Source organism: Pleurodeles waltl, chromosome 8, assembly GCF_031143425.1.
Source record: "Pleurodeles waltl isolate 20211129_DDA chromosome 8, aPleWal1.hap1.20221129, whole genome shotgun sequence".
NCBI classification, from domain to species: Eukaryota; Metazoa; Chordata; class Amphibia; order Caudata; family Salamandridae; genus Pleurodeles; species Pleurodeles waltl.
In genome coordinates this window covers 788,773,509-788,845,597 of record NC_090447.1, presented here as the reverse complement: position 1 = coordinate 788,845,597, position 72,089 = coordinate 788,773,509, and the positions used below count along the sequence as shown (strand labels likewise).

At 45.4% G+C, this 72,089-nt stretch overlaps 1 non-coding gene across 1 annotated transcript; it reads left to right on the top strand.

Annotated features, from left to right (window-relative positions):
• Positions 1–41,220: 41,220 nt before the first annotated feature.
• On the top strand, positions 41,221–41,336 carry LOC138252450 (U5 spliceosomal RNA). The gene has a single exon (XR_011195197.1). It is a non-coding gene; the product is annotated as a U5 spliceosomal RNA (small nuclear RNA).
• Positions 41,337–72,089: the final 30,753 nt, after the last annotated feature.

Below are 72,089 nucleotides of genomic sequence, written 5' to 3'. Positions count from 1 at the left end.
TTTTGATGAGACTTGTGAACATGGTCTCTTGATTTGTCTTTAGCATCCATGCAGGTCAACCCCCATCAAAGGAAGGGATAACTAAGTGCCATTGCCAAGAAGGTGCAAACCCTGGGGATCCAGAGCCGGTGGAGCACTCACTGCAGAAAAAGGTGGGTGGACCGGAGACGCTGGGTCCAGAAGATTGCAGAAGCCCAGCCAAGGATGTCCTCCCAATGTGGGCGGGGTGCCCCTCTGAACATGACCCCCCTAATGACCTGCAGTCTGGCCATGGCCAATACGGAGCCTGCTGTTTTTTTGAGGGCAGAACAGCAGCCACAAGGGGGTGAGTACAGGACATATTTCTGCCTACCCCATTGCCAAATGAATGAGTTAGGTTCTGACAGCTCCCTCTCAGAATTAAGGACGAGCCTTGTGCCACAAAGTAGATGAGTGATTGTTCGTGTAGCCATGTCATGTGTTGTATACTGATGTGCCTTGCCTATTGTCCCAGGGATGTAGGACACAATGAGGTGGAATCCACAAACCACTTGCTCTGCAGGGACGACTAATGGCTGTGTACATTGATCAATCAAGTACTGTTTGTTGTTGTAGTGGGTGTAATTTCTATGCAACAGACCACTACTTCTGAATTTTCCAGGTCAAAGGTAAGTAGGTGATGGATCACTGTCCTCTGCCGTTTGTCAGGGTAAATGTGTATATAGGCATCTGCCACCCAGAGGCTAGTTGTCTTCAGTGTATGATGTGAGCTGCTGTTTCATGCATGGTTTACGAATGTTGATGAGATGATGTCTGTATTCCCTCACATATATGTGCATGTTGTGCCACATACAGGAGCGTGTCACCATTGTTAATTGGCTGACACATACCCTCACCCGTCATAGCATGTCATTTGGCATGCACAACTGCAGTAGCAATGAGGGACTTGACAGGTAGGCCTAGTGTTTAGAGCCACCATGTGAATATCTATGCTCTTGATGTGCCATCATGTGGAAAAGTGCACTGCACATGTGTAATGGGTAAGGTTTGTGCCCTGACTGTTGGCATTCATCATCGAGTGACTTGCAGTTATGTAGAGAAATCACATGTATTTGGGTAGAGGCATTCATCCACAGACAGACATCTGGGTTTGCATAACCAAAATGTGGAGAGTGATGTAGCTTTTCATTGGGGTACATAATGAGGGCCTTCTACAATTACTTGCACAACTCTGTGTCTCTCCAACATGCGAAGGACTAATGGCTTCTACTGATGCACTCTGAGTACGTCATTGTAAGGGGTGCCAGACTAAAGTGGTGATACCCTGGGGTTTGCTGATTCTCTGTGTTGTGAAGTTTGGGTGACATCTCTCCCAGACGTGTTGCACATGATGTCTACAGTGCCCAGGTCCATGCCACATATGTGGCCTATCTGAGCAACATCAATACTACGTCCCAGACTCTAATTGGACAAATAACACTTGCTGAACGTTGATATGTTTGCAGTGTGACATGGTTATTTCCATGTCATCTTCTCTAGGATATTGTACTATTGTCATCAACATGACATAATTCTGTATCATCATTTCTCATTGTTGGGTCATCATGTATGGGAAAAATAGATGTGTGCTTGACCTTGTGTGGGATCTGTGGAAATGCATTTTGCATTGTCCTTCTGTTGTATGCCAGCAGGTGACTGAGGTCTGCTCCAGGGGTAAAGCTAAAGCTTTGAGGGTGATGGTGTCTCCTAATGGTTGAATAGTTATTGTGATTGCACAACTTCAGCCATGCGATAGTAGTTGTCTGAGATGCTGATTTTCCAGTGGGCAACTGTTGACACTTCAGATGGCATGCATGCATATGGTAAGGGCCACTTAGGTAGAGTTTGTTGCTGAGGCCTACTTGACATCATGGTATTGTATGCTAATCAGAGCTGTTGTTCAAGTTTGATCATGGACATGTGGTGAACCTATTTCTGTTTGTATTTGTAGCATCAGCACTGGCAAGCGAAGGAGACAGGGCACAGCCGAGTGTGGAAGCATCTGGCAACAGGACCTCGAGTCAAGGCACCAGTGACACAGAGGGACCCAGTCGCTTGGAGGGCAAGGGGAGTGCCACTGGGGAGACCGCAACATCATCATCATCTTCAAATTATTTCTCCAGTGGACACTCCCTAGTGGTGGTGGACCTATCGGGGCATTTCCCTGTACCATCCTTGTCCGCCACCCCCGGTTCTATCACCACCCTCCCTGTTGCTCCCCGCCAAGTTGGCCGTGCCCACTCACCTAAGAGGGTGGGCATCTACTTTGCCACAGGCACCTCCACCCCAGCCCCTGTTACCCCTGCTGCCCTCAGTGAGGACGCTTTTGACCTCCTGAGAAGTATTTCTGTGCGCAGAAAGCCATTGTGAATGCCATTCAGAGTTAGAGCACATTAAATGAGAGGGTGAATAATGAGTGAAGGGCGCTTCCTACTCTACTTCTGTGCTGATATGATCTACTATACCACACGGTGCAAATGACTGGGGTCAAACCCTCAAAAACCCCAAAAAGGACAACTATATGTTGTCTAAATACGAAACAAATTCAATCGCACACGTGACAATAATTCAAAGACAGTCTTAGTTTCATTAAAGTATACAAATTCTGTTATGTGTACAGTATATACAAAAACAAATCAAAATAATACAATTCAATCATCAATCAAAATTCTGTCCCTAATATCTAGGTTTAGCATAAATCCAACCCAAAATGTATTTTTATCCTGTTCTCAGTCCAAAAAATTAGTGTCCATCAGTCCAAATCATATATCTTCATATAGTTATTTCCAGAGTTACCAATTTACATCCTTATGTGGTTTAGTTCCAAAGTTATCATTTCAGTCCAGCAACCTCCTCTTATATCCCTTTGTCCTCTTTTGTCCCTTTGTCCTCTTTTGTCCCTTTGTCAACACGTTTTTCATCCGGGGAGTTCCCCCTGGATTTCCTCAGGACTTCCTATAATAATATTACGTACATAGAGTTATGTAATAGAATACCATACGTTCTAAGTAGTTCTCAATTTGTGATATTATGACAATGTAACATACTTGGCAGTAGGAATCTATTTTATATATCATATTCCTAATTGTGACAAGTTTAACATCACTAACCAACATATATATTCTCAAATCCAATGTATAGGAACAGTAATTAATTTCTCATAGTGTATATGCACACCCCTGTGTATCAAATCAGAAAAGTGCACATCCCAAATATCGACCACTTTATTATATAATGTATTTTTATAGAAGATGCTCCCCAAACCCCATCCAAATAACACCAGTTAGACACCAAACAATCATACCTTCCAAATATATCAGGTTATCATATACGTTCCCCAGTGTTCTTTATAGCTGTTCCACTTATTCCATATCACCTACATATATAAAAAAGTCATAATTTTTTCAGTATCTATATCTATATTGTAGATACTCTTGGTAATGAACATTCGTAAAGTATATATGTGTATTGCATTCACCTAGTATAATTCTACCTCCCATATAACTCCAATTGTTGTGGCAATGTATCATAAATCCCTGTGAAATCATATTGAGAACAAATTATTTGCATGTTTTAATCCCTGTCTCCACATATCCTGCAGTTCCATATAGCAAATATCCCCATATCTCTCATGTCTTTTGCTTACCGATTGGTTGTATTCCTCTCTAAGCGAGTACGCTATGAGTTATGTCGTATTTCACCGCTCCGATATTTTAAACGCTCCGATATTTTAAACCGAGGCCGCCATATCCTCCTACTATTTAAACGTCTCTCTACGTACTAAAAATAGAGGACGGACTCTACATATTATGTTCCCCGATTCCGGGATAGTAAAAACTAAAGATGGACTACTTCCTTTATTTACATTTTCGTCCGTGTGTTTTCTATTAGTGTTTACTGGAGCTGTCATGCTCCGATTCACTTTGACATCTCTCAGTTATAATACTACAATAAATTATTCCTATGTGCCACCTTCTCCAACATTTTATTTGATAGATGTATCATTGAATAATATATTGACTAACCTCCTTAGATAATATAATATGTGTGTCTTACTCCATTCAGTAAGCACATATCTGCAATTTATTTCCCAATTTTATTACTATGTCAGAATGTTACGTGATTAATGCGTTATATCCACATGAATTATCAATATGAATTTTTAATATTATAGGTCCCAGTCTCTCATGAAGCCATAAACATATATCCTCTATTTCCCACCACTTATATTATTCTAAAGATAATGAATTACATATCTATATGTGTGTTGTACTTCAGAAGACATATCTCACATAATCCTAAATGGTTAGTGGGATGGATTTTCAACCCTATTCTCTACTGGACTATTTGTCCCCTAAAAAATATTCCATCTCGTGGTCCGTATTTAGACCCCGTTCCACTGCTTCCAATCTCATGATCCATTTCGACTCTCTTCTACGTAGTTCCAGCTCTCTATTACCTCCCCGTGGATTTATTGCACGGTGATCGAAGCCTATAAATTTAAACATTTTATGAGCACCCTGTGCTGTACAAACTTTCATATGAGATGCTATGGGGTAGCGTTCATCCCCTTGGTTAATCGCCCTCCAATGTTCTGAAATCCTAACTTTTAATGGCCGAATCGTGCTGCCGATATATAATTTGTCGCAGGCGCATATAAGCATATATACAACAAATTTTGTATTGCAATCTATATGAGATCTTATAAGTATTTTTTCACCCCTTACATCCTCTATATCCTTTTTGGGTTGCCCTGCCCACTTACACACTATGCACGATCCGCATTTAAAGAAGCCTAAATTCTGTCTAGTAAGCCATTCAGAGTTAGGCAAGTCAGCTACAACAGTCCAGTGTATACCTGGAAGGGAATCATAGTGCAATGTCTGTCCTTCAGAGCTTCTTCCAGGCTTTGGGCCTCAAAAACTGATGGTATTCAGTCACCCCCCACCTTCCATCCCCTCCACCTCCCTCTTCCCACTCCAAATCCCGCCTTCCCCTACCTAGCCACAGCACACAGAGAGATCCACATACATCCACATCATCACACAAGAGGACCACACACAAACACCACAAAACACACTGGCACGCAAGTAAACAACAGCCACACACAGACTCAACAAGTTCCCTAGACACCGCCACCAACCCCAACATTACACACATACACAACATCCAACATACCCACTGGCATCACACCAACAATCAGTGACACACCGACCTCACCCTTCATACCTGCAGACACTACTCAGGCAGACACCCAGACATCCACGAACACCCACAGACACCACAACTACAGACACACAGACATCCACCACATCTAGCATACCTGCAGTTACCACCTCAACAGCCATACACACACACACCACTCCATCCCCCAGCACCTCCCAGACTCCCAAGCCACACACACTCAGTCACCCAACAGACAACCACCAAACATAACCATACCTTCCAGAAGCACGCACCCATGACATCCACACCAACACATCAGACAACCACTTCTTCAGCCTCCAAATCCCAACTCCTTCTGCTGATCGTCCCCGTGTCCCTAAGAAAGTTTTTCTGTTTGACCTTAACCTTTCCCCTGTTGCCTCCAACCCGTCCCAAACCCGAGGCCCCACCTACCTACCAGCCCCTCTCTTCCACCTCCAAGTCCTCCCCTGCTCCCAGAAGCACCCATACCTCTCCCCCTCAAGAAGCCCACTGTTAGACCTGACATGCCTTAGGGTGGTCACCCCTAACTTTTTTCCTACCTCCCTCCACTTTTTGGACTCTGTTTTTGCTGGCTTTTAGACTCTGCACACTTTACCACTGCTAACCAGTGCTAAAGTGCATATGCTCTCTCCCTTTAAACATGGTAACCTTGGATCATACCCAATTGGACTATTTAATATACTTATAAGTCCCTAGTAATGTGCACTGTATGTGCCTAGGGCCTGTATATTAAATGCTGCTAGTGGGCCTGCAGCACTGGTTGTGCCACCCACTCAAGTAGCCCCTTTCACTTGTCCCAGGCCTGCCATGGCAAGGCCTGTGTGTGCAGTTTCACTGCCACTTCGACTTGGCATTTAAAAGTACTTGCCAAGCCTAAAGCTCCCCTTTTTCTACACATAAGTCACCTCTAATGTGTGCCCTAGGTAACCCCAAGAGCAGGGTGCTGTGTGTGTAAAAGACAGGACATGTAACTGTGTAGTTTACATGTCCTGGTAGTGTAAAACTCCTAAATTCATTTTTACACTACTGTGAGGCCTGCTCCCTTCATAGGCTAACATTGGGGCTGCCCTCATTCATTGTTGGAGTGGCAGCTGCTGATCTGAAGGGAGTAGGAAGGTCATATTTAGTATGGCCAGAATGGTAATACACAATCCTACTGACTGGTGAAGTTGGATTTAATATTACTATTTTAGAAATGCCACTTTTAGAAAGTGAGCATTTCTCTGCACTTAAATCTTTCTGTGCTTTACAATCCACGTCTGGCTAGGTTTAGTTGACAGCTCCTTGTGCATTCACTCAGACACAACCCAAACACAGGGTACTCAGCCTCACTTGCAACATCTGCATTTTGAATGGGTCTTCCTGGGCTGGGAGGGTGGAGGGCCTGCTCTCACACAAAGGACTGCCACACCCCCTACTGAGACCCTGGCAGACAGGATTGAACTGAAAGGGGACCTGGTGCACTTCTAAGCCTCTCTTTGAAGTCTCCCCCACTTCAAAGGCACATTTGGGTATAAAACAGGGCCTCTGCCCTACCACCTCAGACACTTGCTGGAGAAGAAACCTGAATCAGAACCTGCATCCTGCCAAGAAGAACTGCCTTGCTGCTCAAAGGACTCACCTGTCTGCTTTCTACAAAGGACTGCTGCCTTGCTGTTGGCCTGCTGCCTTGCTGAACTCTTGTCTGGCTGCAAAAGTGCTCTCCAAGGGCTTGGATAAAGCTTGCCTCCTGTTCCCTGAAGTCTCAGGACCAAAAAGACTTCTCTTTTTCATTTGGACTCCTCGTGCGCCGAAAAATTCGACGCAGCTTGCTCCACGGTGAGAAAATCGCCTCACGCCGACGCTGCTCAACGCAACGCCTACGATGCGACCGGAACTTTGACGCACGGCCTCGCATGGACAACGCCGCCCGACTGCCAGAGAAGAAATCTACGCAATGCCTGCCGTGAGAAAGAAAATTCCACGCACAGCCTCCCGGAATGACGTGCAGCCGGATAACAAGCGGAGGAATCCACGCACAGACCCTGGGACATCTGGTAATCCCGCGAACCATAGAAGGAGTCGGGCCGCGTGCCGGAAAACGACGCACGTCTTCCCCGAGTGAAAAATAACTAAGCAAGTCTGTGTGTGAAGGGGCGAAACCGATGCACACACAACTTTTCTTCCTGCAGAATGACGCACGTCTCCCAGCGTGAAAAATAACAACGCAAGTCCGTGTGTGAAGGGGCGGAACCGACGCACACACCATTTTTCCACGCATCTCCTCCTCTGTGGCCCTCTGCGGAGATTTTCCACTCCAAACCAGGTACTTTGTGCTTGAAAGAGACTTTGTTTGCTTTTTAAAGACTTAAGACACTTTCAATCACTTTTCAGTGATATTTCTACAAATTCTTATTGCATCTTTTATTGTGTTGATCTACAAATATCCAGATAAATATTCTATATTTTTCTAAACACTGTGTGGTGTATTTGTGTTGTGCTATATGGTGTATTTGTATGATTTATTGCACAAATACTTTACACATTGCCTTCTAAGTTAAGCCTCGTGCCAAGCTACCAGAGGGTGGTCACAGGATAATTTGGATTGTGTGTGACTTACCCTGACTAGAGTGAGGGTTCTTGCTTGGACAGAGGGTAACCTGACTGCCAACCAAAAACCCCATTTCTAACACCCACCCTTCCCAAAAAGCAGATCACCCTGTCCAAGTCCAAACCTCCTCCCAAATCTGCCCCCTAAAAAAAAAAACGCCCACCCAAGGATGATCCCTGAGGTGTTTTCCTGCCCCTTGATGTCCCTTCCTGTGTATGTTCCCTGGCAGTTGGGAGTGAAGTTATGGCAGTCCATTGTGCTATTGTGGAAGGTTTCAATGGACTGTCCAATGGCCTTGGTCTTTTCATCTCCACTATTATATAAACTCAAAGCGTTGGTTTGTTTTGGGTACACATTTGTCATGCAATTCCATTTCTCCCTTAATGTTTTTCCTGAGTACCTTGTGTTCTGTGCCTACAGTTGAGTATGTTTCAGCCTGCGTGCTGATCCTTTTGCTGTTGTTTGCAGTATCTGACTTTGTGGGTAGTGCAGGTGTCCCACAAGACAAAAGTATATGTTGAGCTTATGGATATGTGGGTGTAAATGCAATGGTGGTGTCATATCATTATATACTGTTATGGTAAGTATTTCATCTTGTATTATCCGATGTGAGCATGTATGGTGTTAGACTTGTCCCCCTGATACGGATTATGGATTCATCCAATTTGTGTCAGCTTGAGTTTTGTTTGTTCAGGCATGGAGTGTGTTCAATTGTGCTAGCTTTGTTTGCATTTGACTGTACATATGTCCATTTAGCTGTGTGTACCTTGCAGCTAGTTCCTGTGGATGCATGTCCCACACAGTAGGAGTTGTATGTACTTTGTTGACTTGCACTTCCACATTGTGCAGATAGACATGTCATTTGGGTCAAGTACTGTTTGTCCCTGTGACACATGTAGGACCATCTCCCCTACAAATGTTGTTTGAGGTGACTGTGCAAAGTGATATGTGTTCCAGTGCTGCCACCTTCCCTGAGTGCTCCTGATGCCCCCACTCCTATTGTGTAGGTATTGTTAGCTTAGTGCCCTTTGTCTATTTGTATCTGTGTGTATTGTGCATGCCATTGTCCTTCCATTGTGCTGTGATGCAGGTTTTTGTGTAGTGTTGCTGTGCAGTGTGAGTGACCTGCCCAAAGGAGGCGTTTTGTGACTGTGAATGTGTCCATCTTTATGTATGATTTAGACTGTGTACAAGACGAGATGTGTATTTAGTGCCCATAGCGTGACCCCTATATGGTGTGGACGATGACACAACAATCTGTTGTTACAGTTATTAACACAGGTAACTGTGTGTACTTATGGTTGTGCCCTCAGTGGCATGGATTTTGTGCTCCATCGATGATCAACAACAGTGGTAGGACATGTGTGATGGGCTCCATGGCGGCAGGAGACATGTGAGGCTGCCTGAAGGTGAGTGTCACCCTTTATACTGTCCGTTTTCACCTGCTGAAAAGTGGTGGTTGGACCACCACAGTCACATTGGCGGTGTGCAACCTTGTGATGTGTTTGGCAGAAATACTATCTCTGCCAGTCTGTTTGTGCAGCCTTGTGACTGTGACAGTCTGTGCTGCCTGGCAGTGCTGGCGGGACCGCACTGATCTTTGCTCCATGGGCCAGCATGACTCGTAATACAGCAGTCCAACCGCCAACCCAACGGCGGTCGGACTGCTACCGCCGTCATGGCGGTCAACGGACTGCCAAACTCGTTATGAGGCCCTAAGTTTGTGTAGAGTGATGAATATCAGAAATCAGCTGACTAAATCAAATGAGTCATTAGCAATTCTCCCATGTTGCAAGGTTTTGACCCATCTGCAGATACATTTGTAACTATGAATGCCTGTAGTGCAGGTTTAAGCAGTGCGTTAACCCAAAGGTCAGAAAAGGATAGTGAAGCTATGGTGGCATTTGTGTCTTGTTCTTTGTCATCCACGGAGGAAACATTAGTGTGCGTATGGGCACTAGAACACTTTCAGAACTTCATTGGGCAAAGAAAGTTCACACTGCGATCAGATCATAAACCTCTAACAAAACTGTTAACCACAGAGAGATTATCTGGAGCATCAGCAAAAATTACAGACTATCCATGAGACTGCAGGATTTTGTGTATGAAGTACAATATGTACCAGGAATCAAGAACATGACAGCTGATTTCCTGAGTAGAATGCCATTACCACTCAGGGAAATCAATCAAAATTCTTGTAGTGGCTATGGTGGTGGGAGCATTTTTACAGATAAAGAGAATTACAGTTTACAAAAAGAGGAGTGGTTAGATGCATACAGCAAAGATGAAATGTTAAAGGTTGTGAAGGATAAAATTGTGAATGGTTGGGGTGATTCACGTAGAGGTGAGTGAATTGGAGAATTGACAGCTTTTTGGGAGGTATGTGACGAATTAAGGCCCATATTTATTCTTTTTTAGTGCCGCATTTGTGTCGTTTTTTGACACAAAATCGGCACAAACTTACAAAATACAATTGTATTTTTGAAGTTTGCGCTGCTTTTGCGTCACAAATTGACACAAATGCAGCACTAAAAAAGTATAAATATGGGCCTAAGTGTGGATGAAGTTTTTATTTGTAGAGGGGAAAAATTATTTTCCCTAAAGGTATTCAAGATTTTTTTTTTCTATTGGTCATGAAGGGCATCCGGGAATTTCGCGCACCAAATGCAATATAAAAATGTTGTATTGGTGGCCCAAGATTGATATAGAAGTTGATAGATTTGTAAGCACATGTATGGATTTGTGAGAATGCAGACAAATCTCAGAAGACTTTAAATCCTCCCATGTCCTCTTTAGGATGTCCTAACCTGCCTTAGGATGAAGTGGCAATGGATATCAGGGGACCTATTCCATAGAATGATGCAAGTACATTATGATTCTTGTGGATATGTTTTCTAGATGGAAAGAAGAGTAAGGTGGACAAAACTACAGTGATAATATTTCTTGAAGAAATATTTTTGATTGAAGACTTTCCTACATCTATGTTAACTGACAATGGAGTGCAATTGAAATCAGAGAATTGAAAACTTTTATTAGGTTACCAGTTATAGAACAGAAGTTAACAGCATTATCTCATCCTAGGGAGAATGCAGTAGTGGAAATAGTGAACAGAGTTGAGAAAGTTATAATACAGTTAACTAGCAATGGGAAAAAATGAGAGTACAAGTTGAAGAGGATGGTATGGACATATAGGATGACGCTGCTTGGAACAGTAGGTGAAAGTCCTTTTGTACTCATGAGAGGGCGTGTACCTCACTACAGAGTGAATCCTGGATGGAAGAAAAAAAGTAAGAAAGTTGAGTAGGATGTTGAGACAGTATGAAAGTGTATAGTATCTTCATAAGATTAGAACATTATTGTGATACCATGCATGGTGTAAAAAGAAGTACAAGTCAATAGGTCAGAGTGAAAGCAGCTAAGAAAGTAGACAAGGGAGAAAGTAAATTCAGCGATCCCAAAAAAGTGGTTAGAGTCATGAAGAATATCGTGGAACTTGATGATGTAATATTTGTCACGCGTCATCTTGCCATGGCTAATTTTAGAAAGACAAATAAGGTTGAAAACACCATAGAAATTTAGTGCAAGAATCGACGGAACAGATACTGGTGGTTGGAGTTGTCGCAAGGAAGTGAACAGTAAGGAAGCAACAGAATTGTGAATGAAGAGAATCTATCTGGAATTGTTGAACGATGCGAACTGAGTCAAAGGGTAACTGGTGAAAAAACAACATGATAGTAATGGTAAGAACCACTATGTTTGGAAGAGTCATTAAGAGACCAAAAAATGTGAAGAATTTTCTATGTAAATAAATTTCGTTTGCAATTTTTTTCGTATTAGAGAAGAGGAATAATTGTTTTTTTGTTTTGTTTAAGGGAAGAGGATGTGTAGTATATGGGTTTACTCTGCATTTCTTTAGTATGGCTTTAAATAGAAATATTAACACGAGTGGAATGCACTTGTGTTCTGTATGTAAATATGAGTTCATGGAATGTTGGGCAGGAGTTGGTGTAGGACCGCAGAGCTTCATATATCTTTGTGAAGATCTCTTCATATACAATAAACAACGTTCGATACCAGATTTGTCTATGCAAGATTACTACAGTTCATCAGTCCCTTTATTTGCCCCTGATGCCCCTATGTCGCTGTTGCTGCTGCCTCCTACTCAGGGGTGACTCCTCCACTAGGGCGGAGAAGCATTGCCACCCCACCAGCAGCAGGAGCTGCAAACGTTTTATAGTAAAAACGTAATAAACTTTGTTTATTATGTTTTTACTCTAAAAGTGGGCGGCCACAGGCCCGACTGGAGAGAGGAGGAGTGCACAGCACTCCCCCTCAATGCGCATGTATGTTTGGTCGGCCGTCTCGGCCGGCCAAACATATATGTGCAGTAGGGTCTCTCCAACCCGGCAACGACCAGGCAGAGGCTCCCAGTGGGTGCTCCCAGCCAATCCTAAAGCTGCTCTGAGCAGCGTCGGGATTGGCGGTAGGGCAGGCTGGGAGCCTATGCCGGCAGCAAGACGGATGAGAGCAGAGTGGATGAAGAGGCGCAGGAAAAAGGTAAGTTTTATTTTTATTTTTTTGGTCCCCTCATGCCCCACCCCGCCTCTTTTCCCTTCTGTGAGCCGTGCATGCTCCTACTGCTCCCTATGTCTGTGTGCTAATACATTTTAGTTTCCATAACTTCACAAGCCAGTACCTGCAGGCTCAACTGACTCCAGTTTCTCCCTTTCCCACACAACCGTTGCTCCAAGCGTCTCTTTGCCTATCCCCAAATTAGTCTGCTTGATCTACTTTCAAAACTCTGTGAGACTTCACACTTCAGGGACTTCACTGCTGCTCTTGTCCCATCTGCTCCTGCCACTGCTTCTGCTCCCTGACTCCCTCATGGGACAGGCCTGCTGCACATCCCAATTTGCAGCTCTGCTCAACTGCCGCTGGCCACTTGCAGTGCGCGGCTCACTCTCAGCCCAGTTTGCAGTTTGCGGGACAGCGCTGCACAGGTTTGCAGACTTCAGGCAACTCCGGCTTGATACATGGCTTGGAGCACTGTGTGTAGATTATCTGCTCGTCTTCTCGTTGCTCGTGTTGCATCACTATCGGTTTTGCTTACCAATCCACCAATAGCCTGGAGCCAACTAGATAATTTTTAGGTTGAGAGCAAGCGCTTTGACCTATTGTAAGAATTGTGGGCTTCTAGCCATGCTCACCGCATGCCTGTCACTTTAACTCATTCTTGTGTTTGCCTTTCAAAAAGCCTTTGATATCAATGGTAAATGCTTTACGTTTGTACCTCCTTTGGACAGTTTTGATACTGCCTTGCAGACTGCCCCTGTTACATGGATAATTGCACGATTGCCAATACGTTTGACTTCAAGCGAACTTGTTTTTAGGGTCGAGCCTGTGACAGCGCATAAATATGCGCTCTCGCTAGCAAGACTCTATTGTATACATTAGAGGGCTTGTAATCTGCCTGCTGCTTATCAGTTGTTAAGAGTCTATGTCACTCTGCTTTGCTGCATCCTGAATAGCCGGAAAAGGCATGCGTCACTTCCGTTCCTTTCTCCAGCGCAGGGACCAAGCACAGATTGATCACATTTCATTGGTATCCTTTCGCCGATCGTGCCTTGATTGAAGTGCTATTTTTTTTTTACCCATTTGGCGGCTTTCCCCCTTCACCACTTACCCACGTAGCTGTCCCCTTCGCCCCCACCCTTCTGTTCTTGCTTACTTAAACCAGCCCCTCCTCCAGTCCATCCATGCTTGCCCGTCCTGCGCATTCACCCGAAAATAAAAAGCGCTACGAGGCGGCACCAGCGCTGGCTGTGTCATAGTGCTTTTTTGATAACTTTAATGTGGCACAAAACACTCTGCGAGATCCGCCAGCCATAACTGTGAGAAAGTAGCCTCTTTCTAGCCTTGTTACCCCCACTTTTGGCCTGTTTGTGAGTGTATGTCAGGGTGTTTTCACTGTCTCACTGGGATCCTGCCAGCCAGGGCCCAGTGCTCATAGTGAAAACCCTATGTTTTCAGTATGTTTGTTATGTGTCACTGGGACCCTGCTAGCCAGGACCCCAGTGCTCATAAGTTTGTGACCTATATGTATGTGTTCCCTGTGTGGTGCCTAACTGTCTCACTGAGGCTCTGCTATCCAGAACCTCAGTGGTTATGCTCTCTCTGTACAAATTGTCACTAACAGGCTAGTGACCAATTTCACAAATTCATATTGGCATACTGGAACACCCTTATAATTCCCTAGTATATGGGACTGAGGTACCCAGGGTATTGGGGTTCCAGGAGATCCCTATGGGCTGCAGCATTTCTTGTGCCACCCATAGGGAGATCTGACAATTCTTACACAGGCCTGCCAGTGCAGCCTGAGTGAAATAACGTACACGTTATTTCACAGCCATTTACCACTACACTTAAGTAACTTATAAGTCACCTATATGTCTAACCTTTACCTAGTAAAGGTTGGGTGCTAAGTTACTTAGTGTGTGGGCACCCTGGCACTAGCCAAGGTGCTTCCACATTGTTCAGGGCAAATTCCCCGGACTTTGTGAGTGCGGGGACACCATTACACGCGTGCACTATCATATGTCACGACATATGTATAGCGTCACAATGGTAACTCCGAACATGGCCATGTAACATGTCTAGGATCATGGAATTGTCACCCCAATGCCATTCTGGCATTGGGGAGACAATTCCATGATCCCCCGAGTCTCTAGCTCAGACCAGAGTACTGCCAAACTACCTTTCCCGGGTTTTCACTGCAGCTGCTGCTGCTGCCAACCCCTCAGACAGGTTTCTGCCCTCCTGGGGTCCAGCCAGGCTTGGCCCAGGAAGGCAGAACAATGGACTTCCTCAGAGAGAGGGTGTTACACCCTCTCCCTTTGGAATAAGGTGTCAGGGCTGGGGAGGAGTAGCCTCCCCCAGCCTCTGGAAATGCTTTGATGGGCACAGATGGTGCCCATCTCTGCATAAGCCAGTCTACACCGGTTCAGGGATCCCCCAGCCCTGCTCTGGCGCGAAACTGGACAAAGGAAAGGGGAGTGACCACTCCCCTGACCTGCACCTCCCCTGGGAGGTGCCCAGAGCTCCTCCAGTGTGCTCCAGACCTCTGCCATCTTGGAAACAGAGATGCTGCTGGCACACTGGACTGCTCTGAGTGGCCAGGGCCAGCAGGTGACGTCAGAGACTCCTTCTGATAGGCTCCTTCAGGTGTTGCTAGCCTATCCTCTCTCCTAAGTAGCCAAACCTCCTTTTCTGGCTATTTAGGGTCTCTGCTTTGGGGAATTCTTTAGATAACGAATGCAAGAGCTCATCAGAGTTCCTCTGCATCTCTCTCTTCACCTTCTGCCAAGGAATCGACTGCTGACCGCGCTGGAAGCCTGCAAAACTGCAACAAAGTAGCCAAGACGACTACTGCGACACTGTAACGCTGATCCCGCCGCCTTCTCGACTGTTTTCCTGGTGGTGCATGCTGTGGGGGTAGTCTGCCTCCTCTCTGCACTAGAAGCTCCGAAGAAATCTCCCGTGGGTCGACGGAATCTTCCCCCTGCAACCGCAGGCACCAAAGAACTGCATCACCGGTCCTCTGGGTCTCCTCTTAGCATGACGAGCGAGGTCCCTTGAACTCAGCAACTCTGTCCAAGCGACTCCCACAGTCCAGTGACTCAAGTCCAAGTTTGGTGGAGGTAAGTCCTGTGGTACTGAAAATTCTGGACCCGTGTTATAAACATCGTCGTATCACAACGATTTTGGTATCAGCAGACCGAGAATGATCAGAATAGTATGCACAAGCATTGTATTCATATTCGGGTAACGAAATCACCCGAATATCAGTGTTTCCATCCTGAACCCTCGTGTTCCATTTAAACGACAGCCATTTATTGATTGCCCTCACATAGGCCAATGTCTAATGCTGAAAACGAGTCTGAAGGACACGTACATCTTTGCTGACTCCTCTGTGACCTGGGCAAGCTGACTCCACTGCCTGAAGCCAAACCTGTTCGGCCAGTTTCTTTCCCAGTGGCCGAATGAGATTAGTATCAAGGCACAACACATCATAAACCTTTTATCACACACAAACCATGCCAAATCTTACACACACCTGTCCCTGTTTCTTTCTTTATGACTTGCTTTACAAGGAGGAGGTGCCCGTTTATATTGGGGGTCCGTCGATATCTGATGAAAGTACTAAGCCTTGCCGGGTAATTGATTGAGGGCTGGACAAACTGAAATATGAGCTTGTCATCATAACCCTGCTATTTCTTTGTAGTGAAAATATGTGAATGGTCAACTGTAAAATAAGGAATGTTTGCCTAAAGCATAATATTTTGTATAAGAGAGAAGGTTAGCTTTGCAAAGGGAGCAGTCTCCTGAAAATATACACCGTGTTGTACTTCTAGGATACCTGTTACTGGCTGCAGCCAATAAACAAGATCTTTGACTTCACCAAGAAGACTCTGTGTTTCTGTAGTCTGAAACAGGAAGGACTCGAAGTCTTAGGGTGTGTTCCCTGGCACCACTGGGTTCTGAAAAACCCAGTACTTCAGTCCTTGCCTCCCCACGCCAGACTGCATTGCTGGGAACCGCGTGTTTTGCAGCTACTCCGGCTCCTGTGCACTCACCAAGGATTTCCTTCGTGCACAGCCAAGCCTGGGTCCCCGGCACTCTAACCTGCATTGCACGACCTCCTGAGTTGTCCTCTGACGGCGTGGGACTCTCTTGTGCAACTTCGGGTGAGCACCGATTCACTCCACTTCGTAGTGCCTGTTCCGGCACTTCTGCGGGTGCTGCTTGCTTCTGAGTGGGCTCCTTCTCTTGCTGGGCGCCCCCTCTGTCTCCTCACACAATTGGCGACATCCTGGTCCCTCCTGGGCCACAGCAGCATCCAAAAACCCTAACCGCGACCCTTGCAGCGAGCAAGGCTTGTTTTCTGTCTTTCTGCGGGAAAACACTTCTGTACGACTCTTCACGACATGGGACATCCATCCTCCAAAGGGGAGGTTTCTAGCCCTTGTCGTTCGTGCAGAATCCTCAGCTTCTACCATCCGGTGGCAGCTTCTTTGCATCCACAGCTGGCATTTCCTGGGCATCAGCCCACTCCCGACTTGATTGTGACTTTTGGACTTGGTCCCCTTGTTCCACAGGTACTCTCGTCTGGAAATCCATCATTGTTGCATTGCTGGTGTTGGTCTTTCCTGCAGAATTCCCCTATCACGACTTCTGTGCTCTTTGGGGAACTTAGGTGCACTTTGCACCCACTTTTCAGGGTCTTGGGGGTGGCTATTTTTCTAACCCTCACTGTTTTCTTACAGTCCCAGCGACCCTCTACAAGGTCACATAGGTTTGGGGTCCATTCGTGGTTCGCATTCCACTTCTAGAGTATATTGTTTGTGTTGCCCCTATCCCTATGTGCCCCCATTGCATTCTATTGTGACTATACATTGTTTGCACTGTTTTCTATTGCTATTACTGCATATTTTGGTATTGTGTACATATATCTTGTGTATATTTGCTATCCTCATACTGAGGGTACTCACTGAGATACTTTTGCCATATTGTCATAAAAATAAAGTACCTTTATTTTTAGTATATCTGTGTATTGTGTTTTCTTATGATATTGTGCATATGACACTAGTGGTACTGTAGGAGCTTCACTCGTCTCCTAGTTCAGCCTAAGCTGCTCTGCTAAGCTACCTTTTCTATCAGCCTAAGCTGCTAGACACCCCTTTACACTAATAAGGGATACCTGGGCCTGGTGCAAGGTGTAAGTACCCCTTGGTACTCACTACAAGCCAGTCCAGCCTCCTACAATACCTCATCATGGCCTTCTGATTAATTTGGTTCTTACGGTTAGGTAAACTGCCGTTCCCAGTTACAGTACAATGCAGGTCAAACAGCATACTTCACTGTCCCAGGTCAAAGGGCACTCTCTTTTTGTCACAGAAACAGAGCTGAAAAATACAAGGGCCCAGTAAAAATCTGAGTTCTGTTCAAGAGTTCATTGTTACCTCCCTTCGACTCCACTTATTTACTCTCAGCTGCTGTTCGCTCTTGAACCTTCGTGCTTGGGGGAACAAAAGATGAGCCAGCTGGAGGGCAGGATACAGCCAGAGCCTGCTCCCTGTCAGAGCCCAGAGGAACATGAGAAAGATCATATGATTATCTGATAGGGTCGTGATCGTTGTATACATTCCCATGACTGTGCGAGAAAGATGCGCTGACTTCTATGTTGCATGTTGCTTCTCAGTGAACACACCGGGTCTCAGTGTATAAAATCAATTAGCACCAAGTGGATAGCCGTGCATCATAAACATGCTAGTACAACAGGATTTTTTTTCTTAAAGTGTGTTGGACTCAATAATTTAATCGATTACACCAGTGGCGTAATGAAACTTAAGGTACCCCCCTGCAAAGTACCTGTAGGGGGGCTCTCCCCCTTGGACCCAGTCAGGGGCCTGCTGCCTGTGCACAATGTAGTGTGCTGAGGGGGCACCCTGGAGCTCGGTAGCCACCCCCCCCCCATCCGCTCCAGCACCACATGGGCTGCTTGGGTCTTTGTTACACCACTGAATTACACTGCAAATATGTTTCCTCACTTAAAATAAATTGGGGATGGGTCATGTATGGGCCCCTGAGGACTATCCCATGGCCACAGAAGCTAAATCATGAGAGGGTAGCATTACTGAGGACTCGTCTGAACTCCTGGATGTTGAGAAATTGGAGTGGGCCAGCTACCGTCTTCTTCACTTTCTACTTACTTACTAGTACACACATTCAACCCAGTACTTTCTGAGCCAGGGATGCAATCAGTAGGCGCGGCTGCACCACTCTGGGAGGAGCATGTTCACAAGTCCTTTTAGGGTCGAGTGCGCAAGCGCTCTGACCCCTGCTGTAATCTCTCTGTGGGCTTTTAACCACGCCCATGTCACGCCCATCACTTTAGTTGGTTTGTGAGCTTGCCTTTTAAAATTTGCTTGATTTCATTAGTGAAAGGCATGCATACGTCATGCCTTTTCCAGTGTTTAGCCCTCCTCGAGTGCACCGTCCAACTACTGAAAACATACGAGGTTCCATGTTTTCTGCATGGTTTCTGGGCTACTTTTTATTTTTATTTTGTAGGCCGCACGATCTCACTGTGCAGTAATCAAGCCAGCAATGGCGAAACTGGACCGGTCTTTTTGTTCTGATTAGGTTCCTTCATGCTCATTGCGTGGTGCTTTGATGCAGCTCCGTTATGTGAAATTGTATTACTTCCCATTTTCAGTTTATGTGACAAAAAAGTCTGGTTTGGAGTTTACAACACTAATAGCTCTAACTCAAGCAAATGCGAGACCCATTGCATTGCAAATGCTTGTTCTTTTTGTGTCTCATTGGCCCTCATGCTCATGGCGGCCATGGCACTTTGAATCTGCTCGCCTACTTCAACTGTTTTACTTTTCATTTTGAATTTTTGGCAAGAGAAGTCCAGTTAGGAATTTACAACGCTAATAGCTCTAATTCGAGCAAATGTGAGACCGATTGCATTGCAAATGCTTGTTGGAGTCTGAGGCTGTTGTGTGGAGGTCATTTCAGCTCAGGCCAGAAGGGCAGGTGTTCCTTATAGCACCAGGTTCTTTTGAAAAAAAATCTCCTTTGACGCAAAGTTCAGAGTCTTTATTTGTGATCTTCACACATTTAATAGTTCAGTCTCTATGTCATACTAGTTTAATTCATCCACAATGGGACTTGTGGGACTCACTAGAGAGCTTCCCGTTGTGCTCTGCTAAACAGGCTCAGCTGTTTTTGGCCTGACTGATCTTACAGTGGGATCCAATCCTCTGAAACACTCAGTCGGTCATTCATCAAATTGGCACCTTTTTTTTGCAGCCTTTTCTGTTTTTTTCCTGCACAGCGCAGTTGTTTGTGATCCCGGCTCTTTCTTGGCTGAGGGCAGTCAGAGACATGGCGTCGGTCCTGCCCAGACCAGACTCCTCTGAAACTCTACAGTAAAAGTCACTGACGAACAGGTGTTATCCACTGCACGGAGCTGAAAGGAGGGATAAAGTTAAAACTCTGCCAGCTGTTATTTCTTATAGCTTATTGGCCACCGCTGAGGGGGGCTGACCATTTCTGCTACTTAATACCCAATCCTACCAGATTTTTTTTTTCTTGTGGTTCAGATTAAACCGGTTTCATAGACTAGTGGCCTCCCTTCATTATTCCCTTGTGATTAGGTATCTGCACATAAAATGGGCCACATTTAGTAGGAAATGGTGCAGTGTGGTGCCCCAAGCATTATTGCTGCACCGAGCTGCATCATTTCCAAAATGCAAGGATGTGCCGTATTTACACAAATATGAGGCATCGCTGTGTTTTCGCCTGCGCTAAATCAGCTGCCTAGTACCAATGCAGCCACCCTTGCGCCATGGCGCAAGGATTCCTGCGTTGCGGGGATGATTGTTTATGTGCCGGAAGGGACACCTTCTGGCACATAAACAATTATTAATGGCAATTTGCTCCTTCTATGTGTGCTGCAGAACCCCTGGGGTGACGTTAGTTTTTGGCGCTGCCTCAAATTTACGATTTCTTGTAAATCTGGGGCAGCGTCAAAAAGCAATGGGTGTTGTGTGGGTATGCCCACCGTAACACCAATTGCATGTCCCTTTGCTGCAGAAAACTGCGTTGAGGTGGCCCATGTCTACAAGGCAGCGTTAAGCCATGCAAGGTGGCTTCACCCCCCCCTTATAGATATGGAGCAGGGCACAGCGCCACTGGAACGTCGCTATAAAGTGACCCTTCGGTGTCTCAAGCGCCTTGGAAATGAGACCCAATGTTTTTATGTAGATTATACTCTAAACCTAGGTCTTTCATTATTAAACCTCTTTTAAAAAAATGATTTTATTAGATATTGCACAAATGCACTTTTTCCCTCCAATGGATATCACTGGCTGAAATAATAGTGACTGCCTACATCTCTGATATGCTTGTGTTGAAGATCAGGAAGACACTTAAGTGTGATTATAATGTAGATTTTCCTAGTAATTTATGACGGAAAGTCTTAATTTTATTAAAGACACGGAGGCGAATATTATGCGTTCTTTTCTTCCTTTAATTTAAACAGCAGCAGTCAAGAAACTACAACTCCCAAGAGGGTTAGAAGAAAACTAACCAATGGGAGCAAAACAAGACCAAAATTGGACCAATAACAACGAGCCACCAACCATAGAGTGTACCCTTGACTGCAAGCAGCCCTCTTTTCTTGAACGAGCCAGTCAAATAGGGTCATGGAACAAAGGAAAAATAAGTCCAACAATTGCCAAGGATAAGGAAACGGAACACAAGTCCTGAAGCACCGCGATGAGCCGAGAGGGCGATGGATGAGGAAGCTGGTCCTGCATAGGTTGTGCTGGCAACTCCAGAGTTCTGTTCATGAAGAAAGACGTGATGGAACTAGCGGCGTTACCCGGAAGCTGGAGGCAGTGCCGGAATCGCTGGGAGGGAGAGAAAAAAGTACATATTAATAATCGTACTGAGGTGGGATAATATTCGCCTCCGTGTCTTTAATAAAATTAAGACTTTCCGTCATAAATTACTAGGAAAATCTACATTTTATGACAAGACCGGAGGCTCTATTATGCGCGTTTAAAGCTGGTCAACAACTAAGGACGAAGCAGTCCTAACAGGTTTACAGTAAAAAGTTTTAAAAACATTATCATTTGACCAGTCTGCCGACCTGAGAATGTCCTCTAAACTGGACCCAATAGCGAAAGCTTTTGAGGCCATAGCCCCCCTGGAGGAGTGTGCTCCGAAAACGGAGATATCTATTCCCGCTTGGGACATAATCAACTTAATCCAGCGGGCTAAAGTTGCCGAAGTCACTGGATTGTGGGGTTTTCGAAAAGAAATTAACAATTGATTGGAAGAGGACGTTCTCAGGTTAACGGTCCTTTTTTCATATTCTTTTAGACAAAGACCCACACATAGCTTAGGTTTGTTCGGGAAGAAAGGGTAGAAAACAGAATGTAAGTTAGTTTTGGTACGTTTAGAAATGTGAAATAGGACCCCTGAAGGTAAGAATTGACGGGCCGAGACGTCTAGGGACTTAATGTCCGAAGTCCTTTTAATAGAAATTAAGCATAGTAACATGGTAAGTTTAGCAGAAAGCATTTTAAGCGAAAGACAAGGGTTATCTGGCCAAGAGAGAAAGAGGTTCAAAACTAGAGAGACGTCCCAGATATGAGAGTACCTGGCAGAGGGAGGTTTAGAGAGTTTGACCGCTTTTAGGAGACGACAAATTAAAGGATGAGACCCAACAGGGTTTCCGTCAATATTTGAATGGTTCATAGAAATAGCTGATCTGTAAAGGTTTATTGTGCGGTACGACTTGCCCGAGCCCGCCTGGGCAGCTAGAAAATTAATAATAAGATTTAGATCCGCTGAAAAGGGATTGGCACACTTTCCCAGACACCAGCTTGACCAAAGAGCCCAAGCTGACTTATAGGCTCGTCTCGTGCCGGGTGCCCATGCGTTATTGATGAACTCTGAAGCTTCTGCCGAAATAGTATGGGTCTGTTGGGTAGACCGGAAATGAACCAGGCTGAGAGAGTCAGAGATTGGTCTAATATTAGATCGTGAGGGCGATCGAAAGGATCTAGAATGAGAGATGGAAATGTTGGGAGAAGAATAGGAAAATCCACAGCCAACTCGAGAAGGGGAGGGAACCAAACCTGAGACTGCCAAAAGGGAGTTAGCAGAACGAGGGATGCCTGCTGACGTCTGACCTGATTCAGAACTCTGTTGATCAAGATGAAAGGAGGAAAGGCATAGTTGAGGGAACCGGACCAATCTTGTAAGAAAGCGTCTGTGGCCAAAGCAAGAGGATCCGGGCGCCAGCTGAAAAAATGGGGAAGTTGGGTGTTGAGTCTGGACGCAAAGAGATCTATTTGGAAAGGACCCCATTTCCTTTCTATCTGATGAAAGACTGACTGGTGAAGTTTCCAGTCGCTGGAGTCGGTGAGGTGGCGGGAATGCCAGTCCGCATTTGAATTCAATGAACCTGGTAGATACTCCGCCAAGAGGGAAATTTTGTGTGACAGGCAAAAGTCCCAGAGGCTCTTGGCTAATAGGGCTAGTGGTCTGGACCTGGTGCCCCCTAAGCGGTTGATGTAGCGTACCGCTGAAATATTGTCCATCCGGAGTAGAATGGAGCATCGTGCTCTGTTTTTTTGTGAAGCTCTTGATCGCAAAGGAGCCTGCAAGAAGCTCTAAACAGTTTATGTGCAATCTGGACTCCCCTGCGGACCATATACCGCCAGTCGATATCGAACCACAGCGGGCGCCCCAACCCGTGAGACTTGCATCTGATTCTAACACAAGATCGGGCACAGAGGGGAAGATGGACCTGCCATTCCAAGCCTCTAAATGGGATATCCACCATTGGATTTCCATCTGGGATTCTGGGTCCAAAGAGACAAGGTCGGAATAGGCCAGTCCTCGACGAAGATGGAGGATTTTGAGGCGCTGGAGGGCGCGGTAGTGAAGGGGACCTGGAAATATGGCCTGAATAGAGGATGAGAGAAGACCGACAATCCTTGCGAGGGATCTGAGGGAGATAGACTCTTTTTGAAGAGTTAAGATTAGTTCTTTTTTTATTGCAGACACTTTGGAATGGGGAAGGGACAGAGCGGCCGAAACGGAATCTATTTGGAAGCCTAGAAACTCTATTTGTTGGCAAGGTAAAAGAACTGACTTTTCGAGGTTTATCAAGAAACCGAGGTCCGAGAGGAGAGAGGAGGTTAACTGGAGGTGAGAAAGTAACGAGGCTTTGTTTTGGTGCATGATCAAAATATCGTCGAGATAAATAATCAGTCTGATACCCAAGGAGCGTAGGAAGGTTATGACCGGCTTCAACAGTTTTGTGAAGCACCAAGGGGCGGAGGAGAGGCCGAAAGGAAGAGAGGAAAATTGATAAGTTTTTGAATTCCAATGAAATTGCAAAAACTTTCTGTGAGAATGGTGAATAGGGATGGTCAAGTATGCATCCTGTAAATCTAGTCTGACTAGCCAATCGGACTGGAGTAAAATGTCCCTGAGATGGATAATAGTTTCCATCTTGAAGTGTCGGTAGATGACGAACTGGTTGAAAGATTTGAGATTGATTACCGGTCTGAGCTTTTTGTTCTTTTTGTGAACGAGGAATATAGAGCTGATGAACCCGGAAGGGTCTGGAGTGCAAAGTTGAATGGCCTCCTTTCTTAAAAGAGATTGAATCTCTGAAGAGATTAAAGAAGACATTTCTAGGGAAAACTTTGGGGGAGGAGGAAGACATAGCTGGAAGGGTGGAGAAAGAAATTTGATCTGGTATCCCTGAACCGTGGAGAGGACCCACGGATCTGCAGAGATTGACTTCCACTTCTGGAGGAAGAAGCGAAGGCGACCTCCTACGGGAGGGCCAGAAAGTTGGCTTACCTTGATTAGTGGGCGGTCTGGAGAAACGCTGGCCACGGCTGCGGAAACCTCTATTTCTTTGTGGGTAAAAGTGGGGTTTGAACTCTTGGGGATAGGAGGAGGAGGGGTTGGAATATCCTCTTGAGCCTTGGTTTCTGTATGTGCGGCCGGTAAAGCGGCTCCTACCTCTACCGGCCCGGGAAAAAACACGTTGGTTGAAAACCTTCTTGAGATTTTGTTGTGCTTTGTCCAAGGATGAGAACGTTGAGACAAAACGGCTTACATCTTTTATAAAGTTATCCCCAAAGAGCTTTCCGTTGGCCTGGATCCCGGGGTCTCGAGTAGCTAGGTTCGCTAGCTTGGGGTCCATTTTGAGGAGAAGGCCCTTACGCCTTTCATGTATGATAGCAGAGTTGGCGTTACCCAAAAGACAAAAAGCTCTCTGGGTCCAGAGAGAAAGATCTAAAGGATCAATAGGCGATTCCTCCAACCTAGCAGATTCCGCTATGTCAAAAATCCTTGCCAGTGGGCCTACCACGTCCAGGAGTTTGTCCTGGCAAGTGGTCCAAGCCTTGTCGACTCCCTTTCTGGGATCCTTGCCGAATTTGGTGAAAAAGGTGATAAGTGAGTCATCAATAATTGGGGTTGCCGTAATATTGGAATCCAACGAAGGTCTGGGACATTCTGATTTTAACTTGGATCTGGTTTGCTTATCTAAAGGGAGGCGTAAGCGGGAAGTGATATAATCACCAACATGGTCTAGCGGGAGCCATTCAGTAGAATTGGGGTGGTGAATGAGTGACGGGTCAAACATAGGGACGCCCTCTGAGTCAACCACGCTGGTAGAGGGACCATCTGTTGTAAGTTTAATACGTTTGGGAGAGGAAAACGTATCATCCGGGTTGTCAGACTGAGATAGATCATCCATGTCCTCATCGTCCGTGTCCAAAATTTTTGAAATCACGATCTTTTTAGGTGCAGAGACGTGTTTTAATTTTGATTTACATTTTGATTGAGTGATCGTGTTTTTGATGGAAATCCCCTCCTTAGAAGGAGGCCTGGGAGGAATCAAGTCCTCATCCTTGTGTGAAGCAAGCTCACTCTCTGTTTGAGCGCCTTTACGTGATTTAACAGATGATAATTTCCGTTTTCTGCTTTCCCCCGCAGAATGGGCCATAGTTTTGGACACCATGGACATGACAGAATTTTCGATATTTTTAGACATTTTTTCCATGGATGCTTTCATGGCATGTTTAACAGAGGACTGGATTAATTTATTCAAATCCTGTTGAAAGGATTCTTCTTCCTCCTCGGAGGCAGACCTTGAGGGAGAACTCCCTGATTCCATAGCTGCAGAAGCAGATAGGGCAGAAAAAACCCAGAAAAAACGAAGTCCAGAAACTCACAGTGAAGAGGCAGCAAAGGGTTAACAGGAGCAGGACGCTCCGTGTGAAGAAGCTATGCTCCTCCCTGGGGCGGGGATTCAGTAAGACAGCCAGACGAGGAGCAAGGCGGTACTGGAAACAGCGGTAAGAGAAAACACGCTGTAATGTTAGCGCTTTCCTGAAAAAACAGCGTCGTGAGAGGGAGAGGCGTAGAACCGCTCTACAAGAAGCGCGGCGAACAGCTGAGCTGGAAAGGATTTCCCCTGTCAGACGCGCGTTGACTGAGACGCGCGCTGACGGGTTCGGAGACTTGAGTGCGGCTTAGAACGTTCGGGGGAGCGCGCGGCTGGAACGGGCGAGGCCGCCGAAAAGGAATGGGAAAAAAGAATAAAATAGTCAAACAGAGCTTAGATAAGACCGCAGCGGAGCGGCAAAGGAATAGAAACACTAGGGTATTCCCCGAACTGGAAGCTGAAAGTAAACAAAACCCAAAGATATACTCTGAAAACAATTGGAACATAGAAGACGAAAAAAGTGTACTTATCTTGACTGCGAGCAGCAAGAAAAGAGGGCTGCTTGCAGTCAAGGGTACACTCTATGGTTGGTGGCTCGTTGTTATTGGTCCAATTTTGGTCTTGTTTTGCTCCCATTGGTTAGTTTTCTTCTAACCCTCTTGGGAGTTGTAGTTTCTTGACTGCTGCTGTTTAAATTAAAGTAAGAAAAGAACGCATAATAGAGCCTCCGGTCTTGTCATAAAATTGACCATGTCTGGGCTCATATGAAATTTTACTAATACCAAGTGGAAACATCTAGGCTCGTGTTTTGGCACTTGGACCCCACCCAAGGTATCAGGTGAACGTTGACTTTAGTTCTTGTCTGAATGAAACTCTGGTTACCTAACATTAACAAGCCGAGTGATCATCTACTGCAAAGAATTGCACATGTAAGTTTGGCCCATTACAAATGAATCCCTTGTTATGTACCACTAACAAACTTAGTGGTTATCTATTGCACAGATTTCCACATATAGGTTTTGCCCAGTACCTGGTGAAATGTCTCCCATTGTCAATCTCTGTTCGAGATTCCTGCTTACGTGTAGGCACACTTATGTCCAGGGCCCTTGTACTTTTGAGGCATAAGGCAGAGGCGTCATCTTTGACTTCAAACATAGTAGGTGTACATAGCGGACCTCTTTTTTGTCATGATCGTTATTCTAGTGTGCATTTCTGTGCAGGTGGGCTAACTTGAAGGTGTACTTTTTTGATCATGCAAATCCGAAATTGTATTTCCAGAACATGTAGTTTGGTGATTTTGGAAGTGGGGAGCATTTTATTGCTTTATCTTTCTAATTTATATGTGTGCACTGTTTTAACTTTTAATGATGTGTTGTCTTATAATGTATTTTGTTGTACTTATATGGTATATTTTTATACCGAATAAAGTATTTTGATTTTCTTTTATTTGATTACCTGTGGCAAGTGCTTACCAGTGTTGAATTACATAGTCAGGAGCTAACACAAACTGATACTCAAACGTCTGGAAATGCCCTGAATAATTACAGGTAATTCTCTTTTCTTTAAGCCCCTGCCTTCCTCTTCACAGTTGATGTATGAGAGCATCCCACTCACAACATAGGAAGTCAAAATTGCCTGCAATAAGAATGTTCTTTAAAAGAATTTTAAAAAACGGGCATGGCCAAGATGGCAGATGGGTAGGACATGCTTTCTCGTCCCTTCTTCCCTGCTGCAGTGAATCCCAGCCACCTGCCAATAAACTGGACCCGATTGAGCCCCATAGCACTTCCTCACATTGCGGGGATGTCCAGTCCCTTGGAGGGTTGAGACGGCCACTGCGGACACAGTAGTTGAATGGGCGGTCAGCGAGCGCTGCAGCGGATTCACAGAGCCTAAGATGGCAGCAATCAAACACTGACACGCTCAGCCTGCCTCTTCAGAAACCACCACTTGCTGCCTAAGTGGGCTCCCCATCCCCTGGTAGCTGTGGGCCCCCGGAGAGGAGCAGAGATTTGTGGAGCAGCCCTCCAGCAAAGGCTCCTGCACCTCTTGCTTGCTGTGTGAATACCGGGTTACCCTAAGGGGATGGTGATCTTACCCCCACATGGCTGGCCCCAGGGACATAGGGCTTTGAAACGCCAATACCCTTGACCCCACGAAGGACTGTGCAGTGGCCAGTGCCACCATTATAAGGACATACAGAAACCAGGTACCAGATGCAACAGGCAGAAAACTGCCAACTGGATCCTCCCCAGGTCAAACAGGATTACTTTATAAGCCATCCCAGAGCCATTGGATGATCATCCTACTACTGTAGAAGTCATTTTCGCATCATCAGACATCATCAAGCTCTTGAAGTCATCCGCAAAGTTTTGAAACTTGAGCATGATGATTCGAGGATGACTTGAAAATCTGATGACTTCCCAAGGTGTGACTATTCCTGATGACTTCAGGAGGATTTAAAAATGACTATTTGATTACTTCAAAAGGTGTGACTTTTCCCGATGACTTCAAGAGGATTTTAGAATGAGTACCTGATGACTTCACATGATGTGACTATTACTGATGACTTCAGGAGGGTTTAAGAATGAGTATCTGATTACTTCATTAGAGCCAATGGTTTTTAATGATTTGAAAATATGTATAAAAAATTCCGCAAGCACCATTTCTTTTGAGCATGTTTTGAGAATGATTCGCTGATTACCAGAAGAATACACCCATTATTTTGGTTTCATTTTTTGTAAGAAAGGTCCAACCTGTGATGTGATTTTAGAATTATTTACTGACTGCTACTCAGTGAACACTATTTACATATTAAGAGTTTCCTTTAAATGCAATAAATATTTTTTATGTTTTTTACATCATTTTATTCATAATTATCAGTATGAGAAAGTATATTCTGATAAAATATAAAAAACATGTTCATTTGGATTCCCATTGATCAATTACCGGGAAGGCCAATGGAATTAGGCAGCAATAGAGTATGACAGTAATGGGCAGTATTGTCTAAACCATGCAGCTGGGAAAAACAAATTATGAATTCAAAGAATGCAAATAATACCACACATTCTGTGAAATCTAGCCACTTGACATATTAACAAGGGGTTGCAGACTTGATCACCTTGAAACTTTACATGCTTTTTTAACTGTGCAAGTTGCAATACTGCAAAGTGAAGAAAATGGCAGCGTCCGTGCAATTCTGCAGCAATGAGAAACCATTCCTGCAACAGTGACTTTCAGTGGGTGGACTGTTGCCTCTTGCTCGGTCTCCATTGGAGACCATACCAGAAACATGTTTGCTAATCAGATTCTGAGTCTGACATTTTGCATCATCTACTGCTGTAGAGCAAAGACACTTGATCTTACTCCCCCGTAGAAATTGTTATCAAACTTTGGGCATCACCCCAGACCCCACCCTTTCACTCTCAACTGTCCTAAATTGGAAAGCCAATGGCTGGGACACTCTGATGCTTGAAAAAAGTCCAATGTACAAACATCAGGGCAGGTGGCTTAAACGTTGCCGTGCTGAACCTGGGAAGTAGCAGTGCCTTCACAGAGGATGAAGCTTCCTGACTTTTTGCATGAAGAGTACATTTTCACCTACCTCTGTTTTCAACACATAGAGGTATGGGTACAATATACATCCCGGTGCTTTAAATAACTATACACCTACTCGCCCATCATTTACCAAGAATTTTACTAATCGAAAGTCAGACCTACTGACTTTAAAGCTGTTTGAAATTAATACTGCATTTTCTATCTTTTACATGAAAATATTCTGTCTAAATCAAGTATATGTACATGTATTTATGGATGTGTGCGAAATTTGCATATTGGCAAATTACAAAAAACAATAGCAGAAGTGCACAAAATACTGTTTAATTGAATGAAAAATACAAATCCATCATTTTGTGCCATACTGAAATGAAATGTGTAAATTTTATATATAAAGTGTTTGTATAACTGTATAGTTCAAACATTGCCAAAAGGATGGAAGGCACAAATGCTGGCAAAAGGTTGTATTGGAGGGAAAGCTAGCTTCTGGCAGTAAATGTGGACTGTTATCATCATGATGTAGTGTTCTTTAAAGAGGTGTGTTTTCAGCTTTCTCCTAAAATGAGGTATGGTTAGAGTGGTTCTGGTGACTCTAGGGATGTCATTCTAGATACTAGGTGGATAAATGTAGCAGCCTTGTTGCATTGTTTCTTTTTACACTACTTCATGTCCAGTCTCATGATGTGTTAACTGCATGAGTGCAGAGATTATTTGGAGGTGGTGAGCATGTCGGCTAGATAGGGGGTGATAGCTTTGTAGATCAGTCAGCTGACTTTGAAGATGGCACACACTGGCAAGTGGAACCAATTCTGTCAGGGAAGGAGGTGATGTGGTCATATTTCTTGAGGCCGAGGTGAGGCATGCTGAAGCATATAGGATGGCCGTGGGAGAGGGGTCTGTTTAGGGCAGTGTGGTGTCTTGAAGGCTGTTGAGTAGCCGTTCTGAAGTCACTTTCTCAGAAGAATGGTTTAACTTTTTTCAGTACAGAGAGCTGGCAACCAACCATCTTGGTTTTTTTCAGGATGAGTTCCTTCAGGGTAGATCAGTGTCCTGAGTGAATCTGAATGGTTTGGCATAGGTGAACGGTAGGGTTCAAATATGTCTATGTTCATGTCACTATGCCAGGTTTGCACTATTTGTTGCATGTTCTTGATGAGTAGTGAGAATTCTGTATTGGTGGGGTTGAGCTTCAGGAACATGTTCGGCATCTTGATCTGGATGAAGTGAAGGCATTGTTTGAGGAATTATATTTTCTTTGGATTTCAGGGGAGTGAGCTTCCACAACAAACTACCTGTAGTTGTTGCATTAATCACTGGTGTCAGATCCACAAGTACTTGTTGGATAGTCAAGTTATGCCTATTGAGCACCTCACTTTCCAGCAAGTAAACCAGTCGAGGCTTACTGCAGGAGATGGCTGTGGGTTAGGATCTTACATACAGCATTACAGATTAAATAACACAATATTTTGAACTCCTTACTCTGTTAATATGTTTTATGATGATATGTACTAGAGAAACATTCTGCATGAAAAAATGTCAGAAATGCAACATCTGGAAAAAGTGTATACTCTTATGGAAAGAAAAAATATGTTTAATTTAAATGTGAAATGTAAACAGGGACTGCATCCCTGACATGGACTGCCTTGATGGAAGAGTTTAATATCGTTCTATGCACTGTGTACAGAGGCAAATGATTGGATGAGCATGTGGCCTGAACACCATTCTGACCCACCAACACGCACTGTGAGAAACTCTTACTGCCTTCACCGTCAACTCCAGAGCTATCAATATTGACACATCATGCGCACGCACCCACAACCAGAACTTACCTAGACACCTACAGGCAACTCATTCCATAGTGAGCAATATACAAGAGTCACATGTTGCATGGGAAAAATAGAGAAATACATCTGGAAAAATCATAGACTCCTAAGGAATGCAAGTTGACGAAAACCTGAAATGTAAACTACTTCACAATTGCACAGTGGGTATGTAATTAAAGAACTGTGAATGCCATAGAGAATTGCAACTATGAGTAGGTTTTTTTAGACTGTAGACTTGCAATATTTATTTGGAGGGAAGTTAGCGAATTTATGGGGGTGAAGGAAAACTTCAAAACTGTTCTTTCTTCTTATACTGACTTTTTTTCATTTTTTTACCTGACCATTCATTTCAGGGGGCATGCGTTTATACTTTAATAAACATTGCACAGATTTCTAATGCAAGGTGTGTACTGTTGACATGCAACTTCAAAAATAATTGAAAATGTTTTCGATTTCTGAAGTTCTAATTGTTATTGTAGACCAATATTTTCTCTATTCTAATCTGACGCTTATTAAGTACATTTTTTGTGCTATATGATTGCAGTAAGGCTGTTCCAATTGAATTAGAAATTGAGTTTTTGACCCAGTTCTGGAGTACAGCAACCCTACCAAGTACCACACACAAGGAGATCAGACTAATGCATTTTATTGCTGGTGGCCGCCTCACTGCACTACAATGCGTTACACACGCTTTTTATAGTTCCTGGGATCAGTGCGCTTTGTGGTTCAGCTTGCCCAGCCGCGGTAATCATCATCAGCTCATCACTGACTCTGCCGGTCTCTGAAACACAAGTGATGTTAAGGTTGGGGTTCTAGCATGCGGATCACATTTGTTGAAGAGTTTGTCAGTATTAGAAGCAGGCACTGCGGAGGGTAAAATGATCCTAGAGTAGCCTTTTTCAACAAACTACTACTAAAAAGTATAGTTCCTCTCGCATTATTGTTCAAAGTCTAAACGTTGCTTTGTTTACACAAGGGTTTTCTGTAGCTGACAGTGCATTCACTTCAGTCCCTCCTAAAGCCAGGGCAGTTGCTGTCTTTACAAGAAGTACAATATCAGTGATCTGAATGTATTTCTAAGCATGCTTTGAAAAAGTAGTGGTGTATTAGTAATTGTAGCGAGTAATAATTATTTTGTAGTGCTATGTCAGACTAAGGCCCTCATTATGACCCTGGCGGTCAGTGATAAGGCAGTGTTACTACCGCCAACAGGTCGGCCGTAAATAAAATGGGATTATGACCACGGCGGTAACCGGCAACACAGACAGCCACTTTAACACACCGAACGCCACCCTCGGGATTATGAAACCTCCTACAGCCATGGTTTTCGTGGCAAGCGTCCTGCCACGAAAACCATGGCGTAGGCACTATCAGTGGCAGGGAATCCCTTACCTGGCACTGATAGGGGTCTCCCCCGCCCCCTCCCCAGAGTCCTACCCCACCCTCCCCCTCACCCTTCTGACCTCCCCCCAACATACACACACCTACATGCACAGACATACACACTCTTTACCTTGTTAGTTGCTATGTTTTTGTTCTTGTTGACTTCTTGTTTTTATTGTTGGGAGAATATATTCATCCTCAGAGTACACACTTTCCAATGGGTACTTAGTGCTCCATGGGTCCTCCCGATACCTATCCTCTCTGGACAAACACAGGTTGCCTCTTGCGACACAGGGCAGCACAGACGATGTGGTTTACCCCCTTACACACACAATAAGCTAAAAGTTTTTACTTTCAATATAGAGGGACCTAACAATCCAGCCAAGCGCTGATCGAGCCTGTCTTGTCTAGACAAGCTGGAGCAGATTTGTGTCTCTTGCAAGAAGCACCTCTGCTCTCAGGGACTGCCATAGACTTAGAACCCTGGCCTTCCCTCATCAATACTTTTCGTCTGCAGATACCAAAAAAGCTGGAGTTGCTCTCCTGGTCTCTCACTCGTAAACTAACAGAGATCAGGGAGCGACTAATGGCCTATAGAGTGCATGTAGGGGATTATTCTATTATAGTGGGTTCCCTGTATGTGCCCAACGATGGTCAAGAAAAATTTAGCAGAAGGGCACAGCCAGAGGTCCTGTCCAATCAAGAGAGTAATGTGCTACTGGGAGGGGATCTAAATCTGTTGTTTCATAACAAGCTAGACAGGTCAGCATTTCAATATGGGGGGGACGGGCAACTGCCATTTCATTGGAAGGGGCTCGATAGGTACAGGAGCTAGGACTCAGAGATATATGGTCCGAGCACCACCCCCAAACTAGAGATTACTCGTTATACTCCCACACTCACAAGACCTATACCCACCTGGATTACTTTTTGGGGACTACAGGGATTCAGAATTTACTTACAGACATAGAGTTAGAACCCAGATCTCTTTCTGATCATGATGAACTCTCTAATATTCTAGGTCTGCCTCCTTCATGATGGGTGTTTCGCCTGGGAAAAGAGAGAGCAGGTGTCTCAACAAGTACTGGAACTGTAAAGGATACAAACGGAAAGGTCCACTGCACATTTGCGGCAACTTGAGGTGGTTAGAACACAGCTCATGAAACTGGATATGGGTAAAGCAGAGTATGCTTGATTTAGGCTCTTCAACTCCTTTCATGTTGGAGGGAACAAGAGTAGGCGTCTGTGGGCCAATTGGCTCTGACCCTAGAGACAGCCCATGGGGGTGGAATCCCTCTTCATGCACAATGGCACAGAAGTTGTGGGGAATGCTCCTATCGCATCTGCCTTCCGACACTATTACGAGGATCCACACTCGCAACAAGTTTCTACTGGTGAGGGACTGAACCTATACCTCAGAAACGCCCACATCTCACAGCTGATGGAGGAGTGGCAGAGTCCCTACACCACCCAATTAGGATAGAAGAGGTGATCTCAGCAATCACACTCTTGAAACCTCTTAAATCACCAAGTCTGGATGTCTTCCCAAAGCTGTTTTATAAGACATTTTGCCCATTCCAGGTCAGGTGCCTGTTCAGACCTGGCTGTTTAACACAATAACAGGACCAAATACTGTCCCATCTTCCATGATGGAACCATCTATTGTGGTCATTCTCAAACCTGGAAAAGATCCCAAACAGTCTGGATCATATAGACCAATATTTCTCCTGAATATGAACATTAAGCTACTCACTAGTATTCTGGCGTCCAGGTTAAACCCACTTATGCTGGGACTGATCAACCCCGACCAGGCAGGATTTGTCCTGCATAGACAATGTAGTGATAACACCAAGGGAATTTTGCATTTGATTAATAAAGCCAAATGCTCCAAAATGGGAGCTCATGTTTCTGTCCATAGATACCAGAAAGTGTTTGACCATGTGCGCTGGCCATATTTGTAAGCTACACTTGTACAGTTTGACATCAACCTTGTTTCCTTACCTAGATCATTACTCATAACAGTCAACCATATTGTTCAATGGCCAAACTTCATCCCCATTTCCAATTCACTATGGGAGGTGGCAGGGCTGCCCACTCTCGCCCCTGCTATTCACTCTTTATATGGAGCCCTTTTCCCAACGAGTCCAGGACAATCCGCGCATAACGGGCGTCAACTTCAGCAAGGGGATGCGTATTATTTCCCTCTATGCCGACTAAACCATTGTCCCATTGGAAATCCATAAGTGGTCGTTTCCACATTCATAGACAAGATAGATGCCTTTGGCGCAGCTGCGCCTTTTAAATAAATATCCAGAAGTCACAGGCCATCAACCTCTCGCTTCCTCCAGAGACAGCAACACTCCCCGCACGTCGATATCCTATACAATGGAAACCTACCTCTATCCCATATTTGGGAATACAGCTTGCCTCAACTCTCTGAGAGACTTCGGGCCTTAATTACCACAGGCTACTCCAACACATCAAAAGAGACCTGGCACAGTGGAAACTTTATCCCCTCTTCTGGTTAGGTCGGATAGCTGCACTGAAGAGGACAGTGCTTCCGAGAATTGTATTCCTTTTGCAGACACTGCCAATCGAACCCCCCACTGGCATGATTAGGTTCCTACAGAGTGGACTCTACCACTTTGTATGTGCAGAGAAGAAACCCCGTATGAGCCAGGCTCTGACTTATCATGCTTCACTGTGCGGGGGACTATGTATCACAAATCTAACACAAGGGTACCAGGCTGCGCAACTCCAATAAATGGTGGAGTGGTCCAGAGAGATATCCAAGAAACGTTGGCTGTTTATGGACTAACCATTTGCATGAAAACAGATGATAACTGCCTTATTACCGAACTGTATAGCATACTGCAACACACCCCTACGATGTTCAAGACACCGGGACAGAAACACTGGGAATTGGAATTGAGGACAACGCTTTTGGCTAAGGACTGGGATAAGGCCCACGAATCAGCCCGTAACACAGTTACCATTGAGACAGCTACAAAATCACCATGTATTGGTATCTTACTCCAGTATGATTGCACAGGGGTAATCCTCCCCTTAGTGCTGACTGCTGGAGACCTTGTGGGTCCCCTGTGACTTTGGTCCACATACTCTGGAAATGTCCTAACCTCACACAATACTGGGAGGAAGTTTTGAACAATATTGGCACTTCCTTGACACCCAGATACCTCAATTCCCCGTATATTTCATGCTGGGACACCCCAAAGCCCTTACTTTCCCACTCAAATCACTAAGGGGAATCCAATCAGTTTAGTGCTAGGAGCGGCCTTTCAGAACGTCCTCTCTCATTAGGGCACAAATGATTTTTTGTTTACTATGACGATCTCGTACTCCAGAACTCGGGTAAGGGTAGAAGAGACCTACATACAATTGTAAATAAATATCTGGACAACTTTGTGTATGGTTTTACACCTCTCATTTAACCATACCTGTTTTTTCTGGCTTTTCAACAGTAGTGGAGATTTATAAAACACAGTGATTTTAGCAACTGTGTTTATATTAACAACAGGATCTTTACAGTTCGTGTAGTGTCGTTTGATACAACTGCTAAGAATATCTACCATTACTCCTTGTATCCTTCATGACTTATGGAAATCAATTTACATGTAATATGTTCATATACATTCCTTGTACTCTTATCAGAAATGTTCTATAACATGTACTGCTAACTTAGCTACCATAAAGTTGTGCCTTGCCCATTTAATCATACTAATATATAGTCAATTATCTTGTCAGTTAATGTATTTTACTATACTTTTGTACTCAGATTATCCATATTTAAAATACGAAGATATTCTGATGAATAAGTAATGGTATGATTTTCTTGTTGATTATGTTGATTAAGATCTGCATGATTGACTAACCCATGATAATCACCTGGATATATTAACATGGCTTTGCTAACTTCCAATATATAGTGCCAGCACCGCTCTTATCTTTCCACCGGCGTCCTGGACTTGACACTCGACTAATCTTATCAACATGGAAAGTGTCCTTGATAATCATTTTGCATTATTTTTCTTTCTACAACATAACCTGTCAGACTACACTATGGGGTCACTATTTCCTTGGGGTCATTATTTTCTATTTCCTCTCCTCTCTTCCGTCTTCTCTCATCAGTTTACTTAAAACTTGGCACACATGGGTGATATCTCTGCATGATCTCCACCTCTAATTTGTTCTAAATAAACTTGATTATTTACAATGTCCGATTAGTTTCCTCTTCATCACTTACAGCCATGAGAAAGGGGCGAAACACGTGTCGGCTGTCTCTTCTTGCAACTTTCAAGAATCTTTCCCAAATCGGGATCTAATAAATGCACCGCAACAAAAAAACGTGGATTTGATATATTTTTTTGTCTGCTTGCTGCCTGCAACTATACAATCATTTAAGTGGGTTCTCAACTTCAGTATTTACAAGATGTGAAAAGGGTTGCAAACCCCAGGATATCATGTTGTCAAGCAATCTTGGTCATACCACTTAGATTACTCTTGGCTCCAGGCACTGCAGGAATACCAATTAACTTTCTAGCACAGGAAAACAGATAGGTGTCCCCTGTATCTTTCCCATAACTTACCTGGAAAGAATTTAAATTAGGGATTAACAAGCCTTCTGAGACCAAGTGCTATTTTTTCCTGGTGTCCCCTCACCCTTACGCCTGAGTCACCTCACACTCAAGACATCTGGACTAGCGCTATCAGAGGCTTTTATTTAAAGTCAAGCTTGTACAGGATATCAGTAAAACAATAGTAGTAAATATCACAACTATTGTGGTAATAAAAAATATATAGAATAGATATATTATGAAAATTATACCATGGCATGTTTGATACTTCCCCTTTCTACGAGGACTCTGCTTCTAGTCATTAACAGGTAAAATGTCTGCCATTGGGAGAAGTGGAATACTGCAATTGCGCACCTGAAACCAAGCGCAGACTCACAGTCTATGGCAGTGTATGTCAAGCAGAGGGTCCTTAGTGCAGATCATCCAGGGTGCAAAAGAATGCCCTTTATGCCAGAAACAGAGCACAGTGCCTTGTTTGTAATGCTTCTAAATGAGGACCTTGGGAATGTGTCCTCCTGATACTGTGGTACAGTGTGAAAAATACCATTTATGAATGTATGAATGTATGTATGTATGTATGTATGTATGTATGTATATGGTACTTCTATAGGAAAAACCTTGCCAAAAGGCAGCAGAGTGCTCTGTACAAGCCCAAAAACAAGCATAAATTCAACAAATGATGGGAGAGGTGATTTTTGGATTTTTAATGTTTTGTGATGCAGTGTTCTTTAAAGAGGTATGTCTTTGTCTCTTTCCTAAAGTGGAACAACATTGGTGTGGGGATTGTTCTTCTAGATCTCAGATGTATAGATGGGAAAGAGATGATCCTAGCTGGCAGACAAGGTGAGCCAATGGCATTCCATCAGAATGGGGGTGCATATTACAATAAAAACACTCAGGGGCCAAAGGTGAATGATGGGCACTGATACATAAAAATGTACATACACAGAACAGAGACACCCACCAGGATGAAATTGAGACTAATGACAAACACATACCCAAAAACAGGAGGAATGTGGGAAATCTTCACACCAGCTCTTCTGTCTGTGAACATCATCTTCACTGTAACCTAATCCACTCAATTTCCATGCCACCAGTCTCAGATGTGAAAGCATAGGTTCTGGCAAGGTCTGCAGCAGGAGGCCATATGAGCCTCCAGAGAAAAACCAGGAAAGCTTTACTGCCAGAAGGCCAAGAAGAGGCTACGTTGCCACCCAGTGGCAGAAATCCATCTTTAACCTCACTTTTTGCCATAGTCCATAAAAGCTGAGAAATGACAAAGGCACACAGCAGAGACAGTGACTCAGGAAAAACATAACATTGAATTCCCAGGTCAGGCTGGATGAAACCACTGTGCAAAAGACGGGAAGAAGAGCCGCAGCCACTTCTGGCTGATGCTACTGAGCCACAATACATAGTTTGACTGGTAGGTAGTTTCATTGTAGGATCACAGTACCCTGCATCAAAGTCCAGGCACTGCATGAACAAAAATAGACATTGCCACCCCACACATGGGAAGATATGGAGAAGGGTAATGTCTGGAAGAGCACTGAGAGAATGGCTCCTCTCCAATCTGGCATGTAACAAATTATGAAGTCCAGTCCAATGGCAGCTCATAGATGAATCACCCTGTGCAGGACACAGTCATGGTATGCACACTGCATGTATTGGAATACATCACAGCAAACAACACAAACGTCTATTGCAGGTAATCAGCCCCTGACCCCCTGCTCAGTGTCCTGTGTTTGACTGCAACTGATCATGGCTCGACATATAGGAGCCAGTTCAAAATCTAAAAAACAGGCACACACTTCATGTGTGAGTGTACAGGCACATAGGCAGACACAAAAGGGTTGGACTGGCCTATAGGGCAATCAGGCAGTGCCCGATTGGCTGTCTGACAGATTAGTGTGTGGGACTGTTTGTTAAAAGTTTTGTGGGCCAGTTGTGTGGCCAGGTAGGCCAATTTTTACTATGGATTTATCCATTATTGCCACAAACATTGACTGCCACGAATACAAATGCATGCAGTCTCTCACACCATGCAAAATATCCATGGAGTGTGCCTTTACAAGCTCAAAACTGGCTTTCTTTCCAACTGTGGGCCATTTTTTCTAGTGATCTGGTTTTAGCAGCAGCCATCTCATAACTCAAGGGGAGGGGCGGGGGGGACGGGGACAGAGACAAGGCAAAAATAAAAAACAAAAATAAAAAGCAATTACCTTGCCTCTGTCCCTGCCGCCTCCTGCCGCTCTTCTTCTGGTGTCCCATTATTCACTGCTGGGACACCAGCACAGGCTCCCCGCAATCCTGGCACTGCTTTCATGCAAAACCTAGCATGGAAGCAGCACCAGGATTGGTCTGAGCGGCAGTGACTGCAGCTTAGACACAGTCCTAGGGTCTGTGCAGTTTCTCCAGCCCGGCTGTTAAACACCACAAAGCATCAGTCCCTCACTCATCACGAAGTGGAATGGGGTCAGTGAGACTGCTGACCCCACCCCACTCTGTGACAAGGTGTCAGTGATTGACACTTGGCCCTGGGCTCTTTAGGGCTTAAAACTGAAGCACCCAGGTCGAAGGCTATCAGTGATGCTCTTACCTATCATGAGGAAGGGGGTCTTGGGGCACTTTTGCCATGCTGAAGAGGTCACGCCCATAGAGCTGTGAAATTCTGAGCCTGGCAAAGTTCAGTTCAGACATTCAGGCCCCTGTGCATTTAGTGCATGTCTTGCTCCAGGGTGCCTGACATGAACAAGAAGAGTGTCAAGCTGACCTTTGCTCAACATGCTAGACACTCTTCTTGTTGGAGAAAAAGGTGAGAGGGGTGGCCCCTCCGCCCATCTGAACAGGCCGTGACTGATTGCGAGGGGGGCTGATCATCAAGTACAACAGTGACTATTAGCCCAGTTGAGTTTGTATGCCCAGAACAGACAGGATAAAAAGCTGCTCATAATTTCTTCTTGCTACTCCTGAAGCCCCAGACCATTAACTGCACCACAAGAATGTGGGCTGCAAAAAAAGTGAGTACTTGCCATGTCTTCCTTATTTGACAGTAAAATTATAGATTGTCAACTAGCGCAATTATGAAACAAGCAAGAAAGCTTACAGTTGTACTGCAGGGCCCTGCTTCCAAATGACATGTCTTAGAGGTGTTTGAATTTTTTATATGTGCAAATTTAGGTAACAAATGTGTGCGAGTCAGTAATTTTATGGGGAATGTGGTTGTAACTGGTGAATTAATAATGCTGCACTTAAAATCAACTATAAGAAATGTTTAGAAGTGTGATTAGTAATGCAGTTTAATCATGCTACATTTTCAAGAAGGCACCATTTTTAGGTCGAGCGTGCAAGCACTGTGGCCTGCTGTAATCTATCTGTGGGCTTTTAACCATGCCCACAGCACACCCATCACTATTACTCGTTCCTGGGCTTGCCTTTCAAAAATCCTTTGTTATCATTGTTAAATGCTTTACATTTGTCCTTCCTGGGGCGGTTTGGTTACTGCATTGGCCATCAACCCTTTCACATAGTTACTTGCACGATTGCTGATACATTTAACTGCGAGCAAACTTCTTTTTCCTTTTGTGTCCTTTGGGCTCATGACGGCCGGGGTAGTTTGAATTGGCTCGCTTATGTCAGCTGTTTTACTTTTCATTTTTAATGTATGTGGCAAGGAAAGTCCAGTTAGGAATTCACAACGCTAATAGCTGTAACTCGCTCCTCTTTGCCGATGCTTGTTTTGTTACAGTAGATGGTGCAGCCTTATAGGCTTCAAGTACAAAACACACTGGCTCACTCATTGTCTCGGAAAGAATAGCATTGAGCCAGTGAGCATGCTTTGGCATAGGCATATAAAAGTCCTCTTTTTGGGTGCCACTGGTCCTCACAAAAGCCCGTGTGAGGCACCATTCAAAAGGTGCAGAGTTAAAGGAGCCAACATTACAACTTGAACAGGGAAGCTATTGTGGGGCAGCCTATCCTGTCACACATCCTAAGACTAAATTTACATACCCATAATTCTGTGTCACTTCTAAGTCCCCCTGTTGTTTATGTTTGTGGCAACAATTGTTTTATCAGTGTTTCGGATTACAACAATTATATTAAATTGGTTGTATTTTAAAGGGTTTTCTAAGATGAACTTAGTAAACTAAATCACCCTGACAGTATGTGGAGCGGTGTTTCCTGGCGCCACAGATGACGGCCATGAAATGTATGCTCTGGTTTCTCTTTAAACCAAATACATCTTTTGCCTTTTACTAAAGATTTCTGTGTAGAGGAACATTTAAGTGTTTTACTCAATTTTTGAGAGCCCTGCCAAGTGCATGGTTACCCTTATTTAGTAAATTAAAGTGTAACTATATAGTGACAGATTGATTATTTGCTGGTTCCTTAACTGCGACAACATTCTTTTGTTATCATTGGCTTGTCTTTCAAAAATCCTTTGTTATCATTAGTAAATGTTTTATGTTTGTCCCTCCTTGGGGCGGTTTTGTTGCCACCTTGGACACCGATCCTGTTGCATGGATAATTGCTTGTTTGCCGATATGTTTGATTGTGAGAGAACTTCTTTTTCCTTTTGTGTCTCTCCTTCGCACTCATGCTCATGGCGGCAGTGGTGCTTTGAATCAGCTTGTTTATGTCAACTGTTCTACTTTTCACTTTCAGTTCATGTGGAGAGAAAAGTCCAGTTAGGAATTTACAACGCTAATAGCTCTAACTCAAGCAAACACTAGGGGGGTCATTCTGACCCTGGCGGTCATTGACCGCCAGGGCCAACGACCGCGGGAGCACCGCCAACAGGCTGGCGGTGCTCCCAAGGGCATTCTGACCGCGGCGGTATGGCCGCGGTCAGAAACGGAAAACCGGCGGTTTCCCGACGGTTTTCCGCTGCCCTGAGGAATCCTCCATGGCGGCGCAGCTTGCTGCGCCGCCATGGGGATTCCGACCCCCTCACCGCCATCCTGTTCCTGGCGGTTTTGACCGCCAGGAACAGGATGGCGGTGAGGGGTGTCGTGGGGCCCCTGGCGGCCCCAAAAAGATTTTCAGTGTCTGCCATGCAGACACTGAAAATCGCGACGGGTGCAACTGCACCCGTCGCACCCTTCCCACTCCGCCGACTCCATTCGGAGCCGGCTTCCTCGTGGGAAGGGGTTTCCCGCTGGGCTGGCGGGCGGCCTTCTGGCGGTCGCCCGCCAGCCCAGCGGGAAACACAGAATAACCGCGGCAGTCTTCTGACCGCGTAGCGGTATTCTGTTGGGGGAACTTTGGTGGGCGGCCTCCGCAGCCCGCCAAAGTTGTAATCACCCCCTAGATCCCTTGCATTGCAAATGCTTGTTTAAGATGGATGTAGTTTCTAGCATTGTGTTCTTCTTACTGCTGCTCATTCCCCTCCCAATCAATGACCCCCTGCAAACCTTCTCTACCCACGTCTAAGTGGAACACAGTGCAGCGTGACGTAATTGATTGCTTCTTTAGAGCACATGTATTGTGAGTGAAGCTTTCCATACTATTTTTGATGTAAGTTTTCTTGAAGGACACTTCTGCTGGAAATTTTGATGCCGGTTTTCTAGAGCATTAATATATATTGGTCTTTGTTTCATATTATGTTTTGCATCTTCAGACTTCTGTTGCTATGAAGGGTAATGCAAGATTCTTGATTATTCTTAGAAGTGGACTAGTGCTACAGACTATATTACGCAGTCCATTTTCTGATTTGTCTAAAACGTGCTGTTGATAATCATGCTATGCTAAATCTATAGTTTTTTTACTCACTGCTTATGCGTAAACATTGTATAAAACCCCTTGTTTTATGTGAACCAGAGTGCCTTTTTTTTTCCCTCAAGGTACTCTGCTCATTTGAGGCGATTTTTTATTTTCCTCATTGAATGCTGTCTGTTTGGGTGAAATCCCACATTGTTACAAAATGTTGAACTGGACTACCCCAGTGAGTCTGCAATTAGTTAATTAATAAGAATTTGGTTCTTTTGACCAAGGTACTCTGCCCATTTGAGTGACTTTTTATTTTCCCCATTGAATACTGTCTGTTTGGGTGAAATCTGACATTGTTAAAAAATGTTCATCTGGCATACTCCAATGAGTCTACAACTAGTGTTTTAATAAGAATATGGCTCTTTTGAACAGGATACAAGAAAGCTAATTAAAACAGACCAGATCATTTTGGTCAGGTTGCTACCTTTAGCTGTCTTGATGAAGAGATCATGTGACTCAGTTTAAGGGGTTGAAACTTCAACTTATCAGGTTCCACTCATATCATTCATTGTTGGACCGTTCATATTGGAATGCCAATATCATCTGGTTTCAAGAAGTCATTTTCATTTTATGGCAGTGACCTTTTGTACACATTGTAAATATTGTCAATCAAAAATATTTTTGTTATTGTATGGCTCACTTATTTGCACTTACTTGCACTGACACTACACTGACACTTGGAGCAGCTGCATTGTTTTGACTATTTTGACTATCCATTGGACCTTTGTTATGATTCTTGAATATAAAGTATCAATTATCATTTGTGTTGATTGTCTTTATTATGCATGGCTGTTTGGCTAATTGCATCATGTATCAGTCACAGACTGAATGATTCGTAGGGGGAACACTGTTTGAGATGTGCAAATGAGGTACATGATAAATAAGAGGAGTTGGCTGATGAATTAGGAGTAGATATTAGCAAAATGAAGAATGTAAACTGAATTATAAAATGTACTGAAATTAAGGAAATAGGCTTGATTACTTTGAGAGCTCATAAAAAATATTTAATTGAGAAAACACAGGATTGGAATGATTTGAAATAATATCAAGAGGGATGGAAAAAGGGGACAGCAAATAAAACGAGGATGAAAGGGGCCAAAGACATGGTGAGAAATGTTGCAAGTGATGCAAAGTTTGAAACAGGGATGGTATTGGATTTTCTTTGAGAGAGGTTTATGGAGGGAATCTTGGCCTCAAGATGATTTGTATGCAGTGCTTAACTTGTATATATAAATGTGCTGGTGCCCAAAGCTCTCCTCCGAAATATGTGGCTGCTGCAATTAAAAGTGCAAGCACAGAACACTGAGGCAGCATAATCCTAAAACCATCTCAGGCCTCTTCAATCCATTTACAGCCACCCCCTGCTCCTTTAGCTCACTCTTGTAGCTTTGTTTTCCCAGTTTGTGACACGTTACCATCTTTCTCTTCATCTGTATGTGTTTTCTGCTCACAGTTAATGCCTGATGCAGGAAAATAAGTGGCACCCCCCAATAATAGGTCCCCCCCCCCCACTGGAAACCACCATCCCAAATTAAGCATCGTTTGTATGCAGAGGCATATAAGGGAAGAAGAATTTTGATTGCCAGGTCTGCATCCTAGGTTGAAAATGGAGCAAGAGAGGAGTTGTGTATGATAAGGCAAAGTTTATCAAAGAATGATAATGTGGATTTTGTAGGGAATAGTATGTGATAAAGCTTATGAAGTTAGTGGAAACTATTTACTTCTTCAAGAACACATTCTGAGGGGAATCGAGAAATTGGTTTGGCTTATATTATTTCTCTTTAGTGTCTCACAGAGTATATCATATGGTTAAAATGAATGAAGCACCTAGTCTGAGAAGGGTGAAACGTAGTTTTGGACACATAGCTTTAGATGAATTAGGAATTATTATTTCCTCGATTGGGTTGCCAATGAATGACGTGAAGATTAGGTTTTTGTCTTCATTAGTGGATAGAGCTGATGTAGCCATGGCACGGTCTTTTACGCGAGAATGCAGAAATGGGAGCAATTAGGGCTGTAGTGATGCAAATTCATCTTGCTTAGATATTCTTTACACAAACGTAGGCAGAGTCTGCAAACTGATAAAGGTGAAAAGATGTTGTACATACATTACGGATATTAGTAAGGTTATTGATTCTTTTATTACTACTATGACTAATTTGACTCATCAGATTAGGTCTCTGGAGGAATCAGGCTTATGAGAGGCTATAGGCTCTTGGTTTAGAGAGTTAGGGAGGAGTTTTAGTAAAGCCAGTGAATAGTTAGATAATATAGGTGGTGGTGTTTTCTAGTCAATTCTAAATCCTGAAATAATCATAATGATTTGTGCAATTATTATTTTCTTTTTGTTAAAATAGTTAGGTATGATTAGTAGATGTCAGAATATTGATAAAGGTGAAAATAAGTCGAGGATAAGGAAAAGGTAAATGGAAATGGAAGATTCTAAGGATTATGTTTACAACCAACTAAAGATGATAGTAGAGAATGTTTGAGAACCAAACAAGAAGGTTTACCTTTGTGAATCGAGCCCAATGTGCGCAAATTAGTAATTTTATAATGAATAATCTTCATCACGGATGGATAAATTATGTTGCATTTAAAACAAGTTACTAGAAACATTTAGGAGTGTTGTTAGTAATGTAATTTAGGTTTGCCACATTTTCATATAGATACCATTTTAATAAAATGGATGCAGTTTCTAGTGTTTTGTTCATCTTGCTTCTGCTCATTTCCCTTCCTACTCAATGTTCCCCACAAGCCTTCTCTCCCTACAGTTTCAGCAGAGCACAGTGCAGCTTGATGTAATTGACTGTTTCTTTACAGTGCGTATATTGTGAATGACGTGTTCCATTATGTTCCTAATGTAACATTTCTTAAAGAACACAGTTCTGGACGTTTTGATACCAGTTTGCTTGGACATTAATGTAGTATAAAACCCCTGGGCAACTTTTATTGTTCTTCATGGAACTCTGTCCATTTGGACGAGACTTTAATTTTTTGCACAGTTCTGCATACTTTCCCTTTAAAAATGCTGTTAGCGTTCATCATTTGAACCTGACAATTCTGATGACTGACCTTTTTTTCTGTATCTGTGCCTTCATGCCATGCATTGATTTAATTTGTATTGCCTATTCTAAAGAGACATAGGGCCATATTTATACTTTTTGACGCAAAACTGCGCTAACGCAGTTTTGCGTCAAAAAAATTAGCGCCGGCTAACGCCATTCTGAAGCGCCATGCGGGCGCCGTATTTAATCAATGACGTTAGCCGGCGTTAGCCGCCGGCGCTGCCTAGTGTGCGTGGAAAAAAACGACGTACACCAGGCAGCGCCGGCGTAGGGGGATATGGAGCTTGGGCGCCAAAAAATGGGGCAAGTCAGGCTGAGGCAAATTTTTCGCCTCAACCCGATTTGCGCCATTTTGTTCGACTCTCAACCCCCATAGAAAGGACTCCTGTCTTAGCAAAGACAGGAGTCATGCCCCCTTGCCCAATGGCCATGCCCAGGGTACTTCTGTCCCCTGGGCATGGTCATTGGGCATAGTGGCATGTAGGGGGGCACAAATCAGGCCCCCCTATGCCACAAAAAAAAGAAAAAAAAAACTCACCTGAACTTACCTTAATGTCCCTGGGATGGGTCCCTCCAGCCTTGGGTGTCCTCCTGGGGTGGGCAAGGGTGGCAAGGGGTGTCCCTGGGGGCTTGGGAGGGCACCTCTGGGCTCCTTCCGAGCCCACAGGTCCCTTAACGCCTGCCCTGACCAGGCTCTAAAAAACGGCGCAAAAGCGGCCGTACGTCATTTTTTTTGACCCGCCCACTCCCGGGCGTGAATTTTGCCTGGGAGTGTAAATACGGCGCACATGCCTCGGAGTCAATTTTTTAGACGGGGACGCCTACCTTGCATCTCATTAACGCAAAGTAGGTGTCCACAGAAAAAAATGACGCAAACTCCATGGACTTTGGCGCTAGACGCGTCTAACGCCAAAGTATAAATATGGAGTTAGTTTTGCGTCGGAATTGCGTCAAAAAAAACGACGCAATTCCGGCGCAAACAGAGTATAAATATGCCCCATAGGGACTACAAAGATGTTAGGTTCTACTGGTGAGGACATCTGTAAAGGAACTGAAGTTGGATAGCATCAGTTTTTTTACTGATCCGTAGGGCAGTCTGGCATTGCCTGAAAGACTGCTCTAGCAGGTCAGTGTGTGGGCCATTTCTTTTGTTTGAGAACACAAACGCTTGCAGGCACCCATATCTCGCAAAAACCATACACAGCACAAGTTCAAAACTGCCCTGATTGGCAAATGTAGACAACATTTTTAGCTATCTGTTTCTTGATTTAATATTGTGTAATAAATAGTATCATATTTTGTATTAAAAATTGTGTTTTATAAAATGGTATGAAATGGTCACTTGGCTACCTTCAAAATGTTAATTCCCTTTTGGGATATTACAAAGGAAATAGATTGTATGAAAGATCTTTTGTTTGTTGTGGACAGTACTGCACCTCTCTGGGTAGCCCAGGTACCTCCAGGAAAGTGATTAACATTGCCACAGCACTCATCACTCTAATCATGGAAGCCAGGAAGGACACTGTTCAGGCAATGGTAAAAGAATGGAGTCAAGTGCAAGGAATAATGGATGGCATAAACCAAGAATAAACTAGCAGATCAAAAGTTTAGGGTTCAACTTTTTCGGTTGTCTTACTTAATCTTACCATTTTACAGCACAAGTTAGTGCTGTGATTGGCCGACGGGCACCTGAAGAAAAATGTTGTGGCCATCATTACAGGACTTGTGAACTCAGTCACTGTATGCGGTTGGCAGCCGACAGGTTGGGGCAGTGCCTGAATGAGTTGAAAAGGCACTGAAATTCATGAGTTATACTTAACTGACATAATTATAACATGCTCTGCTATTATGGACTGCTTATGCCAGTGCATAATACACCACTGATGATGCTTTAAATATGCTGTGGAGCAAGCTTTGTTAATTTTAGCTTTGTATAACTGATGAATTTGAGTGCAGTTTTGATTTTAAAACAATAGTGACTTTCTTTTTTTATAATGCTTTGTATTGGTTTTTCATACATATGCAATAGTAACACCAGTAACATATAGGGACACTGCATAAATACTGGTCCCCTTTATCTTCAGTGAGGATAGTTGGTGCTGTTCACACCCCCCATACCTCATATTGTTTCTCCAGGCAACCGCAGGAATTATATACAAGTCCTTCTGCTACAGCACTATAATTCATCCCACATGTCCATTCAGCCATAGTAGGTGCTAGCTCAGCTCGCCAGTGCTGAGCAATGTCCCTCTTGGCATTCATAAAGCTCATGGCATCATTTAGTTTTTTATAGTGACAACCTCTTCATTCAATAACATCAATTTAGGTTGAGGAACTGTGGTCCTACCCACCAGTCAAGACAGTGCATTACATATGGCCTTCCAGTATTGTTGTATGACTGGGCAGTCCCAAATTGTCTAGGAAAGGGTACCCAAGGAGTGACCACATCGCAAACGTTGGGAGTTTAGGCCTCCCTTCAACCTGCTCAACCTCATTGGACTGTAATAGAGGTGGTGCAGGTGTTTCAGTTGAATCTTTCCTTGTTTCATGGAACTAGCTAGGACTTCAGGGGGATCTTGGCCTCCACCCACTCCTCATCATCCAGGGACCCATATCAAGTTCTCATCTCTTCCTCAGTGCCTCCATAGGATCAAGGGTATTATTCACCAAAGAGTGATATACTGTGGAGATGCCCTTTCTGCCTATCAGACAGTCTGGGATATGTTTCGCCATTGGGTTACACTATGGGAGGGCACCACAGTTGTAGGTAATAGTAGAATTGTGTCTTGTGCAGTGTGCCTAAGAGGTTTGGAATGTACACATGGTGCTGCCCTTCCAGACCTCCACAAATTTGGATATGCCAATGTCATTTAATGCCCCAAAACTTTCTAGTGCAGTGATATGTCTAAGCCAGTTTCCAGCCCACGGTGAGGTTTCCGCCATAGGCACCCTATGCCACCTGATCTACTGTAGTGTTGGATGCTAGCAGGTTGATATTTGTGGTTCTTGTGGAGGGTTTTAGGTAGATTGGAGCCATATAAAAGATTAGACATATGGGGTGTTCCAGGCCACAAAGTTCTACTCCGGTGAGGGTTCACCCTGACCTACAAAGAACCTGTCATTTATTAGCAGAAGATGGCTGGCCCAGCAGTATAGTTTTATGTCAGGCAGCCCCTGTAACCTATGATAGGGGTTGAGGAAGCATTTGCAGAAGGAGATTGGTGGCAGGCCCCCACCCCTATGAATTTGACAATGCCTGCTTGTATGGTGTGAAAGAAGGAGAGTGTTATTTTATGTGGGTAGTTTTATAGCATGCAGAGGAAGTGTGGGAGCACTAGAAATTTAAACAGTGCTCTTCTGCCAGCTATGTTGAGTGAGCTTTTTTCCCAAAGGGTCATATCTGTTTGTGTGTGGGTAACTAGGGGTGGTATGTCTAGGTTCCACACGTATTGTTGGTTAAATGTAATGTGCTTACCTAAGTATTTAATGTGCTGGGTCATCCATTGCAAGGGGATGGCGGCTTTAATATCTTCCTGTGGCTAGTTAGAGTGATTTAAGAGGATTTGGGGCAAGAAGCGTCTCCATATATCTGTAGATTCAACGAGAGTTGAGGAACAGTGGTCTCAAGTCACTAACGTAGAGAAGAAGATCATTAGCATATAATGGCACTCTGACTTCATGCCCGTCAAGCCACCGAAAACCACTAAATTGCACATCTCACCAGATCCTCTCCGCTATTGGTTCAATTGTGAGGGCGAACAAGAAAAAGGACAGAGAGCATCCCTGTATGGTTCCTTGGTCAATATCGATGACATGAGAAATGTCCCCATTTACACAAACTTGCGCCCATGACTAAGAGTAGAGTGTGCAGACCCAGTGATGGAAGAGGGGGCCAAAATTCATGCATTCTGAAAGACAGAAAAGAAAATGCCAGTGTACTAAGTCAAAGGCTTTTTTAAAGTCAATCGATATAAAGATTCTTTGTTCCTTGGTCTGTTGTGTTGAGGGTATTGCGTTATTTAAGGTAATGGCAGATGCTGTGCCCTTTACCTCATCAGATGCATACATCTACTCTGGTTTTGGTGTATTAGGGATGTAATGATCTTTACCAGTCTCTGTGAGTCTAGAGACAATCAAGTCTTCAATAATCAGGTTCTCTCACTCTACTGTGGTTATGGTGCAATTAGCTTACAGGCGTGTGGAGTACTGAGCAAATTATTCATCTACGAGGTGCAGGGCTGTAATTGTTTGGCCAGTGATTGTGGTTAGGGTGGGTACTAGGCGAAGAGCTTGGTTCCTGTTCTTCAGTCAGCGTAAATGTTGTCCATCCTTGGCCTCTGCTTCATATAGCCTGCACTGCGAGGTGACCTGTTCTGTGGTTGCTGTGTTGAGTAGTTTCTGTCAAAGTGTAAGCCATCCTGCTGCTTCTACCCTGCTGTAGGAAACTGCACTTGTTTACAAGCAGATGGGTCTCCTGCAGCAGCATCACTAGTGGACCGTGGCACCTAAAATACTGAAACACTGCCCTCCTTTTGATTTTGTTAATGAGGCCATTAACCCTTTCGCTGGTAGGCCTTTTCCCCCAGAATGCTAAGCATTTTTTTGGCTATTTGGGGTAGTTAGCACCTAGGCCTCCATAACATTTATCCATTCCAATATTGCATTCTTTTTCCCAACATCCTGGGGATTCCATTGGCACCAGGGTTTGTGGATTCACCTAGAGGGGGCTGAGAATATTGGCAAAAACTAGCCACATTTGGGGTTTTTAGAGAAAAATGCTTTAGTGTCTTTTCCCTAAAAATGGTATCAACAAAAGGTGTGCTGTGTTAACATCACCATCTTCCCAGCTTTCAGGAACATGCAGAACTGAATTTGAAAAAAACTATTTCTTACCACATGTGAAAAATTGGGTTGTTGGTTGACTGGGGTGGGAACCCTCGTCAAGCAACAGCCACAATCCCTTGCAGGGTGAACCACAAAAAGTCACTAAATATCTGGGTAGTTTGGCATATAAAACAGTCAGGCTTAACTTAGAGGCAATGTGTAAAGTATTTATGCAGGACAAAAACAGTAATAAAGTGAAGATACAACACAAGAAAAATCACCAAACAATTCAGAAAAAGTAAGTAAATTATTTAACACCAAAATGACAAAAATTCAATAAGTAGAACTGGAATTATGCATTTACAGTTTAAGGTTCAAAATAGCGCTTAAAAAGAAAAACACTGACCGCGGACATCTAGTCATACTAGATCAGGGTAAAGTAAAAAGTTAAGGCTGACCGTAATGGAGCATGGTTCAGATACACAGAGTGGATTGAACCCGGTCAGCGCTTACCTTAAGATGTAGAAACTTTTTTTTTTTTAAAGTATCTGACAAGGTAGACGCTGCAAAAGTGTCAGAGGAGGGAGCATTGTCGTTGGATTTCCGTGGAGCGAAGCTGCAATGAAGGTTTTTGCCTTCAGACATAGTTGCCAAAATGGAAGTCGAAAAAGCTCCTGTGGGAAGAAGCAAAAGGCTGTAGCTTAAGACAGTTCCAAAAAGGTCGGATACCCCTTGGGTGAAGGACCGCTGAAACGGATTTGCTGCTGTGGAAAAGAATATAGGCCCGTATTTATACTTTTTTTGCGTCGTTTTTTTGACGCAAAAACGGCGCAAACTTGCAAAATACCATTGTATTTTGTAGGTTTGTGCCGCTTTGCGTCAAAAAGCGGCGCAAATGCGGCGCTAAAAAAAGTATAAATACGGGCCATAGTGAGAGAAACTGCAGTCAATCCGACCGGTGATACACCTTGGGTGGATAGGTGAGCAGGTTGTTCCTGACCTTCTCCTGCTTCTCAGAACACTTTTTGGTGACATTGTGTTCTCAGTTTTGGAAATTGGTCATCTGGGCACCTTTAGCACCACAACCAAAGGTCCAGGAGTGGATGGAGACCTCTTGGGGTTTCAGGACTCACTCAGGCTGGGTCCAGGTGCGGGTTTAAGATGGTGGGAGCCTGTTATTTCCCTGTAAATGTATGAAACTAGACACCCAGGGAAATCCATGGTGGGGTGAGATGAGTAGCTTTCATCAGGTTTTCCTACCCAGAATCCCTTGCAAGCCACAAATGTTTACTAAAAATGCACATTTTACCAAAATTCTGTGAGAAAAACTTCTGGAATCTGTGGGCAGCCGCATATTTCTTCCCATCCAGTATTCCCCCAAGTCTCCCAATAAAAATGGTACCTCACTTGTATGGTAATCACAACAAGCAAGGCCCCAAAATGCAACTTGGACACATCTCATAGTTCCACTGGAAACTGACCCTTTTTTGCAATGTGGGTAGGTGTGGATCTTGGGCCCTTCCTCACCCGAAACATAGTAAAACCTAGCAGATCTGCACATTTTTGTAAAACAAGATACTGGAGGCAATCCAGGGTGGGGTGACCTCTGTGGCTCACCCTAGATTTTCTTCCCCAGAAGCCCCTGCAAACATCAAACTCTGGCTAAAAAATCAACTTTCCTCCACTTTCTGTAATGGAAAGTTATTGAATCTGTGGAGAGTCAAAACTTTCCTACCACCTAGCATTCCCCTGAGGTTCTCAATAAAAATGGTACCTCACTTGTGTGGGTAAGCTTAGTGCCCATGGCATGAAAGGTCGCAAAACCCAGGAAGGAGACATCACATTTTTACACTGAAAGCTTACCCTTTTTTGCAATGTGGGTAGCTATTTATTAAGGGCCTAGCTCAGTCGGCACCTAGTGAAACCTAGCAAACCTGCACAGTTTTGAACACAAGGAGGGGGTGACTTGTGCGGCTCACAACAGGTTTTCATATCCAGAAGCCCTTTCTAACTTCAAACTTTGAGTAAAAAAACACACTTTCCTCCATTTAGCGATGGGAAGTTCTGGAATCTGTGGAGAGCACAAATTCCCCACCACTTAGCATTCCCCCAGGTCTCCTGATAAAAATGGTACCTCACTTGTGTGTGTAGGCCTAGTGCCAGTGCCTGGGACAGGAAAACCCCCAAAACACAATATGGACACATTACATTTTTCCAATGAGAGCTGACCCTTTTTTCCAATCTGGGTAACTGTGGATTTTATGCCCTAATTTAGCGGGCACCGAGTCAAACCTAGCAAACCTGCACTTTTTTAAAAACTAGATACCTAAGGCAATCCAGGGTGGGGTAGCTTGTGTGGCTCGCAAAAGATTTTCTCACCCAGAAGCCCTAGCAAACATCAAACTCGGACTCATTTCTGTAATGGAAAGTTCTGGGATCTGTGGAGAGCCACCTATTTGCTACCACCAAACATTCCCCCAAGGATCCCAATAGCAATGGTGCCTCACTTGTGTGGGTAGGCTTAGTGCCAACAGCAAGAAAGGCCTAAAACACAACAAAGACATCATATTTCTACACTTAAAACAGACCCTTTTGGGGAGCTGTGGATTTTGGGCTTAACTCAGCCAGGGCCTAGGGAAACCTAGCAAACCCACACAGTTTAGAGACCAATGGAAATCCAGAATGGGTGACTTGTGTGGCTCCCATCAGTATTTCTTATCCAGAATCCCCTGCAAACCTCAAACTTTTACTACAATAACACATTCTTTTCAGATTTCTGTGATGGGTATTTCTGAAATATGTGGAAAGCCATAAATGTCCTACTACCCAGCATTATCCCAAGTCTCCTGATAAAAAAATGGTACCTCACTTGTGGGGGGAGGGTTAATGCTCACGACAAGAAAGCGCCCACAACACAATGTAGTGATATCAACATTTCCTGTCACAAAAATGACCTGATATGGCAATGGTAGTAACTGCAGCTTTTTGGCCAGGGCTCAGCTACCACCCAGGGGAACCTATCAGAGCCAGACATCTCTGAAAACTAGATAACCAGGGAAGTCCCGGGTGATGTGCCTCATGTTGATCCCACAAAGCTTTCTCATCCACAATGCCCTGCAAACCTCAAAGTTTGCTTGTAACTTTGCATTTTACTTGCATTTCTTTCCACAAATATCCTGAATCAGCAGGAGTCCATGAGATTTTTACCACCCAGCTTTCCCTCCACCACAACAGGCATGCATCAAATCAAGGCCAACAGGATGCCCACAGAGCGACTCTCATTGACCTTAGCTTGATGTGGGCCTGTTGAGGGGACTAGGCCTAGCCCGACAAGTGGAGTATCATTTTTATTGGGACAAGTGGGGGAACTCTGTGTGTTAATACATTTTTGGACCCCTGCGGTTTCCAGAAATTTACATCACAGAAATGCAAGAAGAAATGTGCAATTATAGTGAAAGTTTGAGATTTTCACAACATTGTGGGTAATAAAATGTCATTATAGTTAGGTTGTGGATTTACTCGTACAAACCCAAAGAAATCCATGGAAATTCAGCAGTTATAGTTACAGTACTTTCAAGTAACTATAACTCGCGCCCTAAGGTAACTATAATTCACACCCTTGCCATACACAGTTTTCTTATCAATAATGTCATTGCAAACATTGCAGTGATATTAAAGATGCCATACAAGATCTCGTCAATGATATAATATGTGGAGTAATTAGCTGTGCATGGTTAAGGCGCAAGTTATAGATACCTTAGAACGTGAGTTATAGTTACTTGAAAGAACTGTACTATATACTGCTGAATTTCTGTGGCTTTGTACAAGTAAATTCAGAGCCTAACTTTAACGTCCCTGTAACCTTAGTTTTTTTCAATCAATATATATATATCTATGTATATATATGTATATATATATATATTTTTTTTCACTGAATTTGTTCATTATTATACATTATTCTAACTCCCGCCATGCAGGGCCTTTGGCCGTGTGCTGCGAGGGGTGGTTTCAAGGCCTGACCTTGCAGCCAGGCCTTTCAGCTAAGACCTTATAATCACCCAACCCCGCACCAAGCATGGCCTTTGGCCGTGCGCAGCACAGTGTAGTTTGGCCACAGTACCTGTCTCTGTCAGTGTATGTGTGAGTGGGTGCGTGAGTGTCTGAGTGGGTCTGAAAGTGCGTATGGGAGTCTATGAGTGGGTCTGAGTGGGTGCATGAGTGTCTGAGTGGGTGTGTGAGTAGGTGGTATGAGCAAATGAATTAGTGTATGAATAAGTCTGTGTTTTTTTTTCAAATGTTTCCATAATCGTGAATATTTTGCAAACAAATTGTGGAAATTCATGAAAATGTGTGAATTTGTTAGAATATTGCGCGCCGTGACACAAAATTATAGTAAACCAATAATTTGCCCATAAAACACACCTATGTCACAGCCCTGGGGTCAGGGTACCTTTACCCTGACCCCTTATGCCACTTTTGATTTGAATTTTGACCCCCGGGATTCTGTCCAGTGAAATAAAATGGCGGTCGCAACTTTCTAGTCAGGTTTCGATCAGCCAATTGCAACACTTCTTTTCACATGTGTATTCCTGAAAATTCACAAATTTCACAACTAATCGCAGCCAGAGATATACATATGTATTTGCCTTTAAATATCGGATTTACACCAAATAACAAAAAGCACAATCTGCATACCGGCAGCTAGCTTTTGGTCAAATTTAGTGTAGTTCCTTTCAGTGGTTTGAGCTGTAGACGTGTTGACAGGTTGTTAGAAATGAGGTCTCTGGTTGGTAGTCAGTTTGCACTCTGTCCAGGCAGGAACCCTCACTCTAGTCAGGGCAATGGAGATACACACTTAGATAACCCCTGCTTACTCCCTTGTCAGCTTGGCACAAGCAGTCAGACTTATCTCAAAGGTAATGTGTAAAGTATTTGTACCAACACATACAGAGATTCAGTGAAAACACTACACCAGGTTAGAAAAATAGGCAATATTTATCTAAATCAAACATGACCAAAATGACCAAAATCCAACATACACAAGTCAAGATATGATTTTTTTTAAATAGTAAGAGTCTTACTCCATAGAAAACAATGGAAACGTTGTTGTTACACAAAGTACCTGGTTTGCGTTAAAAATAAATCCACACGGGCGAGCGTGTGTCTGAAAAGTCAGCGAAGTGCTGATTCCTTACTTGCAAGTGAGGCTGTGCATCGTTTCTTCTCTGTCAGGTAGGTGATAGATCGTTTTTCTCTCCCGCATGATAGCGATGCGTTGATTTCGAGAAGGGGCACCTGGGATCCCAGCGTCAAATCCGGCCGCACGGTGATGGAAAAACTGCCCTGTGTGGGGTTTACATCATTTTCAGCAGCCGCAAGCGTGTGTTGCGTCACTTGCAGTTGATGTGTCGATTTCCCACTCACAATGCAGGTGGTGCATCGATTTCAGCCGCTAGGTGGGAGGAGCGTCAATTTTACAGCCATGTTGCAGATGGTGCATCAAACTTTTCTCAACACAGCTTCCTGTAAGTGGATTTCAGTCCTTGTTCCACCAGCTTCACTTTTCAAGGGCCCAGGAACTGGATAGGGCACCACTTGGCAGGGCAAGAGTCTCAGCAGAGAGTCCAGGTGCTGGCAGTGGAAGTCTTTGATGGCCCTTACACTTCAAAACAGGAGGCAAGTTCAGTCAAAGCCTCTGGAGATTCTTCTCAAGCAGGAATATACCACAAAGTCCAGTCTTTGTCCCCTTTCACAGGCAGAAGCAGCAACTGCAGGGTAGCCCAACAAAGCACAGGCAGGGCCAGAATGTCTCCTCAGCTCTTCAGCTCTTCTCCTTGGCAGAGGTTCCTCTTGGTTCCAGAAGGAATTCAAAGGAAAGCCTCTGTTGTTCACAAGATCCTGCCTTGCCCAGACCTGTCTCCAGACTCACTCCAGGGGGGTTGGAGACTGCATTGTGTGAGGGCAGACACAGCCCATTGAGGTGTAAGTGACCACTCCTCCCTCCACTCTAGCTCATCTCAGATGGCTCATCAGGATATACAGGCCACACCCCAGCTTTGTGTCACTGTCTAGAGTGGATTCACAAACAGCCCAACTGTCAATCTGACCTGTCAGTCTGACCCAGACATTGAATACACAAGCAGGCAGAGTCACATAATGGTTTAAGCAAGAAAATGCATACTTTCTAAAAGTGGCATTTTCAAACAGATAATTTAAAAAAATACTTTACCAAAAGATGTATTTGAAATGGTGAGTTCAGAGTCCCCAAATCTTTGTCTGCTCTCAAAAGGAAACTACACTTTAAGAATATTTAAAGGCAGTCCCCATGATAATCTATGAGGGAGACAGGCCATGCAACAGTGAAAACCGAATTTGGCAGTATTTCACTGTTAGGATACGTAAAACACATTAGTACATGCCCCACCTTTAACATACACTGCACCCTGCCCATGGGGCTACCTATGGCCTGCGTTAGGGATCCCTTACATGAATGAAGAGGGAAGGTTTGGGCCTGGCAAGTGGCTACACTTGCCAGGTCGAATTTGCAGGTTAAAACTGCACACACAGACACTGCAGTGGCAGGTCTGAGCCATGTTTGCAAGGCTACTCAAGTAGGTGCACAACTGGTGTTGCAGGCCCACTAGTAGCATTTGATTTACAGGCTCTGGGAACCCCTAGTGCACTTTACTAGGGACTTAGTAGTAAATCAAATGTGCCAATCATGGAAAAGCCAATTACACATATAATTTACACAGGGAGCACTTGCACATTAACACTGGTCAGTAGTGGTAAAGTGCCCAGAGTACCAAAAACAGCAAAAACAGAGTCCAGCACACAATCACAACATGGGAAGCAGAGGCAAAAAGTCAGGGGAGACCACTCCAAGGATGCCAGGTAGAAACACAGGTCCTATGGGAATTAACATAGGAAATGCAACATTTTTTGAGCCTCCTTTTTCTCAGCCCTCACTTGACAGATCACCCTGAAACTTCCTGTGCGCCACAAGAATCACCGGGCCACTTTTTTTGGAAAATGTTGTGAAGATATAGGCAAATCAAAAAACGAAACGCTTTTTCTATGGAAATATGGTCCTCACTATAACTATCTACTCCCGACTGTCAGTAGGAAATATATACACACACAAATATACAGTATATATTTATATATGAGACATCCACTAAACCTGCCACTCAACCCCAGGCTGCCACAGCAGGAGCGGCATGCGCAGTCCAATGCGGTTTATCGGTGACATAAATTCGAAAATCGTAAAAGACAAATCACGCACTCTCAAAGTACGATGCAAGTATTTATTGATTCAAACAAACAGCCCCTCTGATGCGTTTCGTCATTTCGCCTTGTTCACGCATGGGGTGGCCGTGCTTACAAACCCCATATGTTGTATGTGCAAAAATGACAGTGGGAAAGGACTCGTTAGTCATACAGTAGTTAGTCTTCCTACATCTGCCATCTTAGAATGGCTATGAAACTTAATGTGTCAAGACAGTAAATTATATTCCGTTTCATTCCAACATTTTCAGTCTGCCAAGTTATTTCACAATTGTGTATCTTGTGCGATCCTCATCAAAATAAACCAGTTTAACAAAGTACATATAATTTACTCCACCCTTCCCTTGGTTATAAATGAATATTGACAGTTTCAAAATTAAATGTGATAACATAATAGCAAAGGAAAGCTTGAACTCAAGATAACAAGTCACAATGGAGCAGAAGTTATATAAAGCCCAAGATGGCAAATGTATCTCTTAGTTATGTATTTCCTAGTTAGTATTTTCAATACATTATGACTAGTAGAGATAAAACAACCAATTTAAATCACAACCAGTGCTCAATTTGTGCTTGTTGTTTCCGGTGCGGGCACTAGCACTTACTTTTTGAGGGCCGGCACGTATTCTTCTGTCTCAAGCATTTACTGCAAGCAAAAGACACATATGGGAAGGACCCAGGAAGAGAAAACGAAAAAGCATCAGAAAGAGAGAAAACAGAAAGCTGCAAGCTGATAAGGCAGGGAGTGGCTCTAAATGGATTAAAGAGTCCGGCGATGGCTTCAGGATTACACTGCTTCAGTATTCCGTGCTCGCACATTTAATTGCAGCATCCGCTTGTTTAAGAGGAGAGCTTTGGGCACAGGCATGTTTTTATTTACAAATTAAGCACTGATCACAACCAAACCAGTATTATAGCTTTAAATTGGTAAAATACCATCCAAGCCAACCTGGAATGAGCAAAAAAACTGACATTTGAGGTGAGCAAATCTAGAGTGTTGCTGGTGTTGTAGCGTGCTCTATACTGGAGCCACTCTCAACCTAAACTTGCGAACTTCCTAGAGTTCTCTCTTCTCTTTTGTATAAGTTATGTGTCACTCTAACGCTAAAGGGTTTTGTTTTGACTTACACTTTGTGCTCCCTTGTGTCTGGACAAAGCTAATCCTCTCTGAAGAGCTAAAATGATAGCAAAACACATGTCAGGGGTTGATTTTGCTCATTCAGGTTACCTTGGATGGTACTTTACCTATTCAAAGCTGTAATACTATGCCTGGAGTGGTGAAAACCTTTTGTCATTTACAGCTTGGCAAGGATGGCACTGTGCTAATCCTAAGCTTTAAGATTTTGCAGTATAAATGGCAAAAGACTTTGGGGGTCGTTCCAACCCTGGCGGTCGGTGTTAAAGCGGCGGCTAACCCGCCAACAGGCTTGCGGTGTAAAAAATGGAATTCTGACCCTGGCGGAAACCGCCAACAGAGACCGCCACTTTAACACTCCGACCGCCACGGCGGGACAAGCAAACAGCGCGGCGGTCACCGCCAACAGACAGGCGGGAGACAATGTACCGCCCACCCTATCACAACCCACCAATCTGCCACCTTTTCCGGGGCGGTAGCCCCGCCGATAAAAACACGGCAGAAACAGACATTTCAAATGGAAAACGCTCACCTCCATACACCCCACGAGGAATCTGGACAGCATGGAACCCGAACTACACATCCTACCAGCCATTGTCTTCCTGCTCCTCTACCAGGAGCACGAACGCCGGCGCAGAAGACTTCGGTGAGTACTGCACCTACGACACAGGGGAGGGGAGAGGAGAAAATATTACGGGCACACATACACTACACACCCACCACCACCCTCACCCACTACAACACACACATCAATGCATAGCAATACATCACTGTTACAACCCCCAAACCCCCCGGAAGAATGCAAAGACAAAATGAAATGATCATAAACAGTCGAATATATTGTATTATCGGCATATAAAAATATCACACATTTAAAACTAATATATACATAAATATCAAAAGTCCGATATTTTTAGCTGTCATTGTCTGTGGACCACTGGGCCCAAATCACATGGGCAAGGCCCACACAGGATACCTGACACCAACGGAGAGAACACTGCAGGGGCATCAGATAGAAAAACTACAGGCACCTCAGGGGGAAGGGAAGGGGGGGCACCTCAGCCACATGAGTACACGACGCCAGATCCACGAGGGGCCTCCATGGCCACTGTCCCATCCTGGGGAGTGCAAAGCCACAGTCTCTCAAGTCCATACAGTGGGTGGCTTGCCCACTGTACCATCCTGGAGAGTGCAAAGCCACAGTCTCTCAAGTGGAGGACAGTGTCCACTGGTTCTGGAGGGGGACTGGTGCCCAGAGTGCTTCGTGCAGCCCTGCCTGACACAGATGCAGCACTGCCCCTTCCACCAATGGGCCAGCGGTGCTTGAGATGAAGGGCCCAGTGCAGCGGTGCTTGAGATGAAGGGCCCAGCGCAGCGGTGCTTGAGATGAAGGGCCCAGTGTAGCAGTGCTTGAGATGAAGGGCCCAGCGGAGCGGTGCTTGAGATGAAGGGCCCAGTGCAGCGGTGCTTGAGATGAAGGGCCCAGTGCAGCGGTGCTTGAGATGAAGGGCCCAGTTCAGCGGTGCTTGAGATGAAGGGCCCAGTGCAGCGGTGCTTGAGATGAAGGGCCCAGCGCAGCGGTGCTTGAGATGAAGGGCCCAGCGGAGCGGTGCTTGAGATGAAGGGCCCAGAGGAGCGGTGCTTGAGATGAAGGGCCCAGTGCAGCGGTGCTTGAGACGGCGGTGCCCAGCGGAGCGGTGCTTGAGACGGCAGTGCCCAGCGGAGCGGTGCTTGAGATGAAGGGCCCAGCGGAGCGGTGCTTGAGATGAAGGGCCCAGTGCAGCGGTGCTTGAGACGGTGGTGCCCAGCGGAGCGGTGCTTGAGATGAAGGGCCCAGCGCAGCGGTGCTTGAGATGAAGGGCCCAGCGCAGCGGTGCTTGAGATGAAGGGCCCAGCGGAGCGGTGCTTGAGATGAAGGGCCCAGCGCAGCGGTGCTTGAGATGAAGGGCCAGTGCAGCGGTGCTTGAGACGGCGGTGCCCAGCAGAGCGGTGCTTGAGACGGCGGTGCCCAGCGGAGTGGTACTTCAGATGAAGGGCCCAGCGGAGCGGTGCTTGAGATGAAGGGCCCAGTGCAGCGGTGCTTGAGATGAAGGGCCCAGTGCAGCGGTGCTTGAGATGAAGGGCCCAGTTCAGTGGTGCTTGAGATGAAGGACCCAGTGCAGCGGTGCTTGAGATGAAGGGCCCAGCGCAGCGGTGCTTGAGATGAAGGGCCCAGCGGAGCGGTGCTTGAGATGAAGGGCCCAGCGGAGCGGTGCTTGAGATGAAGGGCCCAGCGGAGCGGTGCTTGAGACGGCGGTGCCCAGCGGAGCAGTGCTTGAGATGAAGGGCCCAGCGGAGCGGTGCTTGAGATGAAGGGCCCAGTGCAGCGGTGCTTGAGACGGCGGTGCCCAGCGGAGCGGTGCTTGAGATGAAGGGCCCAGCACAGCGGTGCTTGAGATGAAGGGCCCAGCGGAGCGGTGCTTGAGATGAAGGGCCCAGCGGAGCGGTGCTTGAGATGAAGGGCCCAGCGCAGCGGTGCTTGAGATGAAGGGTCCAGTGCAGCTGTGCTTGAGACGGCGGTGCCCAGCGGACCGGTGCTTGAGATGAAGGGCCCAGCGGAGCGGTGCTTGAGATGAAGGGCCCAGCGGAGCGGTGCTTGAGATGAAGGGCCCAGAGGAGCGGTGCTTGAGATGAAGGGCCCAGTGCAGCGGTGCTTGAGACAGCGGTGCCCAGCGGAGCAGTGCTTGAGACGGCGGTGCCCAGCTGAGCGGTGCTTGAGACGGCGGTGCCCAGCGGAGTGGTACTTGAGATGAAGGGCCCAGCGGAGCGGTGCTTGAGATGAAGGGCCCAGTGCAGCGGTGCTTGAGATGAAGGGCCCAGTGCAGCGGTGCTTGAGATGAAGGGCCCAGTTCAGTGGTGCTTGAGATGAAGGACCCAGTGCAGCGGTGCTTGAGATGAAGGGCCCAGCGCAGCGGTGCTTGAGATGAAGGGCCCAGCGGAGCGGTGCTTGAGATGAAGGGCCCAGCGGAGCGGTGCTTGAGATGAAGGGCCCAGCGGAGCGGTGCTTGAGACGGCGGTGCCCAGCGGAGCAGTGCTTGAGATGAAGGGCCCAGCGGAGCGGTGCTTGAGATGAAGGGCCCAGTGCAGCGGTGCTTGAGACGGCGGTGCCCAGCGGAGCGGTGCTTGAGATGAAGGGCCCAGCACAGCGGTGCTTGGGATGAAGGGCCCAGCGGAGCGGTGCTTGAGATGAAGGGCCCAGCGGAGCGGTGCTTGAGATGAAGGGCCCAGCGCAGCGGTGCTTGAGATGAAGGGTCCAGTGCAGCTGTGCTTGAGACGGCGGTGCCCAGCGGACCGGTGCTTGAGATGAAGGGCCCAGCGGAGCGGTGCTTGAGATGAAGGGCCCAGCGGAGCGGTGCTTGAGATGAAGGGCCCAGCGGAGCGGTGCTTGAGATGAAGGGCCCAGTGCAGCGGTGCTTGAGACGGCGGTTCCCAGCGGAGCGGTGCTTGAGACGGCGGTGCCCAGCGGAGCGGTTCTTGAGATGAAGGGCCCAGCGGAGCGGTGCTTGAGATGAAGGGCCCAGTGCAGCGGTGCTTGAGATGAAGGGCCCAGTTCAGCGGTGCTTGAGATGAAGGGCCCAGTGCAGAGGTGCTTGAGACGGCGGTGCCCAGCGGAGCGGTGCTTGAGATGAAGGGCCCAGCGGAGCGGTGCTTGAGATGAAGGGCCCAGTGCAGCGGTGCTTGAGATGAAGGGCCCAGCGGAGCGGTGCTTGAGATGAAGGGCCCAGCGGAGCGGTGCTTGAGATGAAGGGCCCAGCGGAGCGGTGCTTGAGATGAAGGGCCCAGTGCAGCGGTGCTTGAGATGAAGGGCCCAGTTCAGCGGTGCTTGCCTTGGCGGTCCTTGCCCTGTTCAGCAGTCCTTGCCCTGTTCAGCGGTGCTTGCCTTGGCGGTGCTTGCCCAGTTCAGCGGTGCTTGCCTTGGCGGTCCTTGCCCTGTTCAGCGGTCCTTGCCCTGTTCAGCGGTGCTTGCCTTGGCGGTCCTTGCCCTGTTCAGCGTGCTTGAGTTGGCGCTCCTTCATTGCCCAGCTGGGCTGTGGCTGGCGCTCCTTCATTGCCCAGCTGGGCTGTGGCTGGCGCTCCTTCATTGCCCAGCTGGGCTGTGGCTGGCGGGGCCCCCCTGGGCAGCTGGGCTGTGGCTGGCGGGGCCCTCCTGGGCAGCTGGGCTGTGGCTGGCGGGGCCCTCCTGGGCAGCTGGGCTGTGGCTGGCGGGGCCCTCCTGGGCAGCTGGGATGGGGCTGGTGGGGCCCTCCTGGGCAGCTGGCCTGCTGCCGGACTTGTCGGGTGTCCTGCCCTTCCCATCCTTCCCTAGTCGTCTGTGGCCCTTTCCCACCTTTGGCGGTGTGCCAGGTGGCACCCCACTTCCAGGCGGAGCCAGGGTAGGGATTTTGGTCCCTGGTGTCCTTGGGCTCTCGCGCCGGGCACTGGTGATCTTTGGGTGTTTTTCCGGGGGTGGGCTGGCCGTGCCTTGGCTCCTACCAGAACTAGTTGCCCTTGAGGGTGGGGGACTCCACAGTCCTTGGACAACAGTCCTGATAGGTCCTGGTTTGGTGGTGGCTGAGGTGCTAATTGCAGTCTTATTCGATGGACGGGGTGGGGGAGTTGTTGGAAAGAGGTCAAGTTTGGAAAGGAAAATCAATTTGGAAAGAGAGGGACGGCTAGGTGTAGTGGGTATTGGAGTGGAGGAAGAGGATGTGGTTGTAGGAGTGTGAAGTCTGGTGTCTTTGGGTGCAGGTGCTTGGGCTGGAGGCTGTCGTGAGGTGGATGGCTGTTGGGTGGGTGGCTGCCTGCCTGCGTTTGTGTGGTTTGGAAGAGGGGGTGTCAGACACACTGGGAGAGGACACAGGGGACGTGTAAATGGTAGTGGGGGTGGTGACTGCACGTGTGCGGAGTGTTCTGGTGGGTGTGCTGGTGATGGACATAGTGGCTGAAGATGTTGTGCATGCAAGTGTGAGTGGAGATGTCACAGGGAGGGAGGAGGGAGACGAGGAGGAGGGGGACACAGTGGAGGCAGTGGGTGTTGGTGTGTCTGCATGTGGATGTTGCTTGTGTGAATGCTTGTGTGAAGTGTGGTGCTTATGTCTGGATGAGCTTCCCTTGGGTGTTGAGGTGTGTGCAGGCTGGTCTGTAGGTGTGTCTGGGATAGGCAGAGGTACAGGGGATTGGGTTTGGGTGGAGGAAGTTGGAGGGGGAAGGCTAGAGGCAGGGACAATTGCTGCCGTCAGTGCTGAGGCCAGAGCGTTAAACGATCGCTGATGGGCAGCCTGACCCGAATGAATGCCCTCCAGGTATGCATTACTCAGGTGCACCTCCCTTTCTACACCCTGGATGGCATTCAAAAGGGTAGACTGCCCAACAATGATGGTCCTCAGGAGGTCAATGACCTCCTCACTGAGGGCAGCAGGGGTGACAGGGGCAGGGCCTGAGGTGCCTGGGGCGAAGGAGATGCCCACCTTCCTGGGTGAGCGGGCACGGGGCAAATGCTGAGGGGCTGCTGGGAGGGCGGTGCTGGTGCGCTGGGTGGCGGCTGTACCTGTTGTTGCGGGGGGCACGAATGTTGCCGCCACCACAAGGGAGCTCCCTTCAGAGGACGAGTCGCTGCCACTGACATCAGCACGAGTCCCTGCTGTGGAGCTCCCCTCGCCCTCCGTCTCACTAGTGAAATCCGAGTCAGTTGCATGGCCCGCCATGGCCATGTGAGATGCAGCTCCCTCGTGCTCCGATGCCACTTCTCCTCCGCCTGATGATGCTAATGCACACATGAACAGGAAGACCACAAAAAAGGGGGGGGGGAGAAATAAAGACATGTTGAGTGCATGGATTAGCGCTACCGTTGGCGGCGAGGACAGACACAGAAGCCCCCTGCACTACGCTGCGCACTTGGGGTCCACTACGCAATCCGTGGGACATGGCCTACAAGCCTATGGACGACGACTGCACACATAGATGACATAGGGCTATGAATAGCTGTACTTGGCACCCTACAGAGGTGGGGGCGGGGGCACAGGGCCATGCCTTACGGAGGGGCCTAGCCTACAGAAATCGCCCTGGCCTAGAGATACCCACAGCCCACCTCCCCCACCCAGACACCTCCACTGCGCGCAAAGTCACCAGAATGAGAGTGTACTCACCCCCTTGTGTCTGCTGTGATGTCCTCACGCGCCCATCCAAATCGGCCACCGCCAGGATCCGGGACATCAGGGGGGTCAATTGACGACTGGCACCCCGCCTACGTTGGGAGGCCATCCCCAGCAGAGCCTCCCCCGTCTTCCTGCTCCCGCGTCGGATGTCCTCCCACCTCTTCCGGCAGTGGGTGCCCCGTCTGTTGTGGACCCCCAGGGTCCGGACGTCCTTGGCGATGGTACGCCAAATAGCGATTTTCTGGTGGGCGCTGACCTATGTGACATGTACAGGGGGAGAAAAAAAATCATCACCTTCTGCATGCTTGATGTGAGTGGCACCCCATCCCCACCCTTGCCATGTGGCACATGCTCTCATCTGTCGTCTGATGCATGCCTCAATCGCTCCCCTCCCCACCATCTTTCATCCACCCGACTCAACCCAGCCATTGCCCACAAAGCATGCTCCCAGTGTACTTACCTGTTGGTCTGGAGGACCGTAGAGTAGCGCATACTGGGGGAGGACCCCATCCACGAGTTTCTCCAATTCTTCAGAAGTGAAGGCAGGGGCCCTTTCCGCCGTCGCAGCAGCCATTGTCTCTTCCAGACCGAGGTCACAGCAGCACTTGCAGTGTAGGTCCTCTCCTGTGGAAGATCAGTTATCGAGTGATTAAGTAGATAGAAAATGGCGGTCACGCCCGCGGCGGTGCATACCGCGGCGGTGCGTACCGCGACCGCCGGCGCACATCGTCATTGGCTCGTGTAACCCATAGGATTCTATGTTAACCAATGCAGCTTTGTGCCGCGGTCTTCGACCGCCTACCGCCACGGTGTGCCACGCCAGCACATTGACCTCACATCCCATTGTCACACTTCACAGGCCAGGCAGCCGCCATTTCAAGGGCCCACATGGCTTAATTTCTACTGCGTCACACATACCTAGGCCTTTCCTCAACACTCATACAAACCATTCAATGCATAGTGAATCGTGTTGTGTGCAGGCTGTGGGAACGTACCTGTGGGTTGATTGACTCTGTGCTCGCTGTTGTCCTTCCTAGGCACCGTCCGCTGGGCAATGCGAGGAGATGGAGGAATCTTCCCGTGTACCGACCGCTGGTGGACCTGTCGACAATGGAGGAAAGACATGTCATACTGACATACAGGCTTGACCGAGCCACTATACAGGAACTGTGTGCCCAGCTGGAGGCAGACCTGATGTCACCCATCCGCCAACCCACAGGGATCCCCCCTCTAGTGCAGGTGCTGTCAGTGCTCCATTTCTTAGCAAGTGGGTCATTTCAAACAACAGTGGCCATATCATCAGGGATGTCTCAACCTATGTTTTCCAAGGTGTTGTCCAGAGTGTTGTCTGCCCTGCTGAAACACATGAGGAGCTGCATCATTTTCCCTGAGGTGGGGGATTTGCCTACAGTGAAGGGTGATTGCTATGCCCTTGGACATATCCCCAACATCATAGGTGCCATTGATGGGACACATGTGGCTTTGGAGTGAACAGGTGTACAGGAACAGGAAAAGTTATCATTCGATGAATGTACAGATGGTGTGTTTGGCTGACCAGTACATCTCCCATGTTAATGCCAAGTTCCCTGGGTCAGTGCATGACGCCTACATCCTGCGGAATAGCAGCATCCCGTATGTGATGGGTCAACTCCAGAGGCACCGGGTGTGGCTATTGGGGGACTCTGGTTACCCCAACCTGTCCTGGCTACTGACCCCAGTGAGGAATCCCAGGACCAGGGCAGAGGAACGCTACAATGAGGCCCATGGGCGGACTAGGAGGGTGATCGAGCGAACCTTTGGCCTCCTGAAGGCCAGGTTCAGGTGCCTCCATATGACAGGTGGATCCCTAATGTACTCACCAAAGAAGGTGTGCCAGATCATCGTGGCCTGCTGTATGCTTCACAACCTGGCTTTGCGCCACCAGGTGCCTTTTCTGCAGGAGGATGGTCCAGATGGTGGTGTTGTAGCAGCTGTGGAGCCTGTGGGGAGTGAAGAAGAGGAAGCCGGAGAGGACAACATAGACAACAGGAACACAGTAATAGAGCAATATTTTCAGTGACACACAGGTAAGAGTACACACCGGCATATTACATTTACTTAAAAACTCCTACCTCTCTACTGTCTGACTATTTCCCCCAGTGTATGGTAACTGTGTTGTGACTTTCCCTTCAGTTTTCAGAGCTGTGGGCCCCACTGCGTGACATCTGCTTTGTTACCCCATGGTCTACAGCTGTGTGACAGCGGTTTGTTGGCATCACAATGTGAATAACAATTTTGGCACTGTCATGTCTAATACATTTGTTAAAATCACAGACAGACTCCAGATTGTTTATGTGCAATAAGTGTGTTGATTCAAGTGCTCTAATTTGAAATAGCTGAAAACAGACACTTATTTATTGTTGGCTTAGTTCTGGCTAAATTGGACTACTGCAGTAGTCTTTACCTTAATGCTCATCAATGTAATCTCAACAAACTTCAACAGTTTCAGAATGCAGCTGCCCGGTTCCTTCTGAAGATTCCGAGATACTGCTTGGAGGCTAGAATATCAAAAAACTACACTAGCTACCCATACACCAAAGAATCATTTAAAAATCTTTATACAAAACTTACAAAGCCCTTCACGGTTCGAGCCCTGCATTTTTACAGGCAGGTTTTGTAAGGTACTTCGTTAAGCCACTGCTTACATCCATGAATGATAAGCTCATGGCGGTCCCTATTTCAAAAGAGCTACCTGGGGTGGCAGGAGCAGCTTTCTTGCGACTACAAAAGAATAGAACATACTATCGCTGGATATCAAGAATGCTCCAAACCTCTTACAATCTTATAAGTTAATTAAGACTTTGCTTTTCAGACCTGTGTAAGACTTCTCTAACTCCTTTCTATTTCACCTTACAGTGATTTGTTGTGCTTTAGAACTTTAGAAGTCCCTTTAATATAACATATATATATATATATATATATATATATATATATATATCCACTCCAAAAGAAAATCAAACTTAGGCGCTCCATGCAAGTCACTGGCCTTGATTTATTTCAGAAATTCCATTAAACAAAACATAGGGCAACGCGTTTCAACCATCACGGTCTTCTTCCTTGTCCCTCTTTTTTTTTTTACAAAAACTTACATTTTGTTTGTCAAAAAAAAAAGAGGGCCAAGGAAGAAGACCGTGATGGTTGAAACGCGTTGCCCTATGTTTTGTTTAATGGAATTTCTGAAATAAATCAAGGCCAGTGACTTGCATGGAGTGCCTAAGTTTGATTTTCTTTTGGAGTGGATACAAAATGGCTCCTGTGCCCATTTACTGAGCACCAACCTCGTCAGGCAAGCGCTGGAAGAAACACAGGACTGCTCTTCAGTGATATATATATATATATATATATATATATATATATATATATATATATATATATTACATAGCAGCAGTCGCCAGTAGTTAGTGAAAGTGAGGACCATGTTTCCATAGAAAAAGTGTTTTTTTACTTGCACCATTTGAAAAATCTTCACGAAATTTTCCCAAAAAAGTGGCCTGTGATTCTTGTTGCACATAGGAAGTTTCGGGGTGATCCGTCAAGTGGGGGGCAAAGCAAAAGGTGGGTCACAAAACATTGCCTTTCCCATGTTAATTCCAATAGGACATGTCAACATGTCTGCAGCCCGAACCACTGGACGCAATTACACCAAATTTGGCAGTAAGCTAGCTGCTGGAATGCAGATTGTGATGTTTGTTATTTGTTGTAAATCCATTCAGTAGTTTAGGAGATATTTAAGGGCAAATAAATTTGTACATCTCTGGCCATGATTAATCACGAAATGTATGGATTTTTTGAAATACGCGTGCAAAAAGAAGCTCTGCAATTGCCTGACCACTACCTGACTAGAAAGTTGCAACTGCCATTTTATTACACCGGACATGGTCCCCGGGTGTGAAAACTCAAATTGAAAGTAGCATAAGGGTAACGATGAAGGTACCCTGACCCCAGGGTTGTGACATAGGTCTGTTTTAGGGGCAAATTATGGTTTAATATAATTGTGCGCCACGTGCGTGATAGTCATGAAAATTCACGAATTTTCAAGAATTTCTGTGATTTATTTGCACAATATTCACGATAATGGAAAAATGTGAAAGAAAAACCCCAGACTCATTCATACACCAATTAATTCACTCATACATGCACTCAGAGGTTCATGCTCACACACCCACTCAGACACTCATGCACTCACTCAGACCCATTCATATACTCACATACCCACTCACACATCCATTCACAGAGACAGGCCCATTTGGCCAACCTGCGCTGCGCTTGGCCAAAGGGTTATAAGGGCTTGGCTGCAAGGCCTGGCTCCAAGGCCAGGCCCTACAACCAACTCCTGCAGCGCACGGCCAAAGTCTGTGTGGGGCGGGTTGGAATAATGTATAGTAATTAAAATGACATTGCGTTAAAAAAGCATAGAAATCACTAAAAAAAACAAAGATTACAGGTACATTATAGTTAGGTTTTGAATTTACTCATACAAAGCCACAGAAATTCAGCAGTTATAATTACAATTCTTTCAAGTAATGATAACGCACGCTGACTGTAACTTGCGCCTTCACCTTACCCTGGCCCCCTTTCTTTTTCTTTTTTAACTTTAATACTGGGACTTGGCTCATGCTGACCAGGAGGTGTAGGCAGCCAATCAGAGCTGTGTGTTTCAGTGCACAAGCTTGTCTTTGTGGTCGAATACTTCGCGGCCAGATGTATACAAATTTTAATTTCCCTACATTTCTCAAAACCTACTGAATAGATTGAATCTGAATCAGGGAAATGGTAATCAGCATACCAAAAGCTAGCTTTCTGCCAAATTCGGTGTGATTCCGTCCAATGGGTCGTACTATAGACATGTCTAAAAGTCCTCTGGGGATGAATATGGGAAACTTAATTTTTTGACTCCCTTTTTTCTGGGCTCCCCCTTGACAGATCAACCCGAAACTTTCTGTGCATAATAGGAATCACTGCAACACTTTGGGGAAAATTTTGTGAAGATTTGTCCGACAATACCAAAGACATAGGCAAGTGAAAAACTGCTTTTTCTATGGAAACATGGTCCTAACTATAACTACTCTAGGTAACATGTGTGTATATATATATATCTATATATATATCTATATATATATATATATATAGAGAGAGAGAGAGAATCCTCTTGTGTCGCATATGGAAAATCTTCACAACTCTATGACAGAGCTGTAGTTTCTCAAGGTGTTAGTAGATGCCCTTCTCAAGTCAGATACGAGTACTTGAAATGTCAATCTCAAACCTGATGGGTGTGGCTTGAGCCTAGACATTTGTACGTACACTCTATCTAAACAAATTACTTGTGCTCATTTTCTGCAGGATAAAAACATATACGAAAGCTGGTTTATGGTGAGTAGTCAATACTGCAATGTATCATAAATGCCTTGAGTGTTATAGAAATAGTTGACCCCCTGCTATGAATAGGATCTCTCAGAATTTCTATTCTACTGTTTTTTAAGGTGTATTCATACATGTGCATGGGAAAAATGGCATAATGCATCACTCAAAGTGAATGCATCGTTGTTGGAGTGGGATGGTCTGTTGATCTGTGCTTTGTGCTGTGTGGGATAGAGCACAAGTTGAGTAACATTAACCAGACAAATGTTGAAAGAGTGTTGATTTAGAGACTCTACGTATGTGTTAGGGTTAAACAGGCCTTTAAATCCACAGGCATTTCTCCTGGATGGATCTCTTGGAAGCTGTTTTAAAAGCACATGGCTGCCCTTGGTTCCTGTGTCAGTTTCCCAGCTTCACTGAGGTTCATTACATCAGGCATGAGGAGGCTTCAAGAGACAGAAAAGGATGGAGGCAGTGGGAAGGTAGTGAGACACTGATCAGAGAGGGAGAGGAAAGAGAGGAGGGGGAAAGAGAATGGATGGAGGGGAAGAGAGAGCTTGTCCAAAGAAATAGAGAAAGCGGGGCTTCTTTGAACATTTTTGCTAGTTCTCTTTTTGATTTCCAGTGGTGCCCTGATATATATGTATTTTTGTATGGTATGTATTGTAAAACATAAGACTGGGATTACAGCTAAATCTTTCTTTTAGGCTAGACCTATTAAAATGAGGCTCATTTAGGGGCAAATTTACAAGCCCCTTGAGCCGCCCATGTGTCACTTTTTGTGATGCCCTGCAGTGTAGAGTACAGACCCATATATAAAAGGCCATGCAAAGCCACTTTGAGTGGCTTTTCATAACCTCATAGATATGGTGTAAGGCAAAGCCACGCAAGTCACTGCGTTGCCTTACAGTACATCAGGGTGACAGTCCAAGGGCACTATAGTGGGTTTTCCCACACAACACCCATGGATTCCAACACATTCCAAGATTACAAGGCTCTGTAAACCTGGAAATGCATCAAAAACCATATGTTTTGTACGAGGAGTAACAAGAAGAAATATCTTTATTCCTCCTAATTTTTTTCCTCTTTCTATGTGTGCTGCATTCTGTAGCACACATAGAAAGAAGAACAAGCCTCCGTGGATTGTTTTTGTGCAGGAAGGTGCCTCTTCCTGGACAAAAACAATCCTACCAACAACGCAGGAACCCTTTCACAAAGGTATAAGGGTTAGCGCTAGGCATCAAGTTGTGCACCAGCGCTGGCTGAAAGAACAGGAATGCAATGTATCTCATAAATACAGTGCATTCCTGCCTTTTCAAAATGCCGTAGGGTAGCACTGCAGAACGACAATTTTAGTAAAAATGCCCCTAGCCCTTTCAATTGTGAATGTGGTGGAAGTTCCGAAGTAGGGTGAGAAAAAAAAAATTCATA